General features: G+C 37.1%; 2 protein-coding genes across 2 annotated transcripts in view; one reads left to right on the top strand and one right to left on the bottom strand.

The window, feature by feature from the left end:
* ADGRA3 (adhesion G protein-coupled receptor A3) overlaps window positions 1–664 on the bottom strand; it is a 59,312-nt gene extending 58,648 nt beyond the window's left edge. The window contains exons 1-2 of the mRNA XM_035325261.1: window positions 497–664; window positions 2–456 (exon numbers count right to left, since the gene is read on the bottom strand). Coding sequence (XP_035181152.1) covers window positions 2–456; window positions 497–649 — 608 coding nt within the window. The 5' untranslated portion in view covers window positions 650–664. The remainder of the gene's footprint in view (window position 1; window positions 457–496) is intronic.
* A 28,002-nt stretch (window positions 665–28,666) lies between these two features.
* On the top strand, window positions 28,667–38,617 carry LOC118165967 (cytosolic beta-glucosidase-like). Its single transcript, XM_035324435.1, has 4 exons — window positions 28,667–28,687; window positions 29,178–29,250; window positions 33,280–33,507; window positions 38,535–38,617. The coding sequence occupies exons 1-4, from the start codon at window positions 28,667–28,669 to the stop codon at window positions 38,615–38,617; spliced, it is 405 nt and encodes a 134-aa protein (XP_035180326.1).
* The last annotated feature ends 30,172 nt before the right edge of the window (window positions 38,618–68,789 follow it).

Below are 68,789 nucleotides of genomic sequence, written 5' to 3'. Positions count from 1 at the left end.
GGGGGGCAGCATGGCGGGGCCGCGCGGGGCGCTCAGGGCCCCGTTCCTCCCGCTGGAGCCGGGGGGGGAGAGCAGCGAGCTGGGCACCGCGGCTCGCCGTGGCCTAGCTCCGCGGGGGCGCTGCCGCCATGTGGCGCCGGGGGGGGGCTGCGGGCGGGCAGGAGCCGCCGCCGCTGCCGCATCCGCCCTCGTCTTTGTGTCGGGGCCAGGCGGGCTCCGAGCGGCGGCAGCGGCAGCAGCGCCGCCTTCCGCCGGTGTCGGAACCCCGCGGCCGGCGCCCCCCGCCGGGCCTCGGCCTGACCGCGCAAGCGCCGCCGCCTGGGCGGCCTCCAGCGCGCCTGCGCCTCCCCGGCTGAGGGGGCCCGGGCGGGGAGGTGCTGCTGCCCCGGGGAGAGCCGCGGTGCTTCCCCGGGGTGCGAGCGCCTCCACTGGGGAAACCCCGGCCGCCCTTCTGCCGCTGTGGGACACTGCCTGCCGTCGGGGCCTTCCTCCTGCGGGCGCCCAGTCTGGGGGAGTGCCCCCTTCCCAGCGCTCTGGGGGATGGTGGTGCTTTGTGGGCGCTGTTCCCCTCGTTGGTTTGCACGTGTGCCTCATCTCTCGTCCCCTGCTCTGCATCCTCGGTTGCCCATATGGGGCTGTTCCTAGTCATGCCTCATGGAAAAAGGGACATCCTGTGTCTAGGTGCATTTAGCCCTTGTTGCCATGATGTCTTGCACTCAAAGATCATCAGATCATCCTCAGATCCTCTCTGTAAAAATGAGGCGTTATTCCCACTTAACAGCCAAGGAGCCAAAAGATGGAAAAAGTCATTTCAAAATCATCAATCTCACAGGTTAAGCAAACAAAAACACCATACCTACAATGAGTCTTTTCATTATACTCTTGGGACTGTTTTTTGGGGTGTCATTGGGTCATTTTTGCAATTTTCTAAGCAGCCAGGCTGGCCAGGCCCAAATGCCTTTGTGCCAATGACAGTAGAAGTTCTCAGTACATTATTTGCTTCCAGTATGTGTGCGATAAACAAAATAGCTGTCATCTAACTTGCAACCAGATTACAAGAACTGGCAGCACCTACTTTAAAAGTTTAAGGAAGACTTTCCAGAACCCATGGGAAAGTTGTTGGTTCCAAACTCAGAACTCACAAAGCCACATCCTTGTGGAAGATCACTGGCAAGTAACACCCTTCAAAATACCTATTGTTACACAGAAATGCAATGTTGGGTATTGGCACTAACAGCTGTCAAAATGAGGCTAAGAACGTCTTTAACATACTGTTTCCTTGAAATGATCTGCAACACCTCAGGTTGCAGCCCAGTTTTAGATGCAACCTAATAAAAGATATAGGCAGACAACTGGAGTTGTGGATTGTGGCAGATGGAACAAGGTTTCAATAACAGCATCAAAATTACTTGGGCGTGTTGTGGATACTCTACCTACCACCATGCTTTTTCTTCTCTGTTTTATGGCCTCTTACAAATCAAAATGGAGCCTGTCTCACTTAATGAAATTGTTGACCAGAGTACAAAGAGACCATAGTTCCTTGAACTTCAATATTAGTCACAGAGTCACTCAGCAGGACCAGCCTGATCTGGATGAGATGCGAAGTCACAATTATACTTGAACCAAATTAGGTCAGGACACGAAATACAAAATGACAATGTCTGTGCTCTTATGATGCTATTGTGGCACCCATAAGAAAATATATATCTGATCAGCATATAGCTCAGCAGTATAAAGTCAATTCTTCAGTCTGGGGCTTTGTTTTAAACAAATTCAAACTGGAAAGTGAATTTTTGTTGGGTCAGTGCTTTTCATCATGGAGCCCTATTATTTTTGATCTGGCACCAGGAATTTTATATCTGGATTTACTTTATCAAAACATGGCCCAGGATAACTTTTCTACTCAGAATTAGTCTGTAGTTAAGCAGCTCTTCACATTTTCTACTTTTTTCTACCTTCACCTATGTCAGACAGTGTGGTTCACTGCAAATCTACGTAAAAGGTAAGTGCTGGCTGAATCACAACATGTGAAGGTCAACATGGAGACAGGGCATAGCGCTTCTTCTTCTGGCAGAGTATGTCACTTCAAACCATTGGCACCACCAGAGTTTTGGCTTAGCATCACCTCAGTTTCAGCATTGCTAATCAAGATTGCACTTCAGTGCTACTGAAGGGAACATTCCCATTTTTTTCTGCAGCTACTTGTTCTTCTCCCTTGCCTTGCATTTGTGGTAATGCATTGTTTAGGCCACATTAGTCTCCAGTTGCATCAGTGAGGTGATCTACATTGTCACATAACAGAGGTGATGACAGAAGTGGTGACGAGGAACTATTTCTTCTGGTACTATTTCTTCTAGTCATAGACCATTTTTACTCTTGATTTTCCCATAATCCTGAAGAGACAAATTCTCACCACTACTTTTCATATTAATGTCCTGTCCACTTTTATTCCTTTTATTTTATAGATTCACATGTGTTTCTTGATCTTGGTGTTTCTCAACAATCTTCTCTGTTCTCACCACTCCTCTGAGATCACCCATGCTAAGGTCTCTATGTTTCCCAGCTGCAGAGCTCCTACCATTTTAAGTGATGCCTCTGTTTAAACTGGTACTATTGAAACCTCAGAGTGATTTGTTGAGTTTTATTTTGTTGTCTTCTCTTAGTTACTCTGCTTCTGCAGTGAATCTAATTCCAAAGCATATTGTTCCTCACCTGTTTTCAAAAGGCTTGGAGGCTTTAAGCAAAAGGCTGTTCTTGAAGGCTTGTGTTTTTACCCTCATCTTTTCTCCTTTGTGCAAATACTGCAACTTCCATTTTCTGCTAAAGATTTGAGAAAGTACTTTTTTACATTGACTCAGAAAAGCTTTTAATCCAAAACATGTCTCACAGGAATCACTTAGCATATTTCAAGTTTTTTTTTTTTGTTTGTTTGTTTGTTTGTTCTTTTGAAATGTATTTTTTCTCACATTCATTAGATCACTACCTGTATTGTAGTTGTGGTGGTCTAAGGATGTAAGGATGAAATTATGTTCAGCAGCTGCTTCAAAAACCAGAAACTCCTGTTCCTCCTAGATTACCCACATTCCTTCTACTTTTTAGGTTATATACCCTGTCTCTTGGTCTACCTGTGGTATTAATCTGATCGTGCAATAAACCCATTCAACTCAACAATTAACCTACCCTCTTTTTTTTCTTTCTTTGTTTTCTGTTTTCTGACAGGTTATGGAGTTGAATCAGCTCAATGAAGGGCTAAAAGATTACCAGTGTCAGAAAAAGGCAAGAACACTAGCAAAGGGAGCGCAACGTCCTGTCTTAGCAGTAAAGTAAGCCAGAATGTGTAACTTAAAGAAAGACAAGATTTGTAGGGGGATGCAATATCTTATATTATAGTAGGTGATATGGCTGCAAAAAAAGATGGAAAACTGTACCCAAAATTTACAGGACATAGTAGGAATAGCAACAACTCAAAAATATTCTCTCTTTCTGCAGTCTATGCTTCTTTTTCCTAAACACTGAATTAAAACAAACAAACAAAAAAAACCCTAACCTTTCTTTCCCTCAATCCTGCAATCCTCTGTCAGTGTTGGTAATCTTGGTGGTGTTGGTAATGCTTTACTTAAGGTGTGACTTGAACTTTTTAAAATGTGTTTTGCTTCCAGATTGCAAACAAGCATCCTTTGTCCTTTTTTGCTGTTTTTCTTTCCTTCATAAAATCTACCACTAACACATTCAATTTTGATTTTTTTTTTTTCCTCTTTTCATTCTAGTTTACTAATTACAAAATTTTTGTATCCAAGAAATTAGGAGGAAGGGGGTGGGAAATAGGGGAGGGTGAAGGAAATTCTTATCAGCATTTATGTGTAAACAAAGATAGTTTTGGCCGCACTTCAAATCCTTCATGTGTCCTCAGGGTAGAGAGATAAATTGGAGCTCTTAAGTGATTTTTTGTCTGTCTTTCATTCTGATTCTTTACTTTGCTTACTCTTGTCCATTGCTTTTATCAGTTCAGATTTCACATCCCTGCACATTTTTCTTTTGCTATCATCACCTTCATCTAAATGATTGTTCCCTAGTTTTCCTCACAAGGGACCGTCATGCTGTCCCTACTTCTCACTGCTGTGGAGTCTTCTACCTACCACATTTCATCTCTTTCCTTAATGGATTGGGACATATGTTTTGTTTGCTACAGCAATCACCAAGGAAGAGGAAGCATTTGGTTGCTCTTAGCTATGTCTGCAATACTGTGGTTATTTGCTATTCCAAGTAGGCAGAGGTGATGATAACTGCTGGCACATGCTGGCTTGCTATTAACCACTAAATCCAAGCAGGCACAGAGTCACCTTTATACATCTTGCACAACTGTAGGTTGTAGTATTACATCTCTGCCTCTGACAGTTCACTTACTTTGTCCGAGCTCTGCTGTTGGCTTGTGACAAACACAGGCGTTCCCAGATGCATAGCTGGTTTGTCATGTTGGACACAACAAACTTGGGTACTGCTGTGTTCAAGGGTCAGGATCTTCAGTGACAGTAGTATAACTGGGTGAAATTACAGTTTTTGGAGTCAGTTGGGAAAACTGAGGAGAAACACTACTTCCCTTTACCTGGTTGTTCCTTTAAGTAGACGTGAGTATTTCAAGAATGCTTTGGCAGAACCCCAAACATTAGTTGGCTTAGTTTGTGAACTTCTTATGGAAAACTTTTTGGAAATGCTTAAAAGGAGACTGCTCTCTAAGTTGTTTATTTAGAAGTCTCTGGTTTTGGTTTTCAGTAAATCCCAAATTAAGCCAGAATTAGACAATGAAATTTTGTATGTTAAAACCTGAAATATCACCAGATGCACTTCTGCAGAAAGAACAGTCGGCCTTGAAGATTTTCATGCTTGATTTTTCTTTGCCTTGAGCAAAGGGAAAAAAAGTACCGTGTGGATTCAGCAGACTCATGCAGGGATCTCATTCCTCCTCTGCTGTTCTAGTCTATAATTGTAGGTAGAAGACTGAGTATGAAATACAGTCTCATTGCTAAATTTTTGAAAGCAATGTACACTGCACAGAAATGTGTAAAATATATTGCGCCAGGTTTCTTTTTGACATGCAATCCAATCACTTCTTTAGTATTTGGTCTCCAAATAAATGTTTTATGTAACTTTGAAACTTCTTGGCTTTTTATATATCCAATGTGAATTTTCAATAAAATCAAAATAAAAAGTTATAGAAATATATATCTGCATGGAAGAGGAATAAGTAAATACAGTTCTTGTAAGACCTAACATTGAAAATGTTGCTAAAATTTGTAACTGTCACTTTAACACCTTCTGAAAAGATTGGCATCTGTTAGGCACGTTACTCAGCATTAATAGACTTCCAAGCAATAAGCTACTAATAAAAATGGACATAAAGTAGTTTCCCTTCTATTCCTTGTCATATGTCATTACATACTCTAAAAGATGTTATAATGTAAGTAGGATCCAAGGACACAGATTTAGGGGAGGGAGTAGAATTAGCAGGGAAAATACAAGCTGAACTACTTCATTACTAACACATCAGTGCTTATGGCTGAAAAGAAGGAAATGGTATTCCAAGATGGTAGTGATTATGTCTAGCCAGATAGATGGGGATTTGCACTGTTGTGTGAACAATGCATATGAAAGAAAAGCTGTCTGATGCTTAAGCATTCAAATGGTTCAGAAGTTAAACTTCCTTAACACGAATACTTTGAAGAATTTCCTGCGTTCCCAAATCTTATCACCTTAGATTTTACAGAACATTAACCCTAGAAAAGTCCCAACTTTATTGGCTGTGTAATGGTGCCTGAAGCAAGAGATTCTCTTTTTCTTCCCCTGCAAAGTGCCTCAAATTGAGGCAGAAAACTCTGAAGAAAAAAAAAAATGAGAAAGGTTCATATGTAGTTGGAATAAAAAAGGCTACGGTGGCCAGAGGAGGCAAGTGATTTCAGAGTACCATACTGACATGGGACTGTAGCTCAGACACTGTTGTACAGGACTGTGCCAGCCCAGCCACACATCTGGGCCCAGAGGTGTACCTACATCCATATCCAGCAGATAGAGCAGGAGTTCCAGGCCTGTTGGTGGCACGAGGTACAAGTTGCCTTTGAAACAGAGGCTGTAGTTTTCTTGTTGTCAAGTAACCAAGATACATCTACACCCTATATGTTATGTAGATACAGTACCATGCAGAGATGCAAAAAAAAAAAACAGTAAATGGATAGGAGATGCAATGTGTTTTACCATGGTACTCCTGAACTCAAACGCATACCTTTCAGCAGGTGGAGCCACAGCAGTAGGTATAGCATTCTTGTCTGGTCGCAGACCTAGCACTCCTATCATTAGAGAAGTGATCTTTGTGCCACCTTCAATTACAATAAAAACATCGAAGAAATCTGCAGTAAGACTTGCAGTGGTCTTTTATCCCAGTATATTTTATCCATAGGATTACTTTTACTTCTGTTAAGCAACCACAAGCCATAAAAAATGAAGCAATAGGAAGCATAATAAACAGCAATTAATACATCATTATAGGTTTGCTTCTTGAGGAGGAAGAAGATTGGGAAAACAAAGGACTTTGATGTCAACATCAGCAAAATTTCTGGATCCTGCATTTTGGATACTTCATCATCCTGACATCTACTCACTTTCATAGGCATTTCAGCAGTGAAACTATCCACTGAAAACTTTTTACTCAAGCAGGCCCCACGGACTACTCACTTTTTTGTATTTTTTGAAGCAACGGGATTTTATCTAGATGAACACAGCACATTAAACATATCCCATGTTCTGTTTTGTATTTCCCAGAAACATTTTCAATTGAGATTTAAGTATTTAATTTAGACTTCATAAAACAGTTAATATATATTAAATAAATAGCAACTACATACTCAGACATATTTGCAGAGTATTATGGCTATGCAACAGGTCCATATCAATTTCACTGTTATGAATCTATTACATAACTTTTAATCCTTTGTGAATGTTTAATAATCAGTATTCAAATAACATACATTAACTGTCCTATTAAATCTAAATTAATTGTGGCTCAGGGAACATTAATTTAAAAGGTTACCTATTTTCCCAGCAGATCTGATCTTTGTTTCATATTTTTTCTTTAAAATTAGTCTTAAAGACTGAGTAAATTTGTTTCATTTAGAATATAAAGAACTAGGTGCTCTGAATATCTGTGAATCACGTTCTGCCAAGCTTCTCTGCTAATAGCAATATTAAAGATTCTCTCCCATTTCCTTCCAGTGTCATTAGCATTACCTGAAGATAATAAAATATCACGTTTGTTTAGAAAAGGTAAACCCTTTTGACTGCAAGAACTGACATTCAGCAGTTCATTAAAATCGTTGAGTAAAAATTCAGCTGTGGGATTTGCACATTGTGAGTTTACAAAATGACCATCTCTCAGGATGAGATGTAAGACTGAAAATTTACAGAATACATTTCTTCTCTAAATGAATCTGGATCACTACAGAATTGATTTAACAGTAACTGTATTTCTTGCAGTCTTCTGAATAACGAATGTGAGAAGCTAGCATAATGCTAGATTTAGACTTTAGATTTTTTTATTATTATTTGATAAAGACTGCATAGCAATGAGCAATAACTGGCATCAGAGTGTTTTGATCTGTGAACCAAGTTGTGTCATTGGAAAAAGGGACAAGATTAATTGAAACCAATGCCAGAAAAAACTGTTGAGTCATGCTGCCTAACACATACTACAAGAAACCATCAAAAGCCTGGACTGACCTCAGTAAATTATATCCAATTCAGGCTCTCTAGAAAAAATATTTCTGAGAACATCCAGAGCTAGAGAATCCATTGCTTCTCTTCAGAATGCATTCCCAATGACTGTTTACCTTCAGTTTTATAGTAAACATACCCATTTGAACTTTTCTGCCTTCATGTTAATATTTTTAGAATATTGTATAACTATAAAGGCATTTTTCAGCACCCTGTATCTAATTCTCATGATTTTATCCATATACCCTGATTATATCACCTCTCAGTCTTTTTAAAGCGAGTCTCTATCATACAAAAGGCTTGCTAGCCCTTTTGTGGATCTTTTCTTCACTCTCTACAGTTTCTCAACATATCTAAAAAAAAACAGTCACCAAATACGTTATTCCAATGCTAGTCTCATCAAGGCCATATGACTTCTTTGTTCCCAATCATCATTCCTTCTATATTTCCACTGTCCTTTGTCCTTTGTTTTCCTGCCATTGTCTTTTGAGAATCAGTGTTCAGGAGCCCACTGAGCAGTATTTGGTTTTGTAGATCTACTTTGAGTTCTTTGTCCTGTCTAGGTAGAATACCTGTATATATCTGTGTATGTGGCAATATGAAGATGCATGTAATTTTTTAAATAGAAAGAGCACAGCAGGCTGCTTCCCATCCTGCATGTTATTTTTGCATGAAAGACTCCTTATTTCTGAAGTAAAACTTTTGATGTCTGAGAGTTCTGTTGCATTGGTGCTATAACAACATCTGTCAGGCAGACCACAAGCACAACAGAGCAGTGCTCCAGCTCTTCCTCCCAATACAGTTCCCACTTGAAACCTGCAATTTTCAGATTACAATCATGATGTAATTTAGGTTGGAAAGGATCTCTTTAGGTCATTTGGTTGAACTCCAGCTCTAAGCAGAACCAGCTCCTGTGTTGGATAAGAACTTGTAATGAACAAGATAAGGTCCCAAACAACCTGATCTAAGTCCCATGCAAGTTGCTGTGCTACAATCCTAAGGGATCTGTATTATTACCCTGTACATATTATCCATCACTATCATGCATCATTACTTTTTCCAGAATTAAAACGTTTCATAGTACCAGAACTAAATCTGTAATGAGACACATGAGAAACATCTCAGCATAAGGAAACTTTAGGTGTATTAATTATTAAACACTTAACCCAGATAACATGTATCCCAATGTAAATGTATATGTATAGCATTGATTTCTTTTAAACCTGAATGCTGTTTGGTATGGTGTTATAGCACTCTGAGAGAAATTACATATATGAAGTTACCTTAATTGTTCAAACTTTGTGTCAAGAAAGAACAAGCTCAAATACATTTAAGAGGTGTACTTTAAAAATGGCAGATGTTAATTTATAATTTTTCTCTGTTGAACAATTAAATCCTGTGTTGACTTTTGCTAAACTTTTCCAGATTAAAAATTCATACAAGTCATTTTGCTCTGAATATTGTCACAACAGTACTACCACTTCTCTTCCCTGGAATTCACTCAGCTTTACAAGACATATTAAAGCGAACATCTCTGAGTAAGAGCTGTGCTTAGCAGACTCTCCTTGGAGTCTCAATCACAGGTTAATTGAGCACTGCAAAAAAAAATTGAATCCTTCATAGATGTATGACATTCTCCATGGTCACAGTGATGACTGAAAACTAAGTGTGTTATTTTTACAAGACTTCCAAATATGAAATACATAGTTTTGAACTGTATTTTCTCCATTCCTGTGCAGACCTGCTACATTTGTCCATTAGTTCCTATTTTGCAGCATCTTGCAGCCAGGCTGTGTTCCCATACATTTGCAATGCTGTGTTGTAGTTTTTGCACCCACCGCATGTCAAATGTGTCAACTAGCTGTTGCTGGCTAGCTTCAAATCTGATAGAAACTTAATAGATCTTAATATTTGCTGCAGGAATAAAATAGCATTGGTAAGGGCTCTTCCATAGTTCTCTCTCATGTTGTGATTATCCTGTGAGCTCTTTTTCTTGAAAGCTGAATATTGAGGAAGCTGATGACAGTAACTGCCTTGGAAGAGCACAGGCCTCATAATCTTGTCCAGTCTGTGGAAACAGGGAGTGTTTAAAAAGAGTTAAATTGTGTTAGCTAAAGGAATAATAGACAGATTTATTATCCTTTAAAATGTTTAGCTGTTTGCAGCTGAACATTGAGTTTAAGGCCAACATCCAAAGAGCTGATGAGATTTAAGTAATAAATGTCTTTGTGAATCAGTCCTCAGCTACTTAAGAACCAGATATTTTATATTACCCTGCCCTTTTCAAACAGTACCTGTTTTCTTGTCTTGATAGGACTTAATTTTTCTTTCTCATATAAAGCCAAACATTACATCATTTCTGGCTCTTGCCATGCTATTTCTTCCTGTAGTGCTGTAACACTGATGTTGTAGCCCTAGCTCTACTTTGGCTAGGGCAGTGATCTTTAATTTGTTGTTTCATGATCCAAAAATAATATGCAAGTAGCAGCGCCAACATTTTACCTTGCTGCAGATATGCACACTTATGGAAAACAAGTAGTATGAGCAACAAGAGAGGGTATGGCCTTGTAGGCCAAAGACAGAATCCATTCCTCTCATCCAGTTTGCATACAACTTTCTCTTTTGCCCACTGAAGTCATTTATTGCTCAAACTAGGTTTTATTAGTCAAGTCTTACTCAGTGTTTACTGTTTAATTTGAAATCTGTCTCCACTTACTTCTTTGCCTCTGGAGACCTAGGAGGATTGGGGTTAAATTTATATTAAAATTTTAAAGAAGAGGGTAAGTAAGGGATACGGAAAGATGAAGAATTATAGGCCACTAAATTTAACTTCAATACCTGACAAATAACTAGAACAATTAGCAAAGCAAGAGCAATCAGTATGTAAACAGCTTGAAGAAAATACAGTGATAAATTGGTAACACATTTGTAAAAAGCACAAATCAAGTGAAAACAAACTAATTGGTTTCTTTGATGGAATAATGAATGCATAAATGAAAAGTGGTAGACACAGAACTTCTTAATATTAGTAAGACACTGATAATGGTTGCTCATTGCATTCTTAGAAAGAAATCAAATAAACTTGGATTAGATGGAACCACCATAAATTGACTACACAGGTAAATAAATCAAACACTGAGAATCTTAATGAACAGTTGAGCTGGTAGCCAGGAAGAGATCAAAAACATTTTAGATGATCAGACACCCTACATAGATCAATTTAGACATGAAGAGTGTTTTGCTTGCTTTTTTTAAAGAAAAAAAAAAAAAAAAAGGAAAAAACTATCATAAAGCAGCATCTAACGTAAGAAACACCTAAATAAAGAAACTGAGCAGAACAGCAGAAATGTCATCCATTTTGGTTCCATGCCAGCACCAAATAGCTTACATCAGCATCGTTTTTCTGCTACACAGCTGAGTTTCTTTATTTAGACATATTAAATACTCCAGAGCATATCTAAATAGAGCTTTGATTACTGCAGGATTATCTCAAATTTATTTATTGACGTTGCTTCTGTTGACTGATATTTCTGTCCATCTAAAAATTGCATGATTCATGAAATGTTTATGCCTTGTTGTTGTGACTGAGTGAGAAAAACGTCTAGTAGCATCACGTCTCTGAGAACTTTTGCTATGTTTTCTTTTTAAAACATAATAAAGATGTTTATTCATTTGTTTTACCACAGCAAATAGGCACACTGTTGGTAGTTAGCCACCTACACATTTTGACACGTAAGAGAATATTTTGGAAAACAGAACAAAATCTTGTTCTTGTCCCAAAAGCCAATCAGATGTCACTGGAGACAACATTTGCTAGAGATGCAAGAGCCCAACATAACAGTGAGAATTCTTTGTAAGCTTTATAGACAGCAGTAGTAGCTAGCACATTAGCTTCATCAACATTGTCAAGAGTTTTCATAATTTTTAAGGGAAAGGAACCTCTTTTTTTTAGAAATCTTAAAGAAGGATTATCAGGTTAGTTTTTGAGATCCTTATGAAACAATCTTCCCAAGAAGGGTAGCACAAACCTGAACAGAGTGTGCGCTAATCAAATCTAATGATAGAAGACAGAGGTATTTTAGACATTAGAGTAGAAATACAGTGTTGAAAGGAGACATCATGATAGAAAGATAGAAATCCAGAGCGCAGAGAATAAGGAGATGCAATAAACAAAGTGTTTTACAAAGGAAAAAGCAAATACCATTAACAGTTGATTTTGTCTGTCCATACAGACTGCAGTAGTTCTTATTTTAATGTATATTGATTAGAACCTGTAAGATATAGGCAAGAAATAAAATCCTAGTCAGTAAAGCTTCTGTCACAGGCATTTCTGCACCTTTAACGTAGTCCACATAACATTAGAGTTGAAAAAAATGTAAAATCACTTCTGGTTTCATCAGGAATGGCTTTGCACTCATAAGCACCGTGCCTTCTTAGTTCAGCAAAGTACCACATGACTTGAATAATTAATGTTTAAAAGGGCAAGGATAAAATACCATGAAACAGATTAGGGTTACAAGATTAGGTGCTTATATTTAAAATTATAGAAAAATACTGCATTAAGTTTCTTCAGTCGAAGTATGGCAAGTATAGATGCAAAAAGATAAGGTAACTCTGTTCCCCTCTGTGATGAATGCTACCTCAGTGTGCATACTAGTACAATTTCAATATTACCTTAAGATAAATTTAAGAGTCCAAAACATATAATAAAAATGAATGGATTTATTTTTTTTTCTTTATAACTCAATTCCTCAACAACTCATAGGCATATTCATTTCATAGAAAAGAATAAAAAGCAAGCTTAATAACCTACAAATACCTATGTACATTAATTAGATGGAAAATACTACTTGCTGAGAACAAAGGGAGATTGCAAAGAGGAATATTTTTATTATTATTATTATTATTATTTTACAGTGAGTATAGTAGAAAGTAAATACAAATGACTGTGCAATTGCTATTACTGGAGACACCTATGGCTACAGATGCTACTGCTGTGTCAAAATAGAAGACATGAGATTTATTAGTTTCTCCTGGCAGTAAACGTTATAAGACTTCAAATTCCAAGTCAGAGGCTACCAAGATATTTCAGTACTCTTCCACTTAGGAAGCCCACATGCATCAGTACTTCATTCTGATGATATGATGTGTCAGGCACTTTTTACAAAAGTTTCTGGGAAGGGTGTACTCAGTCATATGTACACCCCATTCTTCCATGCCAGCTAATTGCCATCTTCTTTTACACACTGGTATTTTGAAGAAGCTCACACAGGCTAGAGATTGTGTAAACCTCTGTACTCTTAAGTTTACTGTTCTTCCTTATAAGTCATAATGGATTTAAATACCTGATTTCTATTCTAGAATTAAAATAATTTTTATAGCATACCTAGACAGATTTATTTATAAGTAATAATATTTGTACTTAAAAGAACCATACAGCATCTCACTTTGGGAGGTCCGCTCAGAGATTATAGCTCAAAATATGTTTTAAGGAATGTTTCCTAGAAGATTTAGAAGGGTACGTTTTCCTTTTATAAATGAGAAGCTGTAGTGTAACTGTGTATGTACAAACACACACAGATAAATAGTTCTCCAAGAGCTTTAAATTGTTTTAACTGTTTTAACCCCAAAGAAATGCATTTGGCACTTAAGCATATGTAAGAATGTAAAACAAGAAAACAAGGTAACAAATATTAAGATGGTTATAGTTATGTTCTTTCTGAGTGCTTCCAGAAAAACAACAAACAAACAAAAAACCCTGCAAAAGTAGATAGGGGTTTTGTGGTATGCTGAAGGTGAAGAAATTTCAATTACAGCAGTGTAAGAAATTTCAGGCTCAAATTCTCATTGTTCATAATTACTATTCTCCAAGTGCCAGTTTACAGTGAGAAACAGAAAGGCCAGAATCTGAAGATTCTAAAGTGAGCTATCAGCATAATTTATTTTCAAAGACGCCTCTCACAAATCTCCACCAGCATTTTTTTTCCATCAAAGAGGTAGAGTTTCTTCTGAGGTGCAGTAAAGAGTATTGCACAGTGATCCATTACACAATGGTCTAAACCAAAAATCAAAGACCATATCTGACTAAGAGCAGGTGGCATGAACAGGAAGATTCTAAACAGACAGAATTGTAATACTGAACATTTAGCTAAGGGAAATACTACAATACACATTATCTGTTTCATTGACTATAGTCAATCCAATTTCCATTTGCAATCTGGAAGACAGCGTTTCTAACAGCCATGATTTGATCCTCTTGTGAGACATATATCCAAGACATGCAAGACTCTCAAAACATCTATGCTGCACTCAAAACAAACAAACAAACAAAAAAAAACCCAGAACACTAGCTCTTGCATATACTATCAATAGCAGAGGCAACCTCTAACAGAGCCGTGAATAGCCGTATGTCTATGGCTAAATGGCCAACACCAAGATCAGTGCAGGCTTGCCATCTATGTATTTATGCAAATCCTTAGTAGATTGCTAAGCACAATTGCTGGTACAGTATCACAACTAACAGCACTTAAGGTAGTTAGCTGAAACTCTAACCTCTGTAAGTGGACAGAGTTAAACATAACCTTCATTATGGCATAGATTTACTGCAAGAAGGAAGAGCATCACTTCTGACTTGCTGTTGAGATTCCCCATGTTCCCTGGTTCTGTTATTGACTTCACCTAATTTTACAAAGGGTGAGGAGACCTAATTACATACAATTTTCAACTTTGGTCCACAGGGCCTAAGCCTTCTCCAAGCATTAGTTTAGACTGAGAGAAAGTTCATTAGCTCAGTGGGGGTTCACAGTCCTTCTTCTGAAGCATCTTCTAAAGCACTTCCACACACAATGGTGGATGCATTGATTCCAGTCCAGTATATCACCCCTTATGCTCCTAGCTGATAAACAGGTTTCAGTGAAAAAATAACAGTAGTGAAAACCCTAAGAGATATGGAAAGTTGAGATGACCTTCTCAGGGCATGACAACAAGCATAGGGAGGCAAATCTTCATGAATTACAACTAATTTATTCACAACACAGGAAAAAATATGAAGGTGCCTAAAAAGACCTCAAGATAACTTAAATTATACTGTATTAGTGCACTAGGATCTAGACATACATTTCAAGATAGTTATGTTAGGTCTATAAATAATAGCATGTCTGGATTTCACTCAGGGCTCCAATTGCAGTAGCTTCATTGTAAATCAAGTCTTATTTTACCAGTCTTACCCACTTTTGCCACTGGAAAAAGCCCTTTGTAATTACACCAAATACCCACCTCCTTGCTTTCTCCACTTCTTACCCTACCAGTCTGAGATGCAGCCAGATTTTGTCTGACTCTCAGTGGTCAGGAAACTTAGTGTTCATATCATGCTATTTTGACGAAGAGCATAACCATATCATAACCACTTCACATTGAATAATCTAATCCTTTGTGATTTTGGAGGTGGGTAAAAGAGCTGTAAGTCCTAGTTTATATTTTTGGCTTCAAATGCTTGGAGCGCTTGAGCTGATACTCTGTACATCATCTGCCTTGCTTAGGTAGCACTTGTCAGTGAAACACACTCATCTTCAGTATTTGCACCCCAGATAGTCCGGCAAGTCATTATATCCATATCTTCAGAGTGTGCTCCAATTTTCCTAGGCTCTTTTCTGAATAGGGTATATAATATCAGAAGAACAATTCTATCTTCATAAATAATGCCCATGTTGATGACTGTATTGTTTATAAAATTTACCTATTCTACAATCAAGCAGTATTTTATAAAAATGTGAAAAATATAATGCTTATTTTAGGATCTTACAGATACACAGCTGAAGACCTCCTTCCTTTCCTACATGCAAATGGTATTAAAATCACCTTTTCAGCAATTAAACAGCATTAGGTAGACTCTCGGTTAAGATAGATTTACCTCAAAAAAATGCATTCATCCCTTCCTTCAAAAGTAAAGCCACAAAGCAAAATGCATAGAGTTGCCAGCAGCTTTAGTTTAAGCTAAAATTAGCCATGCTGATTAAGTGGATTTTGCATAACCTTAACTATTAATCCTTCATATTGGTCTTCTTTTCTTTGAAAAATCTTGGAAGTACCAATAACCTAAAGGTTTATACAGTCACTTTTTAATACTACTTATTTAAGATTTAATCCTTTGTATAATAGTTAACATTGGCACCATCTTTTAACAGCCGGAGATTTCTAACAGCCACTTACTGAATAAAACAGGCATTTTAAATTCCAGGGAAATAATAGAAGCAGACATAAAGCAGAAGAACTTTGATTTAAAGAATTAAAAAATGTACTTACAAGAGATAAAACTAGAGTAACAGTAAGCTAATCTTTCAGTTTTCACCCTTTCTTTAAACAGCATTTTTTTCCACACTAGATTCTCCCCCCTCCATTTTCTTTAACTCAGGTCTTTCTTTTCTAACAGCTAGATTGTCTCCCATCTTAGCTGGCCAAGAAAGACATAAATTCAGTTTTCTAGTGAGACCAATGTGGAATTTGATTCCAAGTCTCTCTTTTATAGCAGCCCTTGTTTTATAGGCTCATCCTCTGCAAAGGCAAGATAGAGTTGAGTCTTGGATCACTCTATTGACATCTAAGGGAAGTTAAATTCCCAAATTAAAAGTTGAAATTATTCCGATTGTCAGATGAGGACAAGGGAGAATCAGATAGATGTTCTTCATGAGGTAGTGCATCATTGAAAACTAGACTCTTGTTTGGGGCTGGTCTTGCTAACAGAGGATGCTCTCCCTGAAGATTAATGTAACTTGTTTTGCTTCAGATTTGCTTCCAGCTAAGAGTATGAATATTGTTAGTTACCCAAGTTCGGCCCACACCTGGAAGCTCATTAGTTTATGATAATTCCTTTGTGTGCCCAAGCCCTGCCTCAGCATTCCACAGCCTTTGCTTATGTGCCTTTTTGTATGAAAAGTAATCAACCTTCACATTTTTGTAGTAATTGGCATTGTCTAAGATTTATTTTTTGTCACCAATATTGGGAGGAGAGTTCAGCAGCCTCTTCAGAGAGTTCAGTGATTCTGCTTTCTGCACTTCAGATGTGTGTAACGGAAATCCAAAAAATGAGCAATTGTAGGTAGCTAGTAATTATAGTTCATACCTTTGCTTTGTCAGTCAAATGATTTAAAAAAATCAATTATAAAGCAAATTATTAATTAAGTGAGCAATAAACATCTTTACACTTTTATATCACTTAGGCTTTTTTCTTCTGTGTTCAAGCATTTATTCATTAACTGTTTTAAGCATCACTTAATCAGTAGTGAACTCAGAGCAGCTGACAGTTGTGTTTTGTTTATATATTTGATCAATACAACCAGCTGAAAACTTTCAGATCATTGATCATGTCATATTCTGCTGAGTAATTTGCCAGTGAAACTGGATATTTGGAAACTGATGACTTAGTGGTTCAAAGGTCAATTCAGTAAAACACTGAAGTTGGCTAAAAGAGACCTTTTTTTTTTTTTTTTTTTTTTAGTGGTTGGTCTTCTGGATGGTCCATGATCTCATCTCCACTACAGTCTTCATTTCCTCTTAATTAATGACAGATTGTTTTTCCATAGATCACCTTACTCTGCTGTCTGTGCTATATCGAAAAACTACCAGTAACAGTATTCCAGATAGAGACCATATTGACAGCTATAATTTTCTTAATGTGTTCTTTCTGTCCTTTTCAGTTATTTATAACTTTGTCAAGCTTTCACCTTTACAGCTGAAATTTCTCAGATATGATTACTGACCAAAGGTCAGTTTTATCCTGGTCACTTACTATTTTAAGTTTTGCCAAAAATCATTTCATCCAGCTTTGTGATAGTATGTCATGTAACTGTTCCATTTTTCATGTGAAGGATTGTGTTTTTTCCTGCACAATTTTAAGCAACACTCATATCTGAAGACTTTGAAATTTAGCTTGGCATGTACTTAGTTTGGCCATGTTCTTTTCAGTGCTTTATTAGCAGTCTATTCCTATTTGATAGAGTTATACAGATTATCCAAGCTATTTTTCTTTCATTAGTATGGACCATGTGCAGAAAGAAATAGAACTTCAAGAAACTAATGACAATTATGTGTTTGCCAATATTTGGAAACTTAAATTACTTCCTCTCCTCTTGGAGAGGTTCATGTTTCAGAATAAGTGCACACAAACATCTCACTAAGTGATGCAGGGACTTCACTTAGGAAATAAGCACCTAGGAGAGACTCCACAGTGGTCAAAGTATTATAAAGAGACATCATGCCTGAAAAAGTGAGTGGCATGAGTGATCTCATGGAAGGCTGCAGTGAGTTGGGTAATGGTATTATTCCATAGATTTCCTTGAATTAGGCTCAAATAGCTTAAAAAAAAAAAAAAAAAAAAAAAAAAAAAGCGAGAGAGAGAGAGAAAAGGGCTATTTCCAGCTTTCAACAGAAACTTCCCTTCATTTATCATAGTGATGAATATCTACAGTATGTATACACAAACATAGTTTGAGAAGAGTTTGTATTCAAGTTTTAATGATGGTTAATTTTAAAGTGATAGGTGGACAACAGCAGAGGGAAACCACAACAAAAAAGCATAGCAGTTTTCTGATGCTGTCCAATGAAAAAGCTATTGTTTGTAGATAGATTTGCTGCATCTGTTAAAATTCTAGTCCTACTGTCAAATACTTATCTACCTTATTAGATTGTGATCACAACTCACTTCAAAGGCAATTCTAATTATTTCTTTTATAAAACCACCTCTTTCCCTGACAGATTCACAGGAGAAATTTGAATGATAAAAAGGTAATCTCTAACATCATTTACAGTGTTCGTGTTTGAATTGGTTGTATACTGAACACAAGCCTTTAAGATTTACTTCTCCACAGGAGCTGAGATATGGTAGTATTGAATTTAATAGGCAATCATTCAACTTTTTAACTTTTAAAATGCAAAGTAAATTTAGTACAGAAGACTTGCCATTGAAAGTTACGGATGAAAAGATATGTTTCAGCATCCGCTTGGCAGTACATACAAGTTATTGCATACAAAATATTCAGAACGGGAGAGCTGGGATACATGATTTTGAGTTTAAGGTCTTCTTTCTGACATTTTAACATCTAAGTTATAAAGCTCTGTTAATGTCTATTTTTGAAGGGCTATTCCGAGCTTCATATTCTGTTGAGCATTTCTACGCATATGCTTTCCAGGACAAAGCAGCACAGTAACTTACTTTAATTAAATCTAAAAAAAACTTCCAGATTTCCATTTTTCTAATTGTGTATGGTAGAACAAAACATATATCTGCACATTTTCCTAACTCTTCAGAAATGTGCATAGTGAGAGAGAATAATTTTACAGTAGAGGTGCGAATGTATAGGTAGGTATTGTCTCCTGCAAAGGACATTTGCTTGATGAAAGATATAAATGTTTTCCTAATCCTGATATCGAGCTTTTATATGGATTTTGAGAAATCATTTATCTTTTCTCTAGGGACTCTGTTCTCCTTCATAGCACCTTTTCAGGCACAGAGAAAGAAGATCTGAGCATAACAGCACTGGAATCCTTTTGCAATGGAAATTGTTTATTGTAAACAACTGGTGTTGTTTTGTTTTTGTTTTACAGTACTTTGCCTTTTGACAGTGTTATTCCCAACTTACTGTGTTCTCATTCCATCTGGGAACTCTTCTCATTGGAAAATTCAGCACATGGAAGGAAAACAATGCCAAAAAAAAAAAAAAAAAAAGTTCAAAAATGCATGTCACCCCCTTTTAAATCTAAAATAAGAATTTGGAAAGAGAATAAACCAATGCCTACATACATTAATGGCTGTAAAGTATTCCATGCAAATAGCTAGATATTGCCAGAAACAAAAGTTATACTAATCACAAGATCTTGTCTTAAGAAAATATTCCCAGCTTGCTTTGTCATGCTGACATTCTCATCGAACTTTCCTAGGAGAACAAAAGTTTTGTTTTGTTTGAACCTTCTCCTTGAAAGGCAAAGGTATGCTTAAGGCACTACTCCAGCTGTATAACAATTGCAAGGCTTATAACCAATAGCACATGACAGAGCATGCTGAGAGATACACATCTTGGGTCTGTTCTAGGCATCAGTCCAAGACTTTATGCTGGAAGTGCAAGAGAAATACAGATTTTTTGAGTATACACAACCTGCAGTCTTTAGAAAACCCTAAGAAATATTATATATATTATATATATGTCGACTAGAGGTTGGCTAATCTTGACTGGGAGGGAGAGAGCAAAAGAAAAAAATCCCAATCCTTTTTGCAATACCCATTTAACAACCCATTGCAATAGTGGCACTGTAACTGGGTTAGAAGAAGACAGAAAATAGCTTTTAAAATATCAGCTACAGCTATGTGAAAAAAAATGTTTTGTGGGTAGAAAAAAATTGGATACCATCATGTGTCATATTTTATTCTCCTTAAATTATTTAGTTAACCTGAATGAATTTTGGTGAAAGCTAAGACCTCATCCAACTTCCAATGGAAAGCTTGTGCTGATTTTGATCATAGAGGCTGTTTCTTCCCTTACAGAGTCTGAAATGGAATTTTTTTTTTTGTAATGTACTTGTCAGAACCATGATAGAATTTGCATTTTTTCACTGCACTCTGAGGAATTCCACAATAGTATGTATAAAAGGAAGAAAATGGTAAAATTGGAAAAATGAGTTTAAAAAGCAGCAATGATTATGACTTTTTTACCATTGGAACCAGTAGAACTGGGATATATTTTGTCAGAATGTAGCACTGTGACGTGCTTTTTGTAAATAAGATATCCAGAATGCCAAAAAAAAAAAAAAAAAAAAAAGGAGGGGAATTCAAGTTCAATAGGATAGCAAACACATGCTGATTATTAGGACACTCATCTAGTTCTAACATTAACTTTAGTGGGGCAACGTAAGAACTGGACTCTTTTCTTGCAAATATTTCATCTAACAGCTCTATCTTGCATCTACTCATTGTTTTGGTGTACAAGTGTACTTGCCTTTTTCTTTCAGGTCCCAAATTTGTCCTGGTGTAGATCAGAGGTGTCTGAAACATGAGATTTTCATAGGAAGAAAGCAAGGTAGCTTTAGCATCTCCAGACACTGAAGGAGGAAATCGAAATTTGGACACAAATGACAAATGCATGTTAGCATAAGCTTCTTGCCATATCTGGCAAGATTCATTAAAATTTGGAACTAATATAAGCCTTGGAAGAAAAACCCTTTACATAAGCCCAGTGGAGAGCTTGTTAGAGTTTGATTGTATAATTTGCCAAAAATTCAGTCCACTTTGAGAATGCCTCAGCCCTTCTCAGCTTCTTTGAATTACCTGGATTGGGCCAGTGCTGAGATTGAGTAGGCTCCACTCTAGAGTTCAGAGGCCAAACAAAACATTCCCTGCCATTTTCCTACTGCTGCCAAAGGTTGTTTCAAAAAAAACCAACAGGCGCTAAGATCAGGAATGCAGGCCAGAAGCGGAGTATAAAAATAATTTATAATCAGTAGAGCACACTCTGCTGCAGAACTTGGAACTCAGTGTAAAGTTCCTCAGTCTTTGGCAAGGAAACAAATAACTGGAACAAGTGACAAGCTGTAGTAATAGTCCACATAAAAGGTAACAGATTTCTATTCCTACAACTTCTTGCCTTGGCTCAGACAAAGAGAGGAAAGTGATGTGAGTAGCGGCACCACCAGTGGCCGGATTTTAATTACATTTAATAAAGTGCTGTATGCATTCTGCTAACAGAATAGTAATTTCAAAAATCTGTTTTTCAAAGGCTAGAAAATAATAGATTGCCTGTGTCTACCCCTTCCCAGTCCATGTCATAGATCATGATACAGTCCTTTAATTAGACAAATACCCACTATTTTTCTACAGGCCTCCTTGGGCATGTAAGAGCCAGAACCATCTCTAAGAGGTCAGTATGTATGTTCAGTCAACCTTGGCATCCTCATGTCTTTAGTTATTGCCTCCTACTGGAAACTGATCACCCAACAGCCGAAAGCTTTAATACAGCAACCATTGCTAGGTCTATTCACCAGTTTAGTTTGAAAGAGGCAATTAAGATATAAAGGAGTTGGATACACAGACTTACTTACCCATAAACTCCACTTTTTTTCTGTGTGTTGTTTATAAAATTCTTTAGTATTTAATCAGAAGAGTAATTTAAGAGGAAGAATCTACATGATTTTATCTGCACTATGTGAATGTTCAGATTCCTCTGAGCAAAGCTAAAACATGGGAAAAGATTAAAGAAGTTAAACTGAATATTCATCTGTGTGACTTCTTTGCTAAGTAGTCAGCCTCTGTGATGATAAAAAGGTCAGTGCTGCACCATTATACCCACCATATCCTTTTATTATTATTATTATTATTATTATTTTATTTGTGTGTTTAAATCAAGCAAGAGACAGCTATGTTAAACGGTTTTATTGATTTTTTTTTTTTTTTTTTTTTTTGATTCTATTCGTTTAGATTCAGGGTCAGGTACAAGTTTTGCAAAATTTCCAGAATAGCATCATCCCCAGACATCATTGCACATCTGTAACACTGTTCAGAAGACCAAAGACCAAAAATATATATGTAAAGCATAGGTTGTCTGAAAAATAACCTGTATTTACTGAACTCCAAATAGGTACTTGGATTACTTTGTCAAATTAAAGTATTGCTGTACTACTTATCTCTCTTTCCAGGTGCAAGCAGTAGTATTTACTAATATTTTGCAGGATAAAAATGAACAGTACAATGGATAGTATATCTTGCAAAAGGAAAAATATTTACAGCATAATGGCATAGCACAAATCTTTTGAAAAGTAATATCAACTACTGTCTCTCATAGTGTGCTGCTGCTTAATAGTAGATAGTTCCATATTGCTGATATAGAGAAGTGGATTTTATGTAAATGCACTAATATAATGGGATTTCTTAATCCTGACTGGTGGAAGAAGCTTTTCAGGCATATTTGCTAAAGTCATAGTCAATGTCATTAGTCATAGTCAGTGACATTGGAAACAGCATTTCTATAAGAAAAGAAAATGAAAGATACCGTTTCACTGCTATAAAACCTTGTCTCTCTATTTCTAGCTAATTCTGAAAACAGAATGTGGGACTTTACAGGACTTAATACAAATCATAAATGTTGAAATCATTTGGTTTAGACAGTATATCCCCAGTACAAAATCAGTTTGAGCAGAATCCTTTCTACCTTTTTTTCTAGACATATGTTAAAATAAATAATAATCATAAAAATACCTGAAAAGTTAAAAAAAAAAAAAAAAAAAGATAAAGTGTAAAGATAATGTATTAAGAATTCTGGATTACTAGCATTTCAGCCAAAACATCTTCATAAAACTGAAAAAAAGCGTGGTTCTATGATCATTCAAAGTTTTAAAACCAGGTTTATATCGGGGGGGTTATTTTTGCTTTTTTGTGGTTTTACACATCCTGCTTGAAGTATTTCCCAAGAGGTAGGGAGAAACATTTGGAGTGCATTCTCTGGTGCCTAATATTCTATTTGCCCTCACATTTCAGGCTTTCCATCAGCTGCAACACCAATATAACTCTATCCACTTATTCAGCCATGTATTTTCATAATTGTTAATTTCTCTGTTAAATTTTCTTGAAGCTCGTGAGTGATTTCCATTGGTGTCAGTTGATAGGCTGTGAGTACTGAGCTGCATCATCTTTGTAAGAGCTCAGACTTCTCACATGCTTTTTCACCCTCCATGTGACGCGACTGGAGCACACGCTTGTCCCTCCAAGGCACGCAGTGGCAGCAGGGGCTGCAGGTCGATGCATGCATGGGGCTGCAGTCAGTGCAAGCTCTGCCTGGCTTTGGCTGGATGCCTGCCCTCCTCTTCTTGTTGATGGCATATGGGCTCAGAAACCTGCAACAAAAAGAAAACCTGTGTTGTGCAGGGAAATATGCAAGTTGTGAATGCTACAGATTAGATTAATAGATTAATACAAAGAACATGTAAGTGAGACCCAGCAATATAACCCAAGTGATATGCCAGGTTTCTAAAGATAAATATGATTTAGTTGCTAAAAAGACAAAAGTTTCACAGAGGAAGCATCAAAACAGCCAGGTACTGGGCCTACATTTTCAAGACAGTCACTTTTGACCTGCAGATTTGCATTCATATAGACACACATGATGTTCCAAAGCGAGGTCACCCTTGGGTAAAGTGTTGGGATTGCAAAGTGTACATATGGGGAAAAATGGGGCATACTGGTTTTAAAACAGAGCTTGGTATGTGCAGTGAAGATGATATACACATTTGAAAATTCAGCTCTGTGGAGAAATATCATGACATAAAAAAAAAGGAATTGCACAGCTTTCTGTGCATGTAAGACTTCTGGACCTTCTATTTTAAAAATGGTAACAAATTTTGTTTAAAATCCTTCATATGTCACCCTGAGCACTTTCAGTCAATCTGATTAGCTGTAGCAGATATTTTCTTGGCAAAATCAAATCAAGCAACTTCACCAGTAGGCAGTTTCTACAGATTTCTTGAAACTGACAATTTATGAAAAACTTAGGCAGCTTTCCCTGAAACATCAGTGAAAAGGTGCTTTCTCAACAAACAAGTGTCATTCTCAAGGGACCTTTCTCATGTCTGTGTATGCGCCTGGTATTTGTTTGGGTTGGTTTTCATATATATACCCTCCTTTCTTCTACTTTTTTTTTTTTTTTATCCTGACATTTTTGCATGACAGCTCATAGGTTTTAAGTCTGTTCACTTAGAAGGTGAACAAGCCAGGAACGTGGAACGGCAGGACACGCCGAGATATAAATGAATACAGCGTGGTTTTACATGAGCCAGTTTTTCTACTGAAGTGTGCAAATTTAAAGCTGTGGATCAATGCCCTGCTCTCTGCTCATTCAGTGTTGGGTTGTAATGTTGTGACAGTGACAAACTCTTGAGCAGTCAGGCCCACTTAAAAATTCTGTATGGAGGCACTCAGCAATAAAGGACAATTCCTTCAACAGCCAACAGCTACCAAGGACTTTTGATGACTGATGACCAATATGGAATATCACTTTACATACATGCTATACATCCTAATGCTGTGCCATGCCAAATTGCCGAAACCCTCTCTGGTACAGGCAGTGATATAACATTACTTTGGCACTCCACTACAGCTTGTGATCCATTATTCTCAGCAAGATTAATTTGTGTTAGTTCCTCAACTGCAATTAACTTGCTCACTACTAGCTTTAGCTCTCCAAGATATTGTGCACATATATCTGGTATTGGAAAGTTCATAGCAGCTGGCATTGCATTGGCAGTTTTCTCAGCAATATCAAAAAAAATTCAAGCTGCATGATGCAATTACCAGAAGCAGTGGGAGAATATTTTATTTCTCCAGTCTCATGCTTTTACTGTCTTTTAGCCAGTGGCTCACAGTTATGTCATTCACTCCATGAAGGACAACACTCTGTTAAATGGATGGCTTGCTTCTAAGTTTTCTTCCTGGAAAAACTTCTGTAGTTACACAATCTCTGAACATCTGACAGATAGTCTGTTTTTCAAGTGCCCAGACTAAATGCAGAGGAGAGCTGATGGCAGAAGAGCTGCTTAAGATGAGTCACTACTGCTTATTTTTTACTAGTTCTCCCCAGATTTCACTGTTTTTCTCTACTGTTCAGTTACAGACTCTAGCCTAGTTTTCCCGGTGTTCTTAATATTAAATCTCTTCCAGCATTATACCTGTAACCATCTGTTGATTATATTTTTAACACAAATATTATTCTTCTCTTTTCTAAACTGAATGTCATTACAATATTTTGTATTTCTAATCTTGCCATGACCCCTTGTATTATTTCTCCATTTTCAGCAGCATGCTCAGCTCCTCCTAGTTTAATAGATCTGCAGATTTCATTAATGTACCATTTACTCCCTCTTCTAGCTCATTATTGAAGCTATTAAATGAGATCAGGACTAATACTAATCTATGTGTACTGCACTAAATGCCTCCCTTCAAAGTTATTGTTTATCATTACCCTTCATTGTTTGTCATCACCCTTCATTTCTGTCAACATGAGAGTTCATTTCCAATTTGATTTAAACTTGGGAACAGTATTTTGACACAGTAGAGATGGGAGAAGAAAGGCTAATCCACAGCCCAGCAGAGGCTTCTAATTAAGGCTTAATTTAGAGGATCAAAGTTAGGAGTCCTCTCCTGCATCAACAGTGCAAGGTGGAAACTGTCTCTGTAATTGAAAACACCTAAGCTCAGTGCTAAAATGTCCAAAAGAAAACAGTATACTGATAATATTGTGGCACATGACAGTGTATCTTTTGCTGTCTGTTCATTAATTTTGTATCACAATAAAATTTTTAAAAAAAATAATCAACTTTGTCTGGCAGACTTCAAAGTGTTTTAGTAAATTTGTTTTCTCAATAGCTGTTCCATTATGTTGCCAGGGATGGAAGCTAAATTTATGAGTAGCAATTTCAAAGACAACTCGCAGAATATGTGAACTTCTATCTTCGGCTGTTTCAGACACAGACGCTTCCAAAGCATCTGTATCCTTCTTCTGTTCCTGCACAGTGTACTGTTTCAGGACAGAGATTTTAATTTTCACAACCCCTCCAAAGTTTATTTTCTAAATTCTATAGTAAATATTATTAAACATATTTATAATATGTAGATAGGAAACAAAATCAGTCAGGAAAAATAATTTTGACAAGATACAATTCTTCTGATATTAATTAATCCCACATGACTTAAGGTACCAACATCAAAACCTGTTTTACTCTTGATATTTATTGACTGACTTACCAGAATATATGTTTATCCAAGTGTGTTTGGGTATCCAAGAACTGCTCAAATTTTCCTAGGAATATTTTGCTTGCGTTCTTTTAGTTACATATAATCTGTGTCAGTACAAATGTGAAAATGAACAAACAAGCAAAAACAACAAAATCTAACCTTGAAAAAATTGCCTCTAGGTAGAACTGAGTTCTATTATAGTTTTGTACATATGTATTGGACAAAACAATGGAGAAGTGGACTACTGAATTTTAGGTAGAGGTGAAGCTACTTATTAGATGTGGGGGAAATTGCCAAAGGATGAAGAAGGCTGGATGAACCAGACATGCATCCTAAGGGCCATGACATGGAGTGGGTCTAATGGAAATATGATTGCAAGTCCCACTTCTGCAACAAGAAATAGGTTCATGAGTCCAGAAATGCTAGCCAGAGTGGTGTCACAAATCTAGAAATTGGGTTGCCAGAAGAGTTTGAGATTAGCTGCTATAAACTCAGCTTCTCTGAATTTTGAAGCTCTGCATCTTTCAGTATCTGCCTACTTATCTGACATAGTCTGCTATCTCATTACTGTGAATCTGCCTTAACCTCTGAGGCAAATTTTGTTCACTCTTCCCCAGACTGCTTACGGAATATTTTCCTCCCACTCAATCTCTCCTAAAACCCATCTCTGTCTCTGTTGATTCCTGACAGAGAATCAGCAGTGACACTTTTTAGCCTTGTTTTTATGGTTAAGCATTTTTATAAAACTTTTTATTGGGTTTTTATTGCTACTATCTCCTGTCTGCCTCTTCCTCCATATTATTGAGTTACATATGTATTATATCTCTTGTGAAATTGAATTGTATGATTTTCTGGGAAAAGATTTAATGTCACTTACATTTTAAAAGGTACCTACCAATAACATTTAATGATGTAAAAAATATGCATAATTACTCTGGTTCATTAATACCTATTAATCATGATTTAAGATGTCCCTGATGAGTTTTAGTGTTAACTGTCCAATGCTTACCTCCTTGCAAATGAAAGCTTAAGGAGACTGCTACCACCAGAGAGCATTAACTCATTTGTTGCACAGTCTTTAGTCATTGGTATGAAACATGTGAAAGATATGTACGTATGTCTGAACTAGGCATCAATGTGTGTTTTGAGAACAAGTTGGTATGTTGTGCCTCATTTCCCCCTTTGTTCCTTTGTATTCAAAGAGCTTTTACCTTTCCTTTGAAAGACACTTGAGGAATTGCATGCCTGCTGTGAAAGCCTGATTCATTTTGCATTGCATCTGCACTGTCTGGTTCTGTAATGTGCACTTTGGATTTAAATCAGCTTCTCTGCATCTCTGCAAAGAATATATCTACCTAATAAGTTGGCTCTTCTGTTGTGTGTATTTCTGAGAAAAGTATGTACACTAGCTGTATTAGTGGCTTTTCTGTGTATCTTAAGGTTTTTCTTGTTTTCCTTGTAAAACAAAGCATTACATGCATGTATAATACTTTGCAGGAGTAGGCCTTCACCTGGAAAGGTTTCAAAATCAAAAAGGTGAAACAGAAGAAAACAAAAAGAAAAAAAAATAGTAGTTGTCAGATATTATTGCCTAGCAGTCCAGTAAGTGCAGATACTGACCTTGGCCAAAGTAGTATAGCTTTGGTAGCATAATAAATGGGAGAAAAACCTCCTCTAACTCAAAAACAAAATAAAACAAAACAAAACAAAACAACAACAACAACAACAACAACAACAAAAAACTTGCAGTAGTGCCATCTAGTGTGCCAGGTGTTGCAGCTTTCTGGAAAGGGACAGTAAACTACTTTCAGCCCATCCCACTTGTTATAGTCTTACCCAGAGTGGTCCTCCAGCTGCTGATTCCCTCTCTGCCTGCTGGCAGGGGAGCAGTAACAGCGCTGGCAGAAGGTGGAGGCAGAGACCTGAGGGCTGCTCTGCAGATACTGATCCTGGCACACATGCCATAGGGTTGTTGTTGCTGCTCTAGGAAAAAAAAAAAAAAAAAAAAAAAAAAAAGAGCATCCATGGGACTTTAAAGAAGGAGAAAGGTCTGCCTGTACTCCCACATAAAACTGACTCTTCTACTCATTGATTTCCATTGCTAAGGATGTAATGGCTAAAACATCCTTTCTCATCCACTTCAGCATGGACAGGCCAATTGTTTTGGTATGGGGAGAGAAAAAATATGTATTTAATGCCAGAAATGCAGAGGCACTGCTGCTTTTTGAAGATAGGAAGAGGTGGAAAGGATTATTTGCCTGGTCACTGAAGTATTTATGTTGAGTAGAGGGTCCCCAAAGACCTTTGGCTGGGGAGTGAGATACGAGTTGGGGTGAAGGGTAATGGGAACCTGCTCTGTGTGCCGATGCTGCAGACTAGGTGGAGCCCTTTTACCGTGACCACTGTAGGCTTTTCCACTGCTGCCTTTTTCACTTTCACTGTTAGCTGACTGAACCTCTCTGCTTTAATCCGGAGATATGCAAAGTGCACGGCTTACCCTTCAGCCTGTGAAGCTGCACAGGGTTTATTTTTGTCTTCAATATAGAATCTGCTTGTAACAAGTGGAAGAGTGATCGAGCCAGAAACTGTTGTCTGCAAACGAAGCCCACATCTCCATAGCATCGCATAATGCTGTGTATTCGCCTGTCCTCTGCAGCTGGTGCTAGAGGATATTGCTTTTCCAGCTGGATTTACTTGGGGTGCAGCTACAGCGGCATATCAAATTGAAGGTGTCAATTTTTAGCTGCCAAAGTGTTAAGGAAGTTTCAAGTGAGCAGGAAGTCAGGATCCAGGAAGGAGAGTGTTTGATCTTTGCCTCACTGCCTGGATGCTGCATCTGATGCAAATGCATGTAGCACTTCTGCTCAAACACTTCTGGCCTGAGCAGTAAGAGGAGGGTAGAAGGTGATTCAGATCTCAGAAATATTGTTAGGTAATGGAAATGGAGGAGGAACCCCCACCACTAGCTATTACTGGGGAGAGGGAGGGGGGCAAAAATAAGTCATTTTCCCACCAGTTCTTATTTCCTTTCTCTAGAGCTACTTTAGGTAGGTTACTATTGGCTGTTCCAAAGAGCACAGATGGGAGAACTACTTTATCAGACATTGGTACTCATGTGGGTCCTCAGGGAGGAATTCATCTTCAAGGAATATGAAAAACAGTGAAGTGGGAGGTTAACAGTGTGAGGCCCCCATAAGCACGTGCCATGTTCCAAATTAAATGGTGGCACTGGTAAAGTAGTTTGCCCAGCATGGTAAGAAACTATGTGGCAGAGTAGGGAATGCAAACCTGTAAAGTACAGGGACACTGACAGCTGTAAACCCCCAACCTTTCTCTCTGCATAAATGTGTGTTTAGAGACCTCTAAAATACATATAGATCTGATTTTTTCATATTATACCCTGCAGCATACAGGCACTTAGCTCCCATTGATTTCAGTGCCTAAATGGGAGTTGTAGATCTAAAATTGTCTTTGAGGATGTAGCCTTTAGTTCTTGGTTATTGCTGAAAGCGAGAATACTTGCCCATGCCTGGAACCTTTTAACGAGCTCTGCTCGTTTCACCTAATAGCCTGAACAGCTCGCTTGTCCCCGGGAATCGATATTCTGGGCCAAATCCTAACTCGAGTCCTGCAACGCGCAGAGCTCTGCTAACTGATTCTTAAAACGTGAATTGTGTGTGCATACAGATGACATTATAATTTCCTGCCTTTTGAGTGGCTAGATGTGCAACTTTAATGTTCTCTTAATGTATTTTTAATGAGCTTTCCTAAGGCCTCTGAGTGGGAGAAACGTTAAAAAAAATCTATAATGTGGTCTAGACATTGCTCAAATGACCCTTTTCCCACAGAAGTAAGAAACTCAACAGGGAATTCCTCCTCCTGAAAGCTGTGGAAGCTATGCAGCTTCTGACTTAAAGGCAGCACGATTGAAGTAATAGTTCTTGTAGTCTCCAAACCCAGTTGCTGCACATATCACAAGATACACAGTAGATGAGGCAAGGGCTGACAGGCTACTTTATTTTTTTTTACTGTCAGCTATGTATTTATGCACAGCACAACCTTCTTCACTCTGTATATTTCAAAGTGCTAAAAAATCATACCAATTGTACTCTGCATGCTCAAAGTGCAGATTTCAGAGGTTCATGACTCAGTCAAATCAAAATCAATTTGCACCAGAACACTCAAAGGCACTTCTTCTTACTGAGGGCCATTTCTATGCTAAATTTCAACTCTCTGCTTGATTTTTTTTTTCTTTGAAAGAGAGGAAAAAGTTGCAAAAAAATCTTGTAATGGTAAAAGTGGTTTTTTTCACTTCTTTCATATGCCTACACACAAGCTACATTAATTCAAACAAAATTTTACCTGGCAGAGACCAGGACAGGAAAATTTCACTCTGAAAGGTAAAAGCACAGCTGAGTTAGAAGAAAACCTAACTTGGAAAGCAGATGAAAACTAAAATAGTCTGATCAGTAATAGCCCCAATTCACCAGCTCCACTTAAAAGGAAAATAATCCTATCTTATTCTATTGTAATAATTGCAGAGAATGGGGAATATGCATTCCCTTTCATCATGTTCATCATTAGATTAATCACTTGATGGCATGTTATTGTACTATGTGAGTATTTGATAGCTAAACCTCACCTGTGTGTTTGAAATGTAAAATCAGTTCCTCATCGCTGTTTATTCCTGGCCCTGAAGCTTGCTAAAATTCAGGGTATGTCTCCACTATGAACTGCTGTGTAGCACAGAGGTTTCTGAACAAGCTTAGAGGTGCAGGCTCAGTTCATTGAAGCTAGCTGAAGCAGAGCAGAGCTCTGTGCAGGCTAATTGTGGCTCAGCAGGATACTTTAGTGTATGTGGAGCTCTCTGTTGCCTTGCTTAGATTTCTTCCTGCACTTTATTTAGCTAGCTCAGGTACTCCACACGGTACAGAGAGGCTCTCTGAACAAGATGAGGAATGCTTGAAAGTGGGTCTGTTTGCCACAGCCTCCATCGGCTTTATAGTGGCTAATGACCACCAGAGAAGTACTGTCAGAATGCTGAAAATCAAATGCTTCTCCCCCTCCCTCTCACCTCTTTCACTGGAAGAAGGCAGACACAAAAAGCAATGGTGCAGCATGTGTACTAGATGCTGATTCCTAAATGAAGGTGTCTCTTAGCTGCCCATTCTGGCAGCTTTTGGCTTTCCTTTACCCCCACTGTGGTGAAAAGGAGCTGTATCATACTGATGTGGTGCAGGAAACCTGCTCTTAAAGGCTTCCACATTCTGTGTACCACCAAAGAATTCCTCTCTGAGATTAAGAGAAACTCAAACTGTCTGGATCTAAAATTTGACCTACTTTGAAGGTTGTCCCACATAAGAGTTTAATTTACTGACCAACCAAATGTAGATGTATTGGTGTTCGTGTGCTGCAATAAAATTCTGTAAAGAACATGAAATGTGACAATGATCTTTGAAAAGCTAGGTTATAGAAGTGATATTACAAATTTTAGTAATGCTTTAAATTAAGTGTCTTCAATATGCTTAACCTTGCATTAAACTTAGATTTAATAAGACAGATGTGTATTAAGTACCGAATATACTTAAGGGAGCAATCTTGCGTTGGCAGGGGATGGACTCAATGACCTCCTAATAGTTCTCCTCCATCTCTAATTTCTATGATACTAATTGATTATTAAAACACTTTTATTGAGGATTGATATGTAGCTATTATATAGTCATTAATCTTACAACCCAACTGATATTTAATTTATACATGATTTTAACACACAATGTCATTTTAGTTTTTAGACAGTAACCCTGGAACAGTTCCTTCACTGGAGCTCTGAAAAATCTTGCTGGTAAATGATGTTGGTCATTTTGGGGTTATTTGGAATTTTATGATAAAATCTCACTTTGCAGGAGTGTAGGTTTACAGAGCTCTCCACATTAAAAATGAAATGTTTGCCTCCGTTACAGCATTGCTCTGGAAAGACAAAGAAGCTTGTCAGGAAGGAAGGTGCATTTATTTGGCTTAAGTACTATGCAATGTTAATGATGTATAATGTCAAACAACAGCTAAATTTTGAACAATTTAAATGTAATCTCACTATCTCAAATTTGAGATTGCAAAGAAATTTCCCAAAACTATGAGAGTGAAGAAAATGGTGCAGGGATATTGAACATTTAAAATTCATTTCTGTGAACGTTTGGCTAAGCAAAAAGCAGAAGTTTTGCAGAGCTGTGTTATTAATTCAGCTTGTATATGCCTAGGGCCATGGCTCATAATGGCATTCCTTTCTTTTTAACAGACTGTCAGGATTTTCAAAGGACATCTAGAAAGCCATAAGTGCCGATTTGTTGGATGTATTTCTCATACCCCAAAGGCTTTCTTTGATATGGACTGATCTTTTACATTTATGGATGGAAGCTGCATTAGAAAATGCCCTTTGTGAAAACCTGTAATATCTTCAGAGTTGCAAACATCTGATTTTTGGCTAAGGAAGTATGAAGTGTGTCAGAACTCGTGCTTTTTAAAACAGGATTTTCAAATAATTAGCAGCAAGCAAAAATATGAATAAATGCAAAACCTAATGCAAATATATATACTAATGCTTGAAAGTTCCTAGTTACTTTAAATGATGTGGGGAGGGAGATACTGCTTGATTTGCTCTTAGGATTTTGAGGTTCTTGTCCCTACTTTGTGGTAAATATTTACATTCAACATATGCTTTTTGATGTCAAAAGTGTAACAACCAAGTTTTGTTTTTCAAGCAGAAGGTTGGAATGCATATGGAAAGGGCCCTAATGTCTGGGACACATTCACCCATCAGGGAGGAGATCGAGTTTTCAAGAACCAGACTGGTGATGTAGCTTGTGGCAGCTACACTCTGTGGGAGGAAGATTTGAAATGTATCAAACAGCTTGGATTGACTCATTATCGCTTTTCTCTTTCCTGGTCACGTCTGTTACCTGATGGGACGACAGGTTTCATCAACCAGAAAGGCAATTGTTTCTTAAAAATAGAAGGTTGCAGCTTTAATTCAAGGTTATTGCTGCAGTCTGGCATAATTAATCCAGTATGCTATTCTGCAGTGTAGCTTTGAAATTGCAACTTTTTTTCAGAGTAATTATGGGATGATTTTTTATAGGTTTGCAACAACTTACTAATTAATATTCTAGATCCCTTTGGATAGCACAATCTTTTGGGATAGGATTAGTATTATGTTTCCTATGTATTTTTGCTTACGTCAGTTTAATTGTAACTTTATATCATTTTGCTTCATCAGAATGTTTTTAGTTACAGGAATCCTAGCCACAAGGATATTTTTGGATGGCTTACAATAGACAAATCTCTTATTTGGCAAATACATTTAGATAGCTTATCAGTACACTCTGATGTACTGAACTTCATGTTGACTGTTTTACACTAAGAGAGATATATTTTTTTTTCCAGATTTTTATTTATTTATTTTTCTTAGAAAATTAAAGGGGATTCTTCAGACTAATCTAGGAACTATGTCTGTGACAAACACAAGACAGCTCTTGCTCTGAGGAGAAGAGTTTTCACAACGTCAGGAGAGGGAGACAGCACAAAAAAAAAAAAAAAAGAAAAGGGAACAATACCCCCCGCAAAAAAAAAAAAAAAAAAAGATGAAATAAAGAGAATTGTGAAGTATAAAAGCAACTGAAGCTGAACCAGAAAGAATGGGAGAATCAAAGCAGTTGGCTGAGGTGTCCTGTATACTGGGAGGATAACATTCTGAGGAAAACATGCAAAGCAGATTTGGATAAACCTCTGAATCTCAACTCTATCTACTACTCTGAATCTGAGTTCTATCAAGAAGATATATACCTTTGCACTTCTGGGGCCGTGTTTGCCTTGGTAATTCTTTTCTTCCACCAGTTTGAAGATTGCAAAAATGGAAGGCTTCAAACAAAATGCTCTTGGTTATTTTGATCTGTGCTAAGAAGCAGAAGCAATATTTTTCTGCAGGATTTTGGTCATGGAGAGCTTGGCTGTTCAATAGGCAGCAGTCTGTCCTCTGCAGATTATATTTTTCACCAGAGAGCAAAGGAACCTTTGTTTCAAGAATTCAGGAAGGGGGGGCTGGTGGATCTGCTATAAACAGACCAACCAGCCATTTTCCCCTGCCGAGCATGACTGCAAAAACTGTGCCAGCATCCCGTAGAGGCTTGAACGGAAGCCTTCCCTTTGCCACCAAAATTTACAATATGCGGCCCACTTTTACTAGCACAGCTTGTCCTTCCCTCGGAATGCTTTTTTGTGGCACATTGAATTTAAATTTGGCTGGGTCCTTGTGGTTGCTTCCTGTACTGATATTCCTTCAGCTAGTGCTGCAGGCTCCATGCACTGCCACAGAGCTGCCCGCTGAACAGGCTTTGTTTTTCAGTCATTGGAGTGGAAGATAGCAGACACTTGGTAAGGAAAGCTAACATTTTGACAAAACTTGGCTATAATTTCAGAAAATGTTCACTTGATCCCCAGTATAAGCAGTTGCCTGATTAATATTATGAACTTTACATTTAGCGAAAGGGCATTGGAGGTACTCCAAGTAGGCCAGCTTTCATTAGGCAGGAGTTCACTTCTCTTGTGCAGTGATCTGTTGAAGCAATTGTAACTGCCTAGTACGGAAAGGCCATCATCTTCTATATAAACATTTTTACAAAGAGCACGTGAAGAATTAGAAAGCTTAGAGCAATGTCCTTTCAAATGAAATCATTCACACCAAGAGATTCACTACCAATTTCACACCTAAAACAGAGGACATTTGAAAATCCTTAAAACAATTCTGTTTCCAACTTGGTGGGGGTGGGGTCTTTTAAAGCAGCAGTGCTGTAGGTGTCTTGTTCTTAAAACATGGCAGGACCAATTTTGGTTTTGAAGTGTTTTTGCATGATTATTTGTGCCCTAGAAGCTGCCCCAAGCAGAAGAGGTTAGCTGCTAAATACTAGGTGCAGATGTGGAGGAAGACAAAAGCAACAGGCATGGGGCTATTAGGTCTGGGAGAGTTTGATGTTTTGCCTCACTTCAGCATTAAGGCAGGGAATCAGGATGGGGAGAGAAAGATGATAGAATGAAGAAAAGAAGAATCATTCAATTTCTTGTGACAAAATGCTCCTACATATCTGTAATACCAGAATTTTGGGGTGTCTCAAAAAACAAACAAACAAACAAACAAACAAACAAAAACAAACAAACAAACAAAAAAAACTTATCTACACCTTTTCCTGGAGGAAGGTTTTCTGCTGTTTTTTCTACTTTTAGCTAAGCCACAGATAGAGCCATAAACACTAAACCAGGCTACTCTGGAAGGTATGGCACGATCTGGAATTTTGAATTGACATTTTTCAGGGATGCAGTTAGATTTCCCTCTCTCTCTCTCTCTTTTTTCCCTAACACAAAGGATAAATCTTTTCCAGTATTGGTGTTTAATTGAAATGTAAAGAATGAATGGTAGCTGGTTGAGCTTAAATGTTATAAATTTTACTAAGCAATTTATAATTTGAAAATTAGAATAAGAAAAAGTATTGTCTTCTAGTTGAGCATTACTCTCAGCATGGTATAATTATTTACTAGTGAAGGATTGTTTGTCCTAGATTGTGGTTATGTAGTAAAACTTGTAGTCCCACTAGCAACAGTTAACACACACCCAGTCCCTCTGAATTTAAACGGGTCACTGTTGAAATGTAACAGAAACAAACTGTATTTGCACCTAACTGGTTGCAAATTGCAAGAATATTCTTCTCAAAAATTACAATTCTGATACAATCATTCCCCTTTTTGTGTGGGTGCATTCTCAGGCACATGCATGTGTCTCCTCCGAATTTAATGTGTTTTCTTGGTGCTGTGCTTGGAAGAAAAAGCAAACTACCTGTGAGATTTATTGTGAATTACTTTTTAAACAAACTTATTGAGTCTTGCTGTGCTAAGGCATGTGTATGCACCTGTTTGTTTACAACAAGGCACTGCCTATATATGGGGTTCATAATTGATTGCTGCGGTATATGTTGCATTAAAAAAGCCAGTTGACAAAAATCCTTAAGATCAGTCATTTGCAATTAGGATAAATTGAAGTCTAATATCAATACACACAAATCTGGACCTACACACTGCTGGGAATATATAGTACAATACAGTACAGACATACTACTGAACCAATTTCCTCATTTGAATTAAAAAAATATCTGGTTCACACACTGATAATAATAATACAAACCGTATGTAATCTCCTAAGCCTACATTTTGTTAACTTGTGCAGCTTAGTTTTCCTTTCCTTCTCCTCCTTTCTGCTGAGTTCTCAACTTTTTTAGACCTTTTTCAGTTTTGGGTTTCAATACAGCAACTCCTTGGGATAGACATTTCCTAAGTAGCTGACCCACAAACCCTCAATGAATTTTAGGTTTCTAAGGTTCTTAAACACTTTGGTATATTTAGCTCAAGTCTCTGAAGCAAAGGCTGCCTGATTTCTAAATTCCACTGGCATGATGGAGACCTATTCCTGGCTGGAGCCTCTTAGCTTAACAAATAATAATTCAAGGCCTCTGTTGGCCTTTTCCAATTACCTCACTAAACCAGATAGTTCTAGTAAAAGAGCAGGCTAATTGATACTCTTCGAACCAGAGCTTATGATGTGTTTTGCTATATCTAGTGTTTTCAAAAGGCTTAAAAGCAATGTAGCTGTGTTTGGATTTAAGCAAAATTAAAAATGCTTATATGAGAGCTTAAGGTATTTTGATATTTAAACTTGCAGTGAACTCTGAGCAGCATAAAAATAGTCCTTTAGGAAACATATTCATGTCAGCCACTGCTAAATCTGAACAGAAGGTGGATTCCTTTTAAGCCTCTAGAAATGCATCCCCAGTGCTGGCCACCGTTAACAGTGCATCCAAGAAATTGTAGTTGAACTCTGTCTTATCAACAGGGGACAAGAAAGGTTGGAAGTCATGAGATTTTAGAAAGGTGAGCTAATTCCTTCTTAGAACCAGAGGGACTGAGCTGTCTGAATAACGGTGGTGTAAAAGGAAGAGAGTTGGTTGCTTGGATAAAATATTGCAAAGCTGTTCCAGCTGGTAGCTAAATAGACCAGTGCCCTAAACTCGACCTAAAATCTACCAGAGTCCCATGAAAAGCCATAAATTTCATGTAGATCTGGTAGGATGCCCCATGAAATGAGGGAATGTTTAAATTCTCAGCACTGCAAAGTACTGAGTGCATTGACAGTATCTTCTTTGTCTTGACGTAGGCATGGAGACTGATAGAAAACAGAGCAGCCTAGAGGAAGCAGTTTACCCAGCTAACCAAATTGAAATCATAAAAGATCAGCTTGGTTACCTTGCTGAATGTGACACTAAACTTTTTAAAAGATACAGTTCTCAAGGAGAGAAATACTTTCATTGGAACAAATCTACCTGTCATACTCTGAAGTGTCAGGATTTTTCCAATGCATTTTGGTCTTCTACAAGCAGCTGGGATGCCATTCAGGCATTTTAATGAAAGGATTATATTTTCATGTGACCAGCACCCATCAGAATTAAGTTTCTCCCGAGGAGCTGCTGTCCACTGATCTATTTTGAAAATTTGCATCCTCATTTTATTTTATGTGCCTGAATGGAAGGTGTTGTGTGCTGAGCATTTTTGCCAGCTCTGGGGTCTTGTAACAGTAGTCAGCATGCAGTTGAGAGAGAATATTTGCATCTCATAACAGAGAAAAATGTGCAGTGAGGTATCTTCATGTGTAAAAATGTAATAAATTTAATAAGTTAACCCATTCATATTTCTTTCAATGTTATGGGAGTCAATTATATCAACAAAATTATTAATAACTTGGCAAATGGCATCCTGCTCACTGTATCACTTTGACTTACCTCAGTCTTTAGAAGATATAGGGGCTGGAGATCCAAAAAGATCATTGAGACTTTTGATATTTATGCAAAATATAGATGCAGAGCATTTGAAGACTGAGTGAGTCTGTAGATCACTATTATTAAGCCTTATGTTGTTGGTGTAGATCGTTGTGAAAAGGGCATAGCCCCAGTTGCAACAACACCTGGTACCAGAGCTTCCAAGGCAGCTGTCCTTTACCTTAGATAGGTTTATCAGAACAGTATTTACTGATGGTGAATATCCAGACATCAAGAAGTTCAGTATTTCAGCAACACATTCACTTTTTTGAACTGATCATCAAGGCTTTTGGAATTCACTAAAGAGTTAAAAAATGATGGTTATGAATATGGCTGGCTTCTTTGCTCTGAATTATTTCACTTAAGATCAAGAAATACAGACAAGAAGATAAGTATCTCAGTGGCCTGTGAGGCTGAACAAACAATGGATCCTTCTTGGCCTGTTGCAACTAGGAGTTTGTGGCTGTCTGTAGTACCATGGGGTTTACACTGACTTCTGTATTATATCAAGGTATGACATAAGGCTCACAGGACTATTTAACCACTGTTAGCTGGCCAATGAGGTTTCTAAGAATTCAATGAGTTATATGAGTGATTTGTTTTTTTGAGGAGCCCATCTGGATGGCATAAGACATTGTACAATATATAAATAGATGAGTCACCTTGGGATTCTTAATTTAATTTTTGCATGCTATCTATTAAGAGTAGGAGACTTAGTGTTTTCCTATTGCCTTTGTACTTGATAGCTATTTTACAATTTGAAATGATACACCAGTGTTATATCATCTTTTGAACTCCAGAAATGATATTTGTGATTCCAGCAGTAAGGCATTCCTGGCATGCATCTACTCCTGGCAATGGGACGTGCAGTGACTGCCAGTACCAAGGGGTTAAGGAGCAGTGACAATAAGCAGATGCTAATGCAGGAAAGATATTTTAGTCTTCTCATTAAAATAAGTCATTTCACTGTCTTCATGGATATTTGCACAGTTTTGCTTTTCCATTGTTAGTCATAAAAGGTCAGCTCATGGAAAATTAAGTTAATAGGGTCAGTGCAATTTGATGAAAACTAGTTTTAGTTTGTAGCTTAGAAAAGATAGAGGGTAATGCATCTGATTTTATGGACTTTCTTACATCTGTTCTGAATAAAACTTTTGCTCTCTTGTTCTAGGATACATATAATATCCCTGTAATTTACATCACTAAGAATGGGTTTTCCCAAAGTGACCCTGCTCTACTTGATGACAGTCAATGATGGGAGTATTTCAGGCTGAATTTACAGGAAATTTTACAAGGTACCATTTAAAATGATGAAAGATCAATTGTGCTAACTTAATATATTTTTCCTTTGTGCTTATTTGCATTCAGCAATGACCAATGATTCTTGAAGCTTAAACTCTTGTAAATTTGAGTAAAATTATCTGGTTTAAAAAAAATGTTTAGCTGAAAGGAGAGCATGTATTTTTAATCCTGCTTCCCTATTTTGGGATGGAAACAGATGAAAAGGTACTCCATACATACATTATTTATAAACTCAGTTTTGCAGGACTATAGTTCTTCACTGAATAAAGGAACCATATTGATCTTCAGAACTGCTTATTTCATACTTCTCATTGTGAAGGATGTAAAGTTGAGTGCACCTGAAAAACTGACCATTATATCCTCAATATCCTTACAGAATACAATCTCCCATTGTGGTGGTTTTACTGTGCTAGGCAGCTGAACACCACAACCACTTTCTCACTCCCCCTCCTCAGATGAGGAGGGGAAGAAGGAAAGGAAAGAACAACTCACTGGTTAAGGTAAGGATAATTTAATTAAAGAGGGAAAAAAAATATTATTAAGGAAATATTATTATTAATTAAACAATTCAACTAAAGGGAAAAAAGAGGAAAGGGAAAGAGGGAGGGGGAAAGGGAATAACAAAACAAAACAAGTAAAGGCTATGTGGAAGTGCAGAGGAAAGAAATTACTCTCTACTTCCCACAAATGAGCGATGCTTGACCACGTCCTTGAAGCAGGACCTCAACGCACGTAGTCGGTGTTCGGGAGGAGGACAGACGTTTTCGCAACGAGAGCCCACCCCTCCCCTCTTCTTCCTTTTTCCACCTTTTATTGCTGAGTGGGACATCATATGGTATGGAATATCCCTTTGGTTGGTTTAGGTCAGCTGCCCTGGTGATGTTTCTTTCTCACTTTTTTGCCCACCCCCTAGGAGGGTCAGAGAGAGTCCTGATGCTGTGCCAGCACTTCTCAGCAGCAGACACAACACCGGTGTGATACCACTGCTGTCCTAGCTACAAGTGTAGAGCGCAGCACTGTACGGGCTGCTGCAGGGAAAGCCCATCTGCTGCAGGGAAAGCCATCCCAGCCAGACCCAGTACACCCATATAGAATGAGGTCCGTGCAATAATTCATTCCTGTATAGGACCATTAAGTCTTTATAGCTGAGCTTCTGCCTATATATCAGGATGGCCAACAGTATTCAGCACCAGCATGGCTCTTTTTTTTTTTTTTTTTTTTTTGTAAGACACTTTACTATTGACTTTGACAGAAATAAAGTTGATACAGAATTTCTGGAAATTCCGCCCCTTCCTTCCTTCTGGTTGGAAGTATTCTCTGATTTTCTGAGCTAATTCACAGGGAGTAGGTCATCTCTCTATCTATCATGTGAAGTGTATTTTAAAATGCCAGTTTGTTTAGATAACAGCTAGTCTCCCTGTCATATTTGTCCAATGTGATCACAATCATGAATGTCATATTCTTATTTAATAGTTTTTTGTAGCCATTCTTACACCTTCATTTTGCTTCTCTTTTACTTTTGCTATATTTATATTCTTTATTATGTTCATTCAAATGTTCATTTAAAAAATACCTTTCTGTCTTCCTCCTTTCCATTCAAAGTCATGACTTAGACTTGTCGTCCATGCCAATTAACTATTTTTCTTCAACTAAGTAGAAGATGCAAAGGGCCATTCTCTGTCACTGAAACCAATTGGTAGGGTCTGCTTCTAACTAGAGCAGGTAGACCATATTCTAGCTGCCTTTGGAGAGCAGTGCCTGTGCTGTGCCATATTTTGCCCCAAGCCATATCTGGAGAGAAGTTTTGTCAAGGAGTAAAAAATAAGGATTATCAAGGATTGGTGCATGAGTCAAGCCATTGGTCCTGTTTTGTTTACTTATCAAGTTGTACACAAGATGTCTGTATTTGACTTTGAAGAAGATCAAGAAATTAATAAACATTCAATTCTTTCTGTTCAATGCAATGTAAACGGGGTTAATTTACCAAATCTAGTTCCTCTGCAATTTGTAGTGTCTTATCTTGAGGTAAATATTTAAAGTGGGTAAGATGAATCACAACTAGGTGCAGTTATTTACACAGTTCAATTCATGCCCAGGAAGGCAACGAGGGGAGACTAGCTCTGAAGTAGATGCCCATATGGGAGACATTGAGGGTTGGGCAAAATGAGCCTTACTTTGTTATTCAGTGACTCAAACAAAGCTTTAAATGTGTATGGTCTGGCTAATCAGTGCAACTGTACGCCGGCTTAGTTATATTGGTGCTTTAATGTTATGTTGAATTGATGTCTATCTGTTTGTCCAGTAATAAGCTCTGTGGGCGACTAGTTCAAACAGGTCACTGTAAACAAAGATAATACAAATATGAAATCCATCATCTGTAAGGCACTGTCAAGAAATGCCCATTATCACTATGTAACTTCCCTCCTGAAGGCTGGAGTAAACATTTTGTTAAAGCCACTCCCTATGTACTGACCCACAAATAAGCAACCCATTTCAAGTTTTCAGTTCGGGTATCTTGCAAAACAGGATACTCAGAGATGTTCACATTATTGATGCTTAAATGCTTAACCATTTATTAAGTGTCATGTGAAGCAGAACAGTTTAATTGCTCTGCATACAGTGTCTACTCTACAATAATTCCTTATCTTTGAGCTAACTTTTAAAATGATTAGTACAGGCTCATTCATGCAATGAGCTCTGGGTCATGACAGGGGCCTATGTGGATTTTGCTGTGGGATTTGGGCATGCCTACTTTCTTTTTGTCTTTTGTCTAAGAAATTAATATGCTTGACTACAGAAGAGAGTATATCTACAGCCTGTGACTGCACTTGTGCATTAAAATACAGGTATTTTAATGTGTGTCTTCACTTTATTTTTTGCATTAAAAATGATCCTAGCTTTTAGAATACATGCTCACTCAAATGCATGCTTACTCGAATAATGAGGGTCTCTTTTTGAAAGAGTTCTACTGTTGTACTCTGAAAATCAGATACTTCAGTGCCTCTCAAACTAAGTAGCAAGAATTCTGGTGTGTAAAATGCCTAAAATTTTGGCTACCAAGACTATTTAAATTACAAGACTTTGGAGGGCAGGAGCTATCTTTACTTCATGGCTTCATTCAACAACCTTCACCCACTAAGAATGTAATCACACAGTATGGATAAGTAATAAAACCACTGCCACTGTATGTTACCCCTACGTTTTATCTTTAGAAAAAAAGATTTTGATGCTGTCAGAGAAAACTGAGATTTTTATTTTGGGGGCGGTGTTAGTAAATAAGACCAGAAAGAGCAATGTAAATATGAACTAGGAAACAGAGGGTGAACAGCACGGAGCTACTGTAAATATATCACATTATAGCTGTTACAGATAGAAAATAGTTTTTAAATGGATACAACGTCTGCCATGTTGCCTCTGCACTATGTGAATAGATAAAAGCATCAATATTTTAATAAATGTGGATATACATATTTAGCATCTCTACAGAGCCATAAGCACGCATGGTGCTTTACAGATAAATGAAAATGATGTCTTCTTACCCCAAGGAGCTGAAAATCTAATTTAGATACAATGCATGAAGAGATGACGAACAGAAGGCTGGATGAAATGTATAAAGAGAATATGGATCAGAGTAGTGAAATGCCTTTTACTACAGTTGCTCTTCCTTAATTTTATGTAATATATGTTAAGGATGACATCTAGACCAAAGATCAAGGCTGCCAATAAAAAGGAAATTGAAACTACTTAGTTTGGAAAAGTGGAACCTTTTAAAAGGGATAATAGAATTTCATAAAGTCCATGGAAGAGAGCAATGTAAATAGTGGGTAAACTATTGCCAGAGGCAGATGATGGAGAAGAGCAAAGAAGTTATTCTGTAATCTGGCCAGTAGAAGATTAATAATTATGCTGATTGGAGAGGAAAGAATGAATTAAATGAAGGTTAGATTGTAGAGGACTGCAAGAAGTAGGCACTGGAAAGAGAGTTGAAGTTAGTATGAATAGGAAGTGAAGAAGTTGAGGATGATGTGATATGATACATGCAGAGACAAATAAGAGGGAAATGAGGAACAAGAATAAATGAGAATAAGCAGGACTAGAGCAGGGAGAAAATAGAAAACATATGAACATTCAATTTGGAGTTAGCTAGAAGGTCAATGGTAAAAAATGCAGGGCAAATAGAAGAAATTATCGCTAGGAGGAAGGACCAGGTAAAGCTTAAGATTCAGATGGTGTTAATTTTCTCCTTAAATATGCTTAAATGAAGCAGAAAAGAAAATGAGATACAGAGAATGCTGACTGCCATCGGAAGTGGAGAGCAGAACTAAAACTGACAGTAAGCAAAGTGATACAGCTAAGAGGATTTTTAAAAATGTATCTTAAGTTAAATGCAGTCCTTTCTCGACTGCTTTTTTTTTTTTTGTCCTTTTTTTCCTCAGACTTCTAAAAGCTGTTATAAAACCTATTATATGTTGTTGTCACTGTACACTTTGACCTTGCTCTCATGAACTAACCGTTTAGTCTGTGTTGTACATACATACTAGCCTGCTTTTTCTGCATTCCCATGCACATAAAATGATGAGATTATAATACAATACTGTAGTTCATGAAAATATGATTTATTGTAAAATTAAATATGGATGTCATAATGTGAGCCCCTTGGGTCAACTATAAGCTTGAATGTTATTGAAAGAGCTGCAGCCACAGCTCTGTTTCTTCATTGCTGCTGACAAAAATGCCTCTACAAATAGAATACAACAATGCAGACATCTTAAGGAGTCTCTGAGATGTGCTGTCCCTGGCATAACATTGCCATGTGACATTTTCAAGAACTATAAATACATTGACTGCATTACAGTATAAAAGTTAATAAGCTTTGCAGTAGTCACTGCAGAAGTGTTAAAATCAAGCTGAATTCATTGTGAATACTATAAGGGATTCAAAGGTTGAAACAAAATGAAACAAAACCAAAAACCCATAAAGATACAGTTAGCATAGAATGATGTATTTATCATATTTTTAATATAGTATAGGTCCAGAATACATACATAGATGTGATTCTATAAAGTTTAAATTCAATGCCAACTTTATAATTTCACATTATCACAAGCACATCCACACGTAATTTCGTATGAGAGTTGTCTGAAGCCACCTCTAGACAATAGAAATGACTTCTTCATAGCAAAATTCTTGTCAGTGAAAGTTTAAGCCTCTTTTTTAAAATTATTTTTCAATAATCCTATAATCTGATTTTTTTAATCTGCAAAAGTGAACACTTATTTTTCGACTCTTAACCAGCAGTTCTCCAATGGAAAATTATGAAGGGACATTTTCTTTCTCCAAAATGCTCTGAACTGTGCTTTCAAAAGTGTCTTAATTGAAGATAAGATAAGATAAGATAAGATGAGCTCACTTCTGAGCTCTCTCTTCTATTGGAAACAGTATAATAGGAGATTGGCTAGTACACCAAGAGAGGACAACTGTCCCTCTGAAACAAATATATGTGAGTAGATTTTTTTCTTGTCAGTGTCTTGATTTTAAATGAAAAGAATAAAAAGGAAGCAAGAATATGCAATGGTGGCTAGATGACTATGGACTGATCAGGTTGTCCTTGGACAAAGGGATCAGCTGGTCCCACCATGGGGGTGTTATGTGCAGTGTTGAAGAGTAGCTAGGCTGCATGGTGCAGCAGTGTGTTTGAGTTCTGGGGAATCTGGATGTAATCAGTGTTCCACATCCTCACACAGTATCTGGGATGTGCTTTGATTCAAAAGTGACCAGTCCCCAGACCCCAGTGAACTGTTAGTTTTCAGAAGCATTAGCAACTGCAGCATAAGAATAGTTCCCATTCTGCAGGGGAGACAGTGTGTAGGAGGTTTTGTGACTACTAGTCAGTTACCTCAGAGAGTATAAGCTAAATATTTAGGCCCGTGGATGTGGTACTGCTGCTGGATAGTTCCTGACTGAGTCCCTTTGGGGTATAATTGGTGTTAGGGGCAGAAGATTTGCTTTGCCTAGACAGAAGTAATACTGCATTATTAAAGCAAAATTCAGGATTCTTCAGCTTTGCTGCCAGTTGCCTCAGTTGTGGAAAATAAGATGTTGGATCTCAACAGCTAATCAGTCTTTAACCATCAAATCCTATCTATCTGGCTGGAAAGTTAGACGCAACTATTACCTACCTGCAACTTAGAGATTTCCCTGAGGAAATGATTTGTACATACAAAACATAATCCCCACATCAGAAGTACCTACTGTAGTTTTTTGATTCTGCTCAAGATGAAAGATAATGACAACTCCACCGGGGAAAACAACACCACCAACAACAAAAACGACAACAACAAACAAACCCTCATAAATAAAAATAGGTATTTGGGCCTTTATGGTGAATAAGAAGACTTTTATGACAATTGTGAGTTTAAATTCATCAGATATGGATTGCACATAACATTACTGGGTTTGAAAATCACTTCTAAGCCACGTGCTTCATTTGGAGTTACCTTTCAGGAGAACATGTACTGAAACCACAGAGGCACATCATAAAAAAATACTGTGCTGCTGTTGTGTCTTTGAGACAGTTTTTAATATAAATCTCCCCCTTTTCAAGATTCAGTTTTAAATAACTCGGTCCTATCAGGTTCATTCTAAATGTCTACCCTAGAATCATATACAGGATCACAGATACCAGAAACCAAGTTAATATAAAATACAATTTGCATAAGCTTTTCCATATAGGCATACATCTTCCCTGCAGTGGAGAGATAGGTCCACTTTACTAGAATAAACATCTCTATTTAGATGCCTATCACTTCTTAGAGTCACAGATTTCTGTTCCAGAAAGTGAGATTTTTGTATTTTGATATACAACAGGAAATCTGTCTTAGCACAGAACTCATTACCACAAAATAGCAAAAAATAGTTTCCAAAAGGTATTAGAGAATTAGTGAGAAAGCTATTAAATTTAGTGGCGCTGGAACAACTTTTTTTCTCAAGGTATTCTTAAATGATAATTTCCACATGAAGCATTCATGCTCTGTTTCTCATCTTTCTCTCAAAGTATCTGCTATTGACCAAGTAGATGGATCTATGATTTGACAGTCCTTGTATTTGTTTGATAGTTACCGAAGAAAGGATTTTTTTCTAGGACACATTTTTAGTAGTGCAAATAGCAGAATGAACAAGAAGAGAACCTTAGTTAGGGTCTCCAGAAAATAAATAAATAAATAAATAAATAAATAAATAAATAAATAAATAATCTGTATTTTGAATAGCCTGGATAGCTAATATGTTGCTATCCAGTTTTCAAACTAGTTACTTTTCATGATGTTTCTGTGATAACAATAGCTCATCATTTAATTTCATGGGAGTTATTGTAATTCTAAAGGGCTGAAAATGATGTAAATGCAGCTGTACAGGGAATATCACAATGTCAAATGAAGCAGTGTCATTGCAGTTCTATGTATATGCTGCTACAATGTCAAAATAAAAGGAAAGAAGCCATATTGATCAATAGAGTGGTGTATCAGAAGTGATTGGATAAGATGCAAACAAGGCATTATCTGTTATAAAGTCTTATTAAATGAAAATACAACTTTCAGTCTGTTACACAGAATTATAATTTGAACTCTCAGATGTCTGGGCATTTAAAGCCATGATTTCCACTGCAGTTTTTACTGAGCAAGTATATGTTCCTTCAATACATTAACACATACATTCACTATGACCTACTTTATAATTGCTGTGGGAGTTTGCCTTTGCATTTTTTGATAGCTCTCTGTTCAGATTCTCAACCATAACACTGCATTAGTTTATTTGCATTGAATCAGTTTTGCTAAAGGATCTCCCATTTTTATATAAAGAAATACTTAGCTTCATCATACAGGGAGTGAAGTATCTCTATCTTGATTTTGAACTAGAGAAATTGAGGCAGCACAAGTTCAGTGTAATTTAGCTAAGGTCAAAAAGAAGATGAAAGTAATAATAAGTATGGAACCTGGATTTTCTGCTCTCATTTTCTGACTCTGTGTGCTCAATGTCACATTTTTGCTGCGAATAAACACATTTTGAAGTAAACATTCATATCAGAGAATATGAAGATCTACATGAATACACTTCTATCAAAAATACTAATGGGGAAATAATCTACTGAACTCATAATACATCACTTAAATGTAAAATATTTCAAAACATTCCAAACATACTAAATATGCTTATCCATAGTGAGGCAAGTCTGATGCTTGAACAGAATGCTTTTGAGGAGTTAATATTTCTATGCTATTGTAGAATCATTTGTCCAGGAAAAGGTGGATGATTGTATTTCTGGGAAATGAAAAATCAGATAACTACGAGGAATTATACCTCTGTGAGGATGTTGAGTCCATCTGGATGCAACACAATTCAGAATACAGAAGTTTGAAAAAAAAGACATTTTTTATTTCTTCATGGTCAGGTAACAAAAGACTAGATAGATGAAGTATTCTGGAATTTTCTCTAACAATTCACCTTCAGAAAGAAGTAAATCTAAGAAAATGTAATCTCAAAAGGAGAATTACATTGTTCTTGTTCATGTAATTCAAGAATTCAAGAATTTGCTTTTACATTTATTTTCTTACAATAATTTAACAGTTAAATGTATTTGTCTTGCTTTTCTCTGTGAGGAGGAACCCTCTGTTGGTGGCACTATTTTACTTTGGAAAAGTAAGACGTAAAGAATTTTCTAATACTTACAGTAATTCTGTGTTCAGCTCTCAAATTGTGCATCCTGGCACATTTACCCAGTGTGAAAATGACTAGAAGCATCAGAATATAGTGTTGATTCTTTTTAACCATCTTGCATGGGAAATAAAATCTGGAGTGAATTGGACTTGCATGATAAGTATTTGCTAGTGTTGGGCTCATGGGATTAATTGCCATTTAGAAGAAAGAAGAAAATGTCCCTGTACTCTGTGAAAGGGAAAGATGTCTAGAAAGGTTCATTCTCCTGCATCCCATGCCATATCTTATCTGTATTTCAATTTTTAAGAAGGCTTTAAGATACTTCCATGTCAGTCTTGCCTTGGTTTTTTTTTTTGTTTTGTTTTGTTTTTTTTAACACCTATGAGGTAAGTATGGCAAAGGCTCATGAATTCCAAGAAACACTGTTTCCTCAGCGTACAGTGTAATTTGTGCTGTTGATGTTCTTTGTGTTGCATAATTTATTGGAATTCAGGCAATGTTGGTATGGAATGGTAAAGTTTGTATGGATATTAGCAGGGGCTATGGGAGCATTAGCGAAGGGTTTAAGCAACAAATAAATGCTTAGTCCATAGATGCCTTAGGTATTCGAATGTTATTTAAAAATTCAGATGGTTAAAAGACAACAACAGTATTGTGCACCATCCTTTCTTGGAAGTGTATGAAAGTATGTGACGCATGTTGGCAAAGAATGTTCATAGTTACAGGTTTTTTAATAACATGCGACCTTTATAAAGAATCCTTATTGATTAGTTGGATGATTAAAAATAAAATAAAATAAAAGCTTGTGCTATTATGAACACAGGGTCAGCATTTACAGTGTAGGGCTCACACAGTATAATTTCTCCGTGGGCTAATACCTTCACAGCAGTAAGTAGCCTCCTGCTGTAACAACTGAAGCTGCCATGCACTTTTCAAGTTTATTCTACAGTCACTATGCATTGTAGAAATCCAATCTAAAGATCATAAGGGAATGAATAAGCATAGCTGAATGCAGAGACAGAGACAAATGCTTTAGCTCTTGCAGAAGGGGAGAAGAGAGTGCTTTCGCTTCCGCAGCTTCTGAAACAGTCATTCAAAAGCTCACTCGGACTTGCATGCCTTTTATATCTGCAACTCCGAATGTCGCCTCTGATCTCAGCAACCAGTTTTATGGCTGTCTGGCAGTCTTTTTCTCATGAGCTACCCCAGCAGTTATGATCAGCTGGGTGCATAAGTAAACAGTTCACAGGTTCTGCATCCTGCCCTTTACTCAATGTCTTTATAAGCTTCAGAAAAAAGATCTTTCACTAAGACATACAATTTGCAGAGACAGAATGGGGCTAAATCAGTCTCTCTTAGGTGTCGGCTCTGCAGGGTGAGCATTGGCTTGAATACTGGACCTGCGTCCTGAAACTTCAGTAATTCAATGCTTTTTTATATATGCTACTACTTAAATTAGGGTCATGAAATCTACTTTCCATTTGTATTCTTTTGACTGTTGTGATTTTCTTCTCTTCTTATTTGACTACCATGGTATTTCTCTTCTTGTCGATTTCCTTGCCTTACCCCTGTTAGTCTGGTGTTTTCCAGCAGGCAGATGCTGATTCCCCTCATCCATGTGTAATCCCAATGAAATTTTCATTTTCCATATTTTATAATCCGCTATATTCACCTTTCTAAACACAGGCAATAGGAGTCCAAGGGAGAAGAATTCACTAACCTCCTGGGGATACTAAAAATGATCATAGTCTAGCAAGTCAGTCTTTAAATATCCTTTCCCCATTCCACCCTCCCCTCTGCTACTCTTTAAGTATTTAAATCTGCCCCCCACCAGCCAGACTTCCTCACCAGATGGTGCCTTCTGACTAGCTCTGCCTTTCTTCAGAGGATGAATAACTACAGTGCAGAGCATAAGGAACTGGTGAGACAGCTACTGGAATATTTCATCAGTGCTAGTGTCCACTTTTTTAAAAGGATGGTGAAAAATGGGAGAGAGTTCAGGAAGAAGCTGAAAAAATGATTTGAGGGCTGGAGAAAATGCCTTACAGTGGGACTCAAAAACGAGCTCAATCTATCCAGCTTATCAAAAAGAAGATTGAGAGGTGACTTGATTACAGTGTACAGGTACCTTCATGGGGAAAATATACTGGGTACTAAAGGGCTCTTTAATCTAGTGGAGAAAAGCATAAGAAGAGCCAGTGGCTGGATGCCAGACAAATTCAAATGAGAAATCAGACACACTTTGTAACAGTGAAAGTGATTAAACATTGGCACAAATTATTGGAAGTCCTGGATTCTGCACCTCTTGCCTTTGTATTGATGATGAGTAGTTTGGAAGATTTACCAAACCCAGATCTAAGATGCATCCCAGGAAAACTACTGAAATTTAAGAGCCTGTGAGACACTGAGGATCAAACTAGACAATTTTATGAGATATCTCTCTTTAATTCTGTAAATTTAATAGTGCTGACAACGACTGTACATACATCATCAAAAAAAAAATCAAAAAATCCAAAATCAAGTTGGAGTGATGTATACCCTTGAAACAATAGACACTGGTTTTGTTGAAGCAGAAAACAACAACAACAAAACAAAACAAAAAAGCAAACAAACAAAAAACCATAGAAAATAATGGAATCCAATGATCCAGAGTGTATTATTTTAATATTTGAATTATTTTAAATGATCTTTTTTTTTTTTTTTTCAAGTCAAGACAATTTGAAAATGAATATCTCATTCTACAAAGAAAAGTCAAGATGTTTCTTTGGGGAGGTTTTAAATTTGGATGTTTATACTTTCCCCAAATCTTATTGCATTGCTCTTTTTTTATGGCTGAAAGAATTCATCCTATCTCACACTGTAATTACATTTACAGCAAGTTTATTTTCATGAGAATACCACCAAAGATTTGTCCAGAATAACAGGGAAACATGTTCCACACTGATGCTCGTTGGTTGTTCTCACTTGTTCTCCTCTCTGAGACTCATTATCATTTATGCAGGCCGTGATAGGTTTTTAAATGATGTAATCATATATAGGTGTGAAACAGTAATGGCTTTATCCTTAAAGATAAAGATTTTTTAAAAGGTTAATTATATTCCACAAATTGTTTTAAAAGTACAATGTTAACATTATTATAAGACCCAGACTTGGAAAGCAATTCCCCTGTCTAATATATGTCATTTAATTCCAATAAACGTCCTTATTTTCTTCCTATTATTGCTACTGCTTCCAAGCCCATGCTCTCTTTCGTGTTCATTCCTATAGCCGTTGGAATCCTGTTTCCTCTCCTCCAGCCCTAGACATCACGTAGCCAGGCTGAGCATATTTATCTTTTTTTCTTTGGTCTTAAATCATAATTAATTTTTTCCATCTCTCAATCACTGTGGTTTTCTTTCAACTTCATTCAACTTCATCCTCTAAACATCATACCCAGAACATGGGACCATACTAACATCAAGCGTTGCATAGGCATGGTTGCTGCTCTGACAGGCAAAACATGCTTCAAGTAAACTCCAATTTCAGCCAAGGAAAAGACAAGCACCAATCTCATGTCAAAAACTTGGGAAAGGACAGAGGAGAAAGTATCATCCCAATGTGGAAAGCAAAATTGTATATAGCACAGGCTCAGTGGGTGAAGCAGGAAGGCAAAGGTCTCAGTGTGGTTAAGGCACACTAGAAAAAAAAAAAGCAGAGGTTAGGAGAAGGACCTTACCTCTTTTGATCACCCACAGCAGCAGCTGTAGTCATCTTCTCTTATTTCACCAGCTTCAGCTCTGCCCTCCTTGTCTTATATATATTTGAGTAATATTTATTCCTTCATACTGGCAAAAAATAAGGATAATAATCAGTGCAGTCTCTGTGTCCGGAACTACCATCCGTGTTTCCTCTGTGAGGCACAGGCCCTCATGGTTAGGCCTGGATATTGACTCCCCCTGTGCATTTTCCTGTGTCACAGATGATCCCCCAGAATTTTGTTAGTATATAAGAAGTAGCTTATCCTAGGCAACTAGACATGCAAAGACATGGAAAATGGGAAAGTAGATTCTCTTTCCTTACACCAAATGTGAGCTGAGTGGGGAAAATACTAAGAGTCCTTAATTGAACAGCCTCTAGTCAGAAGAATTTGCTAACATAGCAACATACTGTTGCTAGTATGTGGGGACTGGTGGCTTATTTGTTTCTGTGGTATCAGTTTTTTTTCTTAAAAGTCAGCCATGATCAAAGGCTCAAATGTGCATGTGTCTTTTTTGCTGGCAGTCAGTCTGTGCCTGTTGCCAGAACTCACGCCTGTTTTTCATTTATTTTGAGTGTCTGAATAATATAGACAGTGTATTCTGTACATCATCTGTAACTGGAGGTGGCAGTGTTCTGCTACATCCTTGTTGTAGTCAGTTTTAGTCATGGAAAGTCCATTTTAATTCTCTCTGTCTCAATCTATCGCTTTTAAATAAGCAAAGAGAATGCACCAGTTTGAAAGTTGTAATAGGGAAGATTAATGTGATATGAAAAATGTCTTTACTTAAACAAAAAAGGTTTTCCAGAACCTTAGTTTTATTAATATATAAACAATGTTTATAAATTACATACAAAACATACTGAGGGTAGCATCAGTTCTGTGTGCAGCAATGGCAAACCTCTTTTCTAACACAAAAGACATTTCTCTTTGTCACAAGTAGCAGGAGTTATGAATATGCTGCATGGTGGCTATAGTTGTGCAACAGATTTTGGAAAAAAAGCAAGCTAGACATTGTGATAAAAATCCTTTGTTTTAATGCCCTACTAGTAATAACCAAAGTTCTGCTTCAGTGCTTCAGAGCTACCTTTTTTGTTGTTGTTGTTGTTGTTTTTTTTTGTTTGTTTTTCTTCTTTATGGGGGTGAGAAATAGTTCACTTTGTGAAATACTGTGAAATACTGAACACTTTGTTAGTCCTGCAGAATTTGACTAATAGTGGGAGATTTTACAGGAACAGAGGACTGGCAGGAGATGAGCTAAAGGAGAGTCTGTTACAGAATCCAGCTGCCCTGCACTGGTCCCAGCTGCAAAAACGATAGTATATATGTGTATTGATTTTTTTACCAGCCAAACCACTGAGTGTACCTGAACCTGTAAAACAATAGAATATTGATCTATTAAAGAAAATGATCTATTTAATGTATCTATTCTCTTTACTAGTGCAGGGTGCAGAGAGACATCCATTTGCTAGTGTAGCCTGGCATACGTGTACCACAAATATGTGGTGTAAATTGAATGTGTAAATTTAACCCACATCTCCTGTTTAAAAATAATGAAATACTGGCTAACTCTTCCACTGTCAGTTTCCAGATACACCAAGTGGCTTGCATGGAGCCATTTGAAATAGAAGACCTATTAACAAGTAGAGCTGGATTTGTTTCCAACCAGCAATTTGTTTAACAGGTTTCCACTGCAACTCCTAAATGATTTCACTTAAAAGGACACTGTGAATGTTAATTAAAAACATTCATTAGGGTTTTAATAATTCCTTAGGGGCTTTAAACACAAATCTGTTTCTGTACAAAAAATGTTTTTTTTTTTTTTCTTGTCTTCATCCATCTATTTTTGGGGAACAAATGCATATTGCTGGACTGTTAATCCTCCAGCTCCCTCTTTGCCTTGAGAAAAGAAATATACTTGTGATTGGTGATGGGAAAAAATCACACTCACATTTTAATTTTCTTTTATGATGAACAATTGGAAATCAGAACTGGAGCCCAGTCTTCTGTTTGTTCAGTTCAAACATTCCTACTGGGGGAGTGGCTTGTGTAATGTTGGTTAGGTATGTAAGCGTGATATGGTAGATCTGTTCCTATAGTACACCAGTACAACTCTGAAATCCCTGTTAGGTTGGCATTGGTATAGCTGGAAAAAAAAAATCTAATTTACATGAGTGTGTGTTGATAATTTTTGAGAGCAATACGGTTAGGCCACTGACGATGGCCAAACATGCCACATAGATGAAATTCAGGATTCCAGATTCAATGGGAGCTTTGCCATTAACTTCAATGTGACCAAAATGTATTTATACATGAATATACAATACGTACAGGAACTCATGAGTCCTTTCATCATTCACAAAAAGGAATGGATATATTTGAATCTTTTCAAATCTTCTTTAGGTATATTTTGATGGTATTTGCTGACTCTTCTTGCGTATTTCCATACAGAGCAACCTAACTCAAATATTTAGACTTGTGCAAATTGTGACAATTGTGAGGCTGTATGATTGTCCTTGTATGTCATACTTCTATGTAAGCAAGTCAGATTGTCATTTATATTACTGGAATTTTAATATGCTTTCTTGGTCTTGTACTTTCTTAGTTCATGCTGTTGAAATCTAAGTCTCAGTCTAATCTCATTCCATTGTTCAGGTCAATTTTTTCCCCTTTGTTTTTCTACCAAATATTCCAACTCTATCCATGTATGAGGCATAGTAAAATACATGGTTTTAAGCTAATGTTTTTTTGTTTGTTTTGTAATCTCTTGATTATTAAACATCTGCTTAAATCCATATATGTCATTTGCCCATACATTTCATTTGCATGATTGAATGCTTTTTTGTAGTGATGCATATTATGTATATGCCAGCTCCAGAAGTCTTCAAGGAGAAGTGTACTTCATAGTTTTCACTTTGTGGTATATAAGGAATCTTATTTTTTGAATAAGTATTGATTGCATAGTACACTTATACAAGCTTTGCTTTTATTCAGAAGGAAAATCTTGGCTGATGATGAACAAGAGCATTCATGGCAGTCCAATAGGGAAAATAATACCTTGACACCTGTAATGAACTCACTGTAAAATTTCATAAGAGCAAATGTTGATGTGCAATGACTTCTGTAAAAGCAGAATGAAATCCAAGATTTGACTTTTTCATTTTAAGTACGGGACACTGTCTGAGGGTTTCTAGTTCCGAAAAAAATGCATGACATATTCCAATATTGCCTGCTGTATTAGTAAGGAATAGCCAATCTCTTCTTAAAAGAACCTCAAAGGAACAAGACGAGATTAACATTGAACAAGTATTCTTATAGCAAATACTATATCCTACAATTTTTTCCATATATTCAAGGGAGAGTAAACAAGGGAGATATAACCATCTCTTAGATTAAACCCTTAATGCAGAACAGTTCAGGTTGGGTTCAGTCCAATATTATTTAACAGCAGCATCCTGAAAAGCTGCAAATGTTTCTGAGGTCCCCCTAAGGAGAGCAGAAAGTGCTTTATACAGAGAAATAACAGTCAGGTTGTCATGATGAGACAGTTCAACTCTGAGCATATCTGTTTCCATTACACATTAACTCTACAATCTGGTACTCATTGACAGAAATTTCAAGTTTTTTGTTGTTGTTGTTTGTTTTGTTTTGTTTTGTTTTGTTTTGTGTTTTCTAGCCCTCTTACAGACTCCTGCATAATCAGAGCTTGAGGTCAAAGTCTTTATAGGCACACACGTATATAAAGCACTGCTGTTCAACCCTTTTGAATCTTCATGGTCCTGGCTATCAGTGGCTATACCTGGATCACTTTTCACTTAAGACTTTAAAGCAGATAAAAGCTGGAGAGTTGTAATAAACAATTTGCTACATTATATCCAGGGTTTCCCCCTATTCTTTGTCTTATTAATATGCCAAGTGGTTCATTGGTAATGTTTGCTTTGATACTCACAAATCTGCTTGTCCTGCAGACATTAGGTGCTATAAAGATGTCACTCTCAGAACAGCACTTTTGAAAATGCTGTTCTCAGGAAATTTTTGCTATTTCTCATTACCCATCTTGGCTGATCTTCAGTGTTTAACTTTGCAGTGCAGCTTGTAATATGAGACCAAAAATAAAGGAATGTGGAAAATACTCAGCAGTACCACTGTTTAAAATCTCTGAGCAGTCACCATAGACTTTCAGTATTTCATACCCACAAAGCAAGGCAACTGGCTGCTGAATTAACAGCTAAGATGGTTATTCAAATCAGACTCAGTGTGCTTAAAATGACCTAACATTTATTCAGCATCACCAATTACAAAACTCTCTGTTACATGGCTAGATAACCTTGTTGTCTGTCAGATAAGTTAACTGTTTCTATTCCTATGCAGCCATATAATTGCATGAGAGACTACTAAAAAGTTTTCCTTGCCTATCTTATACAATGACTGTTGCCGTTTGGAAAATAAATGTTCCCCTCTACTGACCATCACAGAAAATGGAAGAGTGTCAGATGTGGCCTGAGAGAATATTTGCTTATATTACATGACACTTGGTTTCAAAATTCATCTCTGCTCTTGGGGACATTAGCTCTCATCTCCCACTTTTCAAAATAGTGTTTTAACACGGGGGGTAATGCCTCCTCTGTAGAACTTCCTGTTCTTCAGCTAACACTGTTCCACCCCTTTTAAAGGCCAAAAACAAAGTGAATATAATGCTTCATTGAGGAGAAAGACTGGGATCCATTTCCTCTGTTTTACAAAAACTGGAAAAGTTTTCCAGATAAGTTTTGGAGAACTAGCTTTGTTGAAACTGCAGGCTGGAATAGTTCAGAATGAAAAGAACTAGAAAATACTGTGAAACAGATTGCAATAGAAAATCCTATATTATATTCATGAAGATATGAAAAGTACTGTTACACAGCCAGAGAGTTACTTTGCCACCTTGGAATAAACAAACATTTCACGTGGCTTCAAATATTCATTATCTCAAATGTTTTGACCACATTGGTTTTAAAAAATACCACATTGTGAACAAATAGATTCCTTTACATTTTTCAAATTCAGTCTCAAAAGACTTCAGCATATACATATGTTAAAACTGCTCATTTTGAAAGGAGGTAGGGAATAGTCTTGATGAACAAGTTTTATAGTAAATGGAAAAGGAGGCAACAGCAAAGAGAGTGAAGGTGCAAGAAATTTAATTCAGTCCATTTAGAAAGAACTTGGTAAATTTAGGCAAAGAAAATGGAAAAACAGTGACAGGAGATACAATATTGTAGAACGAAAAAGTTTTGGTGATAGCAAAGAGAAGCAGCAGTCAAAATAGCTGCGAGAAGTCTGCATAAGCTGGTGATTAGGAGAAGAGCTGCCACGGATAAGATTGAACTAGCATCCTTCGACATGGAACATCTTAGGAAGCAGTGGGGAGTCCTGTATAAGATACCACAGAGGCTAGCCTGGACAGGCAGAAAAGTAGATTAAAGAGTCATTAACTCTGGGAAATAAGTATGTCCAGGACAGCTGGCAGAGACATCCAGGAGATGTCTGGGAAGAGGGGAAAGGGAATGATGACCGAGCCTTAAGAGGTGCCAGCAGACACAGGGGAAAATAGAAGATCCAGCAGCATTAACTCTCTAATCCTGTCAACCAGATGAAGAAACAATAAGTTGGTGTCACAAAAACCTAAGGGTGGGAGTTTCTTGTGGAGTAGCATGTGGCCTATGGTGTCAAAGGTAACATAGCTATCAAAGAAGAATGAGCACAGAGAAATGAACCTACAAGAAATAGGAACTTAATGTGAAGGATGACAAGACAAATTAGATACTTGGCATTATACCTAAAGTGACTCCTTCAGCTACTCTGACCACCTACATTGGCAGAGTAATTAGAAGATCTTCCAAACACTGTGATAAATGGTGTGATAGGGACAGGGAGATCTATACCTATTTATATAGTGCCTGTCATCACAGTATCTAGATATCTCAGCAGACAGTTAAAGATAGTCACTCTCCTGTAGGAGAATATTTTCTTCAATTTTGGTGTTTGGTATAGAAAGATATTCCAAATAAGAAAAATGTTGTCAGGCATGACAAAAGTAGGGAAGTCCTCTCTGCACTGATGTGCTGTGTACATCTTCAGGAATGGGAAGTATTCCTTTTTTTTGAAGCTGAAATAAAAACATCTGTTATAGAATTTTGTAATGGTTAGCCTCTTCCTGAAGAAAAAGAAAAAAACAAACAAACAAACAAACAAACAAAAACACCTCAACAAGCCTATGCAGAAAAGAGCTGGTGCACAGTTTCACTAGCAGTGTTAGAAAATGGTGCTTAGGGCTTGGAAATAATGAGCTCCCAATGTGTTTTTCTAATCAAAGTATCAGCATGAAATTCACTGTATTTGGAGACCATCTTATTACCAAGGCAGCAGTGTATGAAAAGTTCATTGTGGATATTATTTTTGTGTCTCATCTTTGAATTAGATTTGCCTTTGTCCCTCCCTTTTAATAGTTTTAAGTCAAAATCAGTAGAAACAAGACAAGAGCAGTACTTATCACATCTGTTTCAGCTTCCTTGGACTAACAGACAACCCTGTCAGTCCTGGTTATCTTTCCATGCAACACTGTTTTGAGCAGAGTTTTGATACTCAAAAGCTTTCCTCCTCCCCAAGATTTTGGCACTTCATAAATCAGACAAGTCACGTGCTGGTACTTCTTTCCCTGTTTAGTCTATTGGATGCAGACAGGCATGTACTGTAGGTTTCTGTGTAGCTTATTTTCTATTTTATTTTCTTATTTTTGTGGGTTTTACCCAGGCAATGTTTTCCTATCACAAATCCAGAGACATATTTCCACTACTGATTCCATATAATTGTATCAGGTGTGAACCTAGTCATTTCTGTTCCTCCCTTTTACTTACAGTAACAACATCATGTATTCTTAAGAAATTGATTTTCTATGTTACGTTTAGTTTAAAAAATATGCATATATATAAGTAGTGACATATATGATTATGTTTCTAAGAATATATGAAAGATTAGGTTTACTTTATCTTCTTAGTTAAAGCAGTCAATGGAATCCAGTTTTTTTTTTCCCTTAATTCTTGCCTGGTTTTGATTATCTCAGTTATGTGAGCATTGCAAAATTTCTTGCAGTTTCTCTTGATACTTTTTTCCAAGAAAATCACCAAACAGCTATCCAGGAAAATGTTACTTGATCTTTTTTTGTAAGTCTTGTCTCATGTCCACCCTCATATTTATGTGAACACACAAATACAGATATGGCCAAGGCTCTGTCATATGATACAAGAGAGTGCAATATAGTCTGGTGTTAATGAAAGAACAAAGAGTTAGAGGGCTGCTGGAAACTCTTTAAAACCTGCCTTAGTTATCTAAGAAAATCTGCTCCAAAACACATATAAGAATAGAGGAAAATTCAAATAGGTTATACGGTGTTGCTTCATGAAATACATGTGTTTCTTAAAAAGTGATTTTTAGAGGTTGTACAGAGCATGCATTCTACTTCTCTGCTGTGCTGCAGAATATAACTAGGAATTGGTGTGCAGGCTTGTTCTTAACACTGCACTGCAGGCAGCATCCAATAAAAACTGTTGAGAGGAAGTTGCTAAAAGTACCATTAAAAACAAACAAATGAACAAACAAACTAACAAAGACAAAAGAAAAAAACTGAAATTATATGCAAAATCTCATGTAAAAGTTACAAATCCACCTGGATTTCACAACATTAAAACATCTCCCCAGTTGGGTTCCCAAACCAACCCTTCCTTGAAAAAAATGTAGCTGGGAAGATGAGGAAGCACTGTTTTTTGCTTATTAGCTTATAAGACAGAAGTAAAAGGCTGCTGTGTAGATTGGTTTTAGTAGGCAAAGATGAAGGAAAGGGATAGACATTTAATACCCTACTACAGTCCTTCAAAACCCTCTACACTAGAGCATGTGTAAGTAAAAAGACGGGGAGTTAACCTCCATTAGGAAAACAATGTTATGTTCAGGTTTGCCAACTTTGCTGCCAAGCATTCTTTATGAACAACAAGGAAAGAATAATCCTTTGGACTGCATTCACAAAAGTAGAGGTCATTAATAGTAAGTGTCGCAGTCTGGGACATTGACTCATTAAAAGGTGGAGTATAAAAACCAGAATTTATATACATTCCACATTTGCAATTATGTACTGTATTTTAGTTCCGCCATTTCTGTTGATATTGTCCGACTTACAGTGTGTTTTTTGTTATCACTCTAATAACTTTGAACAAGTATGTTGATGCGGCTGTTGATTTGGACTATTCCACATCGAAAACTCAAATGCTCTTTGTACATCAGCAAAAGATTATGCAAAAGTCATCCAAACAAACAAGATCAGCTGAACAAAAGCAATAGGAATGTTATCTGATACCAATAGCTCCTTCTCGATTTTATATAATGTGAATATATAGAGTGAAATGACTGCAAAAGAAGAAATGATCACACAGAAAATGTTGACAAGTGAGCAAGGTAAACTAACAAAAATAAGGTGAAATGTTGATGTTCTTTTTGTGTTTGTTTCTTTCAGATATAATCAATGCTTGAAGTGCATCAGCATGCCATGGTACCAGCTAGTATTGCCACTGGTTTGGGGGTTTCTTTCTTTTAAACGTGAGTAGCATTATTGCTCTCTAGGCAATGCAGAAAATGTTGCTGTTCCATCCCTGTAAAATATATTAACATTGATTCAAATCTTTTGTCAGTGGCTCTTTTGTCAGTGACTCCTTGCTTTAGGACACTCTCACAGAAAGAGGTTCATAGCTCTGGCTAAGCACCTGCCTTCTGACAATGGAGAGAAAAAAAGTTGAACCTTTCTTTTAATGAATAGCGGGAGAGTTTATTTGAAAAGACTGTAACTTACTAGGGAATAAATAAATAAATAAATAAATAAATCTGTGATGTTTAGATTAAAATCAAGTTGTTTTACCCTTATACACAGTGCTTACAATCTGCATCTGTTTACAAAAGACCAGAAGATTTAATATATAAGCATGAATGGCTATTTGCTTTTTTCCCTCCTTTTCTTATAAAGGACACTTTCCAGTGTTACATCAAGGTGCTCTCTTTGAATTAACTTTATTTTTCTCCCTTTGGCATTTGGGAGGGAGGAGAAAAGGAAAAAGTCATAAAATTTTGTCTTTACTTTGAGAAGAATCTTTCATGCTTCATCTTCAAAGTGTCTTTCTAAGACTCGGAGTGCTATGCATACTGCATTTTACAGATGGGGAAGAAGCTAGATAAAAAATAATGCTGTACTTTCAGATCTTATGGTGATGGTTTATTGTAAAATTGCTTCTTCTTTTCCTGTATCATGTGTAATCTCTATGCACTTCAGTTTCTCCGAATCTAGGAATCAAATGAGCTACAAGCTGCAATAATATCTCAATATTTGGCCAGCCTCTTGTCATAATGTTAGCCTCCTGACCTTTGATACAACTGATGGCAGAGCTGATTTTACCACCTACAGCTTGAGGTTTCTTTGTCACAATTACTTTAGAGTGGTGCTGGGATGAAGATTAGACTCAAAAAACTGTGATTTCTTTATCTCATTGTAAAATTTTCTCTTTTTTAACTTACTTTTCTGTCTGGTCCTTTGCTTGCACCTCATACCCATTTTTAAGGTACGTTATTTCCATGAATGTCACCAACACTATACCTTCTTCAGTTTGATTTTATGCTGTTGTTTGTCTGGCTCCCTTGGTGATTTTGGCATTAGGAGACCTGCAGAGAACCATGTAGCTTGTGCTGGCAATGGCATTGCTGCTGCATAGAGGAGACTGAGAGCATGTGTTAAAAGCACAATCCCTGTTAAAGTGGATATACCTGGTATCACTAATGTGTGGCTATATTGATCCCTCAAGGCTACCATCATCCTGCACTTCAGAGAAGCTCCACTAAATTATTCTCTGGGTACTTCAGCTTCAGCCAGAGAACCATAAACCTGCAGCCAGCATCAGATTATCGCTGTGGTTATTTATGTGCATGTTTGTCTGGACTAAATCTGTGGCAGGAGAGAATCCTAAGAAATAGTCTTCCTTCAGGAACAGGTTTGAAACAATTTAAATTAAGATTACTTATATCAACATTTGCTAGTAACTAATCATTACCTTACCAGTCTTGACTATCCTACTTTACTGCTTTCACTGTCTAAGCAGGGAAAACCCAGTAAAGGCCTAAAAATCTATTTTCATATTAATATTCAAAAGCTACCTACTTTATTAGTAGTTTCACATCCAGAGCCCTAAGTGTATTATATGTTTAAATTAGGGTCTCCCCATACGTATGGTTTTTGCTTGTGAGGCCTTACATCACTGGCAAAAAGCTTATCATCTTACTTCTTCTGGTGACAGTTAGGACCCAACATGATTTTCTATTGTAATATTTGCATTTCTGGAAGATTAGAGCTTCAGCAGCAATCACTGTTCATCATACACAGTCCCTCAGGATGTGTATGTGTAAAAAGCTTATGACACCTTACTGTGGTCATCTACCTTTACTTCACCTCTCAACTGATGATGACTTCCCTGGAAAAAGCAATGTGATGTTTTAACATTTCGCTGTTATTTAACAGCTACAAATTCTTATTGGATTTCTAAAGCCCACAAGAGTAATACTGCTCAAAAAAATCAGCCTTCATGAATATAGAGGGAGCTAAGTGTACTTTCATGTTTACATGTGTACATAGAGGACACTGCCATAATGTTACGTTAAAGGTGAATCAGAATTTCTTTTGACTAGGTTCTAGTGTGATCACTAAAGACTCCCAGCCTTGCTTTTACATGAAAGTCGCCTCTAGCCTGTGGTAAATTTCAATAAACTGTCTCAGTATAGAGAGTAAAGATGGCCATACAGCTATGTTAAACTGGATTTTGTGGAAAAAAAAAAAAAAAAAAAAAAAAATAAGGTAAACAGTTATATTGTTTTAAGTGTTACTTAATAGCTTTTAATTTTACTTTTTATTTTTTAATTTTTAATTCCACAGCAAAAAGTTTTCAATTATACTTGTTTAAAAACAGTATGCATAGTATATTTTTATCTGTTTCTTAGGTTGTCTTGTCTAGTTTTACAATATATTGTAAGTTTATCTTTCCCCCCTGTGTTTTGCGTGAGGCAGTCATACTCTTTCTTCTAATTAGGACAACTGGGCAGAATATCATCTATCCTATAAAGGATATTTGCATGTTTTACAACAGGACAAATGGGCAATACATTTTTCTTTACAGAAATTAATATTCTTCTTTGTAAACAATATAATCCATCATGTTTGCTCTACATGGTGAAGTGAATATCCTGATAGTTAGCAAGAAAGCTTACTGAAGTACAGTGACCATCTGCATCTCTCTGTTGGGCTTTAAAGGCCAGCTCTCCCTTCTAAAGATTTATAATACAAAGGGCAATTCACTAATTAGTACTGTAAATTAGTGTTGCCATGAGGTTAAAAAAAAAAAATATAAAAAAATAACAGCCCCTGCAGTATTTCAATTAATGTTATTTTTAATTGCTTGTATTAGCATTTGAGAACAAGATTGATTAGCTTTTGACTGTCAAAGAAACAGAACTTGAAGCTCTTAAATACTGAAATGGAAGTTGTTAATTATATTTAAAAATCCATAGATACAGTACATGGAAATCTGGAAGGTCATCTGAGTACTAAAGAGAGTATGTTTCATTTCTGTTCTGTTTAAATAAAAATTTGAAATGTTTGCATAGAGCCACACGTATTTCTCATGCTCTCTACTAATTGAACACAAATTAACATCTCCAAAATCACTTTAAAAACAAAACAGCTTTAATATTGCATCTGTTTATTGAAAGTAATTTTAGAAGTTGTTTAATTTTAAAGTGATTAGTTAACTCTCAATTAGTGATAAAAATGGCAAGACCTGAAATTTTTCCTAAAGCTGTCATGGGTTTTCCTCTGTAGACAACAAATAGTGCTGGTTTGCAAGGACTTGCAGGCTACTTCTGAGATAGGACTTGTGTTCCTTTATCCCCAAGTTAAAGACCCCTGCCTGAGGTAGATTTAGAGACCTCAGAATGGAACACAGGAAAGCCAGAAAGCACAGACGAGATCTTCCTGTAGCAAGCTAATAAGGATCCTGAGGCCAGCTGTTCTGTGTAGCACCCAACAGAGCTGCTTGAGTCAAACAAGGTAGCCACAGGCTGATAATCTTTCCAGAATACACCTCTAATTATTGTTTAAAAGAAACAACCACTTTCAGGACTTTCTCCATTATTAATAGACCCATGTTAGAGCAGTAATCTGGGAAGTAGAACACCTGGATTCATGTTCTTCCTCAGCTTGAAAGGGTTTAAATACATCACCAATCTTGCAGGGATACGTATTAACATCCAGACCATTAAGGAAAGGAGAGGAAGGGAAGGGAGAAGGGAAAAGGCAATAGGTTTTTCTTCTAACTAGTTGTGTTGTGCTGTTTTGCAGCAGAATGTGAGTGATCTACTAAACCTAACTATTTAGCCTTATCTAGTTCAGTATCACTTGAGTCCTGCCTGGACTCAAGAAGAAGAAAGTATCTGTTCAAACCAAATAACTTCTGGTTGTAGCCCTTAGGCATTTGTTCAAGTCCTCTGAAGATTGTGCAGAGAAATCTAAGTTGATGTACGTTGTTAGACCTCTATCTTAAGTAATTTGCTGAACTGAAGCCTTCAACCCAGATCCCAATTGGAGTGGATACCTCAGTTCCACACGTGGAGGACCTGTCTCCTACCATTATAGAAGCAAAGAATATAAATGTTACCTTAGCAGCAAAGACCACAGTAACTGAGAGCATTGTCCTGACTTCCATTCTACCTTTACCTCTTGCCATTTGTTTCACATCCTTATTCACTAACCTTATTCTTTTTCTCACAGATATATATGACAGAAAAAAATGCTGCAGATTATAAGTAATCATACATTAATTATTCTACAATAGTTTTAATGTGAAGGAACTATTGCTTGGTTTCTTACTGCTTGACATCTAAGTAGACAATAGTAAAAAATGAAGAACACATAGGAAAGGGAGGTAAGATAAGTAAAACTGAAATTAAAAAAATAATAAGACAACTGAAGCCTGATACTTTTGAGTTTGAAAAAAAGATTAAAAATCACACTTTAAGTTAAAAAATAAATAAATAATAATAATTTTTAAAAAATGAAAATCAACATTTCTCAGAAATTTTCATTTTGAAAAAGATTTTCAGCTGAAAAAGCTTTCATACAAAAAATTCAGTTACATGTGTCAAAACAGTATGTCAACTCATCAGAGGACCAGGATTTTTTTAGAGGCAATTAGAAGATATATTTTAGAGCTAATTTGACTATCTAATGAGAGTATCGCAAATGAAATGTTTCAAGATAGCTCAAGTACTAGTGATCAGAGTCTGACAAGGTCAAAAGTTTCAATTATTAATATTTATATACTTAAGTGGGCCAGTATTTTATTCACAGTTAATACTTAAAAACCAAAAACAAATAAACAAACAAAACCACTAACAGCATAGTGACCATCAGTGAATTATTATACCAATCTCTTCTAACCTGCTCTTGAATCCCTACCTGCACTACACATGTCAGATAAAATGCTATATTTAATTCCTGGAGAAACAGATTATAAATCAAATTAAATAGAATTAATAGTATCTAATTACTAGTTATATACTTCACCTGGAGTACCATATTCAGAAGTGATCACCATACTTTAGGATATAGTCATCCTTGGTGGCTTATAATACAGAATGTGAAGTACAATAAAACTCAGAGAAAAAGGAAAAAAAAAATTAAGGAGAGAATAAAAAAGTAGTTTATTTTTAATATTTGAATAAAAATCTTGATGTTTAAAGAAATTGTCATACATGGCATTTTAGTAGATAATCATAAAACAATGAATTGCATAACTGGTACAAACACATCCTGCTGATCTCTGAATAGAAAAAGTAGCCTTAAAATGTTTTGTTTTCACTACAAGGTTGTAACATTCTGGGATAGAGGTACTAAGCCTTCTTGAAGAGTTAGTTGTTTGTTAGTTTTTTTAATGCTTCATGCTATGGCATTTTTAACTTAACTTATTTGTGCTGTTGCAGTGTTATTACATGATTTGGAGCCAGAAAGAAAGAAGAAAAATAAAAGCTTTTCTGTCAATCAGATGAATAAAATTTAATGTTGAGGAATTCTGCAAATTTGTAAATGGACACTGTCAAATGCTGGATAATTGGTACATTTTACTTGAAGTCTTAAAACAAAGTTTGAGGCATCAAGATCCTGAAGACTTTACAAAATGTGTGTTCCCTATGATCTGTACCAGTTTCCCTATGCAATTCTCAAATTGTTAAAAACTGTCCTAAAAACAGGTTATCTTTACTTTTCTGCTTACTACTTCCTCAAGATCTAGAGTAATCACTGTAAATATGGAAACAAGGAAGTTCTGTATCCTCTTCCTATAAAATTTTGCCAATCTTATTTATTTACAAAGCATAAAACAAGAGAAGGAGGTACAGAGATACCACTAGTGTAGAGTAATTGTGGCAAAGTTCTAAATACTTTTTCCTTAAAGAGTGCCTTTTGAGTGTTTTATAAGTTATTTCCCAATTCATTGTGTCAACAAGGAGAGTCAGTTAACATCTGTGTCTTATTTTATCTATTTGTGTGTTGGGAAAATGCCTACCTATTTCTATTTGTAATCAAGACATGTTTCTCTTTGACCTTCACCTAATATATAAGTACCAACTTACTGTTTTACAAGTGGATAAAATGAGAGAAAGGAGATTAATTATAATACTGAACCTTTTTTGCTTTCTCTTCTTTAAAAGTAAGGACATAAAAGTATTTCCTCCAGCTAGACTTAAGGACTGATTTCTAACGGGCTTTCAAGAGGCATTGCTGTGTTAGGGAATGCTTGTGCAGCAGTTAAGGATGTGAGTAGCTTTCTGGTCACTGAAATTTTGATGTGCATACAGCCTTAATTTTTACAGGCATCTATTACTTTTTGGCCAGTATGTAAGAGGTGTTCTCATTGTTGGCTGCTCCACTGTAGACAATTATCCCAATATGGCTATGTGCTTTTTTAGTTTCAGAAAGAATGAATAATGTTATGAGGAGTAGTCAGCATGGATTCACCAAGGGAAAGTCATGCTCGACCAACCTCGTTGCCTTCCGTGATGACATCACCAGCTGGGTAGATGGGGGGAGAGCGGTGGATGTCATCTACCTTGACTTTAGCAAGGCTTTCGATACTGTCTCCCATGACATCCTGCTAGCAAAGTTGAGAAAGTGTGGGATAGATGAGTGGACAGTAAGGTGGGTTGAGAACTGGCTGACTGGCTGAGCTCAGAGGGTGGTGATCGGCGGAGCAGAGTCTGGCTGGAGGCCTGTGACTAGCAGTGTTCCCCAGGGGTCGGTGCTGGGTCCAGTCCTGTTCAACATCTTCATCGACGACCTTGATGAGGGAATAGTGTCTGCCCTCAGCAAGTACGCTGGTGACACAAAGCTGGGAGGAGCGGCTGACACGCCAGAAGGCTGTGCTGCCATTCAGTGAGACCTGGACCGGATGGAGAGATGGGCAGGAAGAAACCAAATAAGATTTAGTAAGAGCAAGTGTAGAGTCCTGCACCTGGGAAGGAACAACCAGAATTATCAGTACAGGCTGGGGGACGACCTGCTGGAGAGGAGCTCTGAGGAGAAGGACCTGCAGGTCCTGGTGGACGACAGGTTGACCATGAGCCAGCAGTGTGCCCTGGTGGCCGAGAGGGCTAATGGCATCCTGGCGTGCATTAAAAGGAGTGTGGCCAGCACGTCAAGGGAGGTGATCCTCCCCCTCTACTCTGCCCTGGTCAGGCTTCACCTGGAGTACTGTGTCCAGTTCTGGGCTCCCCAGTACAAAAAAGACAGGGACCTCCTGGAAAGAGTGCACCAGAGGGCCACATAGATGATACGGGGCCTGGAGCATCTTCCATATGAAGAAAGGCTGAGGGACCTGGGTCTGTTCAGCCTGGAGAAGAGAAGACTGAGAGGGGATCTTATCAATGTGTACAAATATCTGAGGGGTGGGAGACAGAAGGATGTAGCTAACCTCTTCTCAGTGGTTTGTGGGGAAAGGACAAGGGGCAACGGCTGCAAAATAGAACACAGGAAGTTCCGCACTGACGTGAAAGAACTTCTTCACGGTGAGAACGACGGAGCACTGGAACAGGCTTCCAGAGAGGTTGTGGAGTCTCCTTCTCTGGAGATATTCAAGGCCTGTCTGGATGCCTACTTGGGCAGCCTGCTCTGAGGAACCTGCTTTGGCAGGAGGGTTGGACCTGATGATCTTTCGAGGTCCCTTCCAGCCCCTACAGTTCTGTGATTCTGTGATTCTGTGACAACCACCCAAAGTAGAAGAATAAGCTTAACTCATCATCTGCAGAACTATGGCAGGATGGTGACAGAGAAAGAGTGCATTCTTTCTTTAGCAAATAAAACAAAAGCCCAATCTTACCTGCAGGAGAAAATTTATTTTTTCTTTCTTTCTTTCTTTTCTCTTTCTTTCTTTCTTTCTTTCTTTCTTTCTTTCTTTCTTTCTTTCTTTCTTTCTTTCTTTCTTTCTTTCTTTCTTTCTTT

The sequence above is a fragment of the Oxyura jamaicensis genome, chromosome 4 (assembly GCF_011077185.1).
Source record: "Oxyura jamaicensis isolate SHBP4307 breed ruddy duck chromosome 4, BPBGC_Ojam_1.0, whole genome shotgun sequence".
Taxonomy (NCBI): Eukaryota; Metazoa; Chordata; class Aves; order Anseriformes; family Anatidae; genus Oxyura; species Oxyura jamaicensis.
The sequence above is the reverse complement of the archived record's forward strand: the minus strand, read 5'-3'. Positions and strand labels throughout refer to the sequence as shown.

Bases quoted from the DNA above. Each gene is read 5' to 3' on its own strand.
- LOC118165967 (XM_035324435.1), top strand. From the start codon at position 28,667: ATGGACAGGCCAATTGTTTTG. The intron at 28,688-29,177 runs GTATGGGGAGAG...TGTCCTCTGCAG, and splicing joins TGGACAGGCCAATTGTTTTG to CTGGTGCTAGAGGATATTGC. The intron at 29,251-33,279 runs GTGTCAATTTTT...TTTTTCAAGCAG, and splicing joins AGCGGCATATCAAATTGAAG to AAGGTTGGAATGCATATGGA.